Here is a 72,089-nt window from a genome sequence, read left to right as displayed (position 1 = left end):
GTATTTCTCTAGTTGTTTTACTCATATGGTAATAATGAGACAAGAAATCTTGTGATAAATTTTTCCAGGTGTGTTTAAATTAAGTGGATAAAGCCTTATACCAAGCTAGTGTCTTACTTGAAAGTGTTTCACCAAATAATCAGTTTCATATCATCATAATAAAAGGCTCTCAACTTAAAGGTTTCATATATATCATTAAAGTAATCAAGGTGTGCATATGGGTCTTCTGAATCATCTTCTCCTGCAAATATTTTCTAGTATGTACAATTTGGAGTAGATACGGGTTAACCTCATATTCATTAGTTTGTAGCTTCGGATGTAGGCTTGATAGAGCCGCATTAAATTAGTCTCCAAAGTCCTTTAGAGTTTTGGTTTTGGATTGATTTCCAAAAACTGACATGGTGTGTACTTCAAACCTACAACCAACTAAGTACAAATAGTATAGTTAAATAACTCAAAAAAAATTAAGCTCCACGACAACGGCGCTAGAAAACAACTTGATATCTGTAAGGTCACAGATCGTGTGTAGCTAGTTTTTAAAAATAAGAGTATTGAATCCACGGTAGAGCTTGATTGTCAATGTTTGAATCGCCACTTGTTACCTTCACTTAGATGCACCTACAAGTTGCCCTTAAATCCAAAGCAAAGTAACAATGGTTCTTTTTGAGAGTTCACGAATAAAGTAAATGAACGACTAAAGTAAATGAACGACTACGTGGATGGTAATAAAGTAACTGAAACTCAATAAGGGTACAACATTCTTGTGGAGTTGTGGATCCACCACTAGGTATGATGATTAGGAATATCGATTTTTCTATTTATATATGTCTGTGTGTGGAAAGGTATCTCATATGGATGTTTCTAGGAACCACCATTTTCACATCCCTCCTGGCCACTACCTTTCCAATTCGCATGTTGTGCTAGGTCTGGTAATTAAGGGTCTTCCCATGGTCATGGTCATAGGTTATGGTTATTGTTATCCTCATATACACATGATTGACATAGGTGGTGGATTGATGTCACATGTACGCCCACGTACCTGATACGTCCAATTTGCATCACTATTTTATATCATAATTTGCTGTTATTCATTGATATATTTCATATTTGGACATAATACTTATGTTATTTCATCTATTTTGCATGTTCCATGATTATTCGAGGATCGAGCACCGGAGCCAGGATTCTGCTGGAAAAAGCACCGTCAGAATGCAATATTTCGGAAGATCAACAGTTGACAGAAATTATACCAAAAATCCTATTTTTCCAGATGACGAAGTGAGCCAGAAGGGGGAGCTGAGGGGACCCGAGGTGGGCCCACCCCATAGGCCGGCGCGGCCCAAGGCCTGGCCGCGCCGCCCTGTGAGGAGGGGGCCCACAGCCCCCTCTCGCCTCCTTTTCTTCGCAAACTCCTTCGTCCCAAAAACCTAAGCTCCAGGGGGTACCTCGCGAAGAGTTACAGCCGCCTCTGCGAGGCGGAGAACACCAGAGAGAAAAGAGCTCTCCGGCGGGCTGAGATCCGCCGGGGAAATTCCCTCCAGGAGGGGGAAATCGACGCCATCGTCACCGCCATCAAGTTGGACATCATCTCCATCACCATCATCATCATCTTCACCATCATCACCGCCGTCTCCACCGCTGGACATCGTCACAGCCGTAGCAATTTGGGTTTGATCTTGATTGTTTGATAGGGGAAACTCTCCCGGTATTGATTTCTACTTGTTATTGATGCTATTGAGTGAAACCGTTGAACCAAGGTTTATGTTCAGATTGTTATTCATCATCATATCACCTCTGATCATGTTCCATATGATGTCTCGTGAGTAGTTCGTTTAGTTCTTGAGGACATGGGTGAAGTCTAAATGTTAGTAGTGAAGTATGGTTGAGTAATATTCAATGTTATGATATTTAAGTTGTGGTGTTATTCTTCTAGTGGTGTCGTGTGAACGTCGACTACACGACACTTCACCTTTATGGGCCTAGGGGAATGCATCTTGTACTCGTTTGCCAATTGCGGGGTTGCCGGAGTGACAGAAACCTAAGCCCCCGTTGGTATATCGATGCAGGAGGGATAGCAGGATCTCAGAGTTTAAGGCTGTGGTTAGATTTATCTTAATTACTTTCTTGTAGTTTCGGATGCTTGCAAGGGGTATAATCACAAGTATGTATTAGTCCTAGGAAGGGCGGTACATTAGCACAGGTTCACCCACACAACACTTATCAAAACAATGAAGATTAATTAGCCGTATGTAGCGAAAGCACTAGACTAAAATCCCGTGTGTCCTCGAGAACGTTTGGTCATTATAAGTAAACAAACCGGCTTGTCCTTTGTGCTAAAAAGGATTGGGCCACTCGCTGCAATTGTTACTCTCGCACTTTACTTACTCGTACTTTATTCATCTGTTACATCAAAACCCCTGAATACTTGCTGTGAGCATTTACAGTGAATCCTTCATCGAAACTGCTTGTCAACACCTTCTGCTCCTCGTTGGGATCGACATTCTTACTTATCGAAGATACTACGATACACCCCCTATACTTGTGGGTCATCAAGACTATTTTCTGGCGTCGTTGTCGGGGAGTGAAGCGCTATTGGTAAGTGGAATTGGTAAGGGAAACTTCTACTGTTTGTGCTGATTTTATTTCTGCCTGCTGCCATAATTCTTTATGGAGAGATCTTCTGTTGAGTTTTTATTTGGAAAATCTGCTACTACTGCAAAGGTAGTGGATGAGGCGCCAGGTGAGGAAAAAATACCATACAAAATACCTATGAAAATTATTGAACGTGTAGTGGATAACCGTTATACAGGGGATGGAACTGTCCACCCTGGAGATCATTTGCTGTTCTTACATGAATTATGCGGTTTATTCAAGTGTGCAGGTATTGCTATGGATGAAGTGAGGAAGAATCTATTCTCTATATCGTTGTCTGGTAAAGCGGCGCATTGGTATAAATTACTGGATAATGGGGATTCTCTTGAATGGAATGATATTGTGCCCCGGTTTTATTCTAAGTTCTATCCTCCAAGTGAAATTCACAAGGATCGGAACCACATATATAATTTTTGGCCTCATGATGGAGAGAGTATTGCCCAAGCGTGGGGGAGATTGAAGTCTTTAATGCTCAAATGCCCCATTCATGAGCTTCCTGGTAATGTTATTATTGATAATTTCTATGCAAGACTTTCTTTTGAAGACAAGACCTTGTTGGATACTTCTTGTTCTGGATCATTCACGCGCAACAAAGAAGAGTTTAAAAGGGACCTTCTCAATCGGATCCAGGAAAATACTGAAGGATGGGAGAACGACAAAGATAGAGAATCAGGTATAAATTATGATTACAAATGCATTGAAGCTTTTATGGATACTGATAAATTTCATAATATGAGTGCTACTTATGGTCTTGATTCTCAAGTTGCTGCAAATCTTTATAAAGCTTTTGCCTCTCATTATAAATTACCTAAGAAGAACTTTGATAAGTATCATGAACCGTATAAAGATAAAATTGATTCATCTATTAATAAATGTGTTGTAGTTGAAACTGTTGATCATGTTATTCCTGAAGCATATATTGAAAAAACTCCTTTCCCTGCTAAAATGAAGGAGTACTCTGTTATAAATAGTGCGGTTCATAAAAGTGAAAAGAAACCTATAGAACCTGAAGAACAAATAAAAGTTGAACCTGCTGTTGCAATAGTTAAAGATCTTGTGACTGAAAATGTGGAGGATGGTCATATTATTTTCTGTGAAGATGCTTCTAATATTGTTTCACATCCTAATAAGTCTAAGAAAGCTAGTGTTCCTATGCTATCTGTTAGAATTGGAGATCATTGTTATTCTGGTTTATGTGATATTGGTGCAAGTATTAGTGCTATTCCTTATGAGCTTTACACGGAGATTATGCACGAAATTGGTTCTTGTGAACTTGAAGATATTGATGTGGTTATTCGGCTGGCTAATAGAGAAACTATCTCTCCAATTGGTATTGTTCGAGATGTGGAAGTTCTATGCGGTAAGATTAAATATCCTGCTGACTTTTTGGTACTTGGTTCTGCTGCTAGTAAATATTGTCCTATCATTTTTGGTAGACCTTTTCTAAATACTTGTGGAGCTATTATAGATTGCAAGAAAGAGAAAATTTTGACTAAATTTGCTGGTGAATCTTATGAGTTTAACTTCTCTAAATTTACAAAAACTCCTTATAAAGCTGATTTGCCTAATAATGATTTTAAAGTTGAACAGTGCGCATCTATTGTTCTTGCTCCTAATAATCCCTTGCAGCAACATTTGGAGAATAGTGAGAGTGAAGTTTTTAGGGAAGAAAGAGATGAGCTTGATGAAATTTTTCTTCGCCAACCTATTCTTAAGCATGATTTGCCGGTGGAAGATCTGGGTACAACACCGCCACCAAAGGAAGATCCTGTCTTTGATTTAAAACCTTTGCCTGATAATCTTAAATATGCTCATATTGATGATAAGAAAATATATCCTGTTATTATTAGTTCTAAGCTTTCAGAGTTTGAAGAAGAAATATTATTGGAAATACTGAAGAAGCACCCAGGAGCTATTGGCTACACTCTTGATGACTTGAAGGGGATTTCTCCCTCTATTTGCCAACACGCCATTAATATGGAAGATGATGCGAAGCCTGTTGTTGAACCTCAGCGTCGTCTAATTCCTAAGATGAAGGATGTGGTAAGAAATGAGGTATTAAGACTTCTTGAAGCTGGTATTATATATCCTATTGCTGATAGTAGATGGGTTAGTCCTGTGCATTGTGTTCCTAAGAAAGGAGGAATGACTGTTGTGCCTAATGATAATGATGAGCTCATACCTCAAAGAGTAGTTGTAGGGTATAGAATGTGCATTGATTATCGAAAAGTTAATAAGGTTACTAAAAAAGATCATTACCCTTTGCCTTTTATTGATCAAATGTTAGAAAGGTTATCTAAAAATACTCATTTTTGCTTTCTTGATGGATATTCTGGGTTTTCACAAATTGCTGTTAAAACTAAGGATCAAGAGAAAACCACTTTCACTTGTCCCTATGGAACTTATGCTTATAGACGAATGCCTTTTGGTTTATGTAATGCTCCTGCTACTTTTCAAAGATGCATGTCTGCTATTTTTCATGGCTTTTGCGAGAGTATTGTAGAGGTATTCATGGATGATTTTTCTGTCTATGGGAATTCTTTTGATAATTGCTTGCGGAACCTCGATAAAGTTTTGCAGAGATGTGAAGAAACTAACCTTGTTCTTAATTGGGAGAAATGCCACTTTATGGTTAATGAAGGAATTGTACTGGGACATAAAATCTCCGAGAGAGGTATTGAAGTTGATAGAGCTAAAGTTGAAGCAATTGAGAAGATGCCCTATCCTAGGGATGTTAAAGGTATTCGTAGTGTTCTTGGTCATGCTGGGTTTTATAGGAGGTTTATTAAAGATTTCTCCAAGATTTCAAAGCCTCTTACTAATCTTCTTTAAAAAGATGTACCTTTTGTTTTTGATGATGATTGTAAGGAAGCTTTTGAAACTCTAAAGAAAGCCTTAACAACTGCTCCTATAGTTGAACCTCCTGATTGGAACTTACCATTTGAAATTATGTGTGATGCTAGTGATTTTGCTGTAGGCGCTGTTCTTGGACAGCGAGTAAATAATAAATTGAATGTTATTCATTATGCTAGTAAAACTCTTGATGCTGCTCAAAGAAATTATGCTACTACTGAAAAGGAATTGTTAGCTGTAGTCTTTGCTTGTGATAAGTTTAGATCTTATACTGTTGATTCAAAAGTTACTATACATATCTTGATCATGCTTGCAATCAGATACCTTATGCAAAAGAAAGATGCTAAGCCAAGGCTTATTAGATGGGTACTTCTGTTGCAAGAATTTGATTTACATATTGTAGACAGGAAAGGTGCTGATAATCCTGTTGCTGATAATTTGTCTAGATTGGAAAATATTGCTTATGATCCTGTTCCTGTTAATGATAGTTTTCCAAATGAACAATTGGCTGTAATAAAGGTGAGTTCGCGAGACAGTCCTTGGTATGCTGATTATGCTAACTTTATTGTTTCCAAGTACTTGCCTCCAACCTTTTCAGCTCAGCAAAGGAGGAAATTCTTTTATGACTTGAGGCATTATTTCTGGGATGACCCACACTTATATAAAGAAGGAGTGGATGGTATTCTGCGAAGATGTGTTCCCGAATATGAACAACAAGAGATATTGAGTAAATGTCATGGTAGTGCTTATGGAGGACATCACGCCGGAGATAGAACCGCGCAAAAGGTTCTACAATCAGGTTTTTATTGGCCAACTCTCTTCAAAGATGCAAGGAAGTTTATTTTATCTTGTGATGAATGTCAAAGGGTTTGTAATATCTCTAGACGCAATGAAATGCCTATGAATTATACTCTTGTTATTGAACCGTTCGATTGTTGGGGATTTGACTTCATGGGACCTTTTCCCTCTTCAGAAGGTAACACTCATATACTTGTTGCTGTTGATTATGTTACTAAATGGGTGGAAGCCATACCTACAAAAAGTGATGATGGTGAGACCTCTTTAAGAATGCTTTTAGATATTATTTTTCCTAGATTTGGAGTTCCTAGATATATTATGACTGATGGAGGTTCACATTTTATTCATGGTGGTTTTAGAAAAACTCTTGCTAAATATGGTATTAATCATAGAATTGCTTCCGCTTATCATCCTCAAACTAGTGGGCAAGTAGAACTATCAAATAGAGAAATTAAATCTATCTTGCAAAAGACTGTTAATAAAACTAGAAAGAATTGGGCTAGTAAATTGAAGGATGCACTATGGGCTTATAGAACTGCTTATAAAAACCCCATGGGAATGTCACCTTATAAAATGGTTTATGGGAAAGCTTGTCATTTACCTTTAGAACTAGAGCACAAAGCTTATTGGGCAGTTAGAGAATTAAATAAAGATCCTAAACTTGCCGGTAATAAGAGGTTGCTACAATTGAGTTCTCTAGATGAATGGAGAAGTGAAGCTTATGAAAATGCTAAACTCTTTAAAGAGAAAGTTAAAAAATGGCATGATAGAAGGATTATCAAAAGAGAATTTAATATTGGGGATAAAGTCCTATTGTATCGGTCTCGTCTCAGATTCTTTGCAGGGAAATTACTCTCGAAATGGGAAGGACCATATGTTGTCGAGGAGGTGTATCGTTCAGGAGAAATTAAAATTAGGTCTCTCCAAGGCAATGCTACACAAGTGGTGAATGGACAAAGACTCAAGCATTATATCTCAGGTGATTCTTATAATGTAGATGTTGATATTATTCGAGTGGAAACACCGGAGGCTTTCATCAAAGGACAAATTGACAGTCCGCCAGAACTCGACTTTGAATAGGTAACAGTACTGGTAATAAAAAGTTCGCAATTTACTTTCCGAACAATGTTTTCGCTGTTTTTGGAAAATATGAAAAATTACGAGATCGAAACGGAGTGGAGGAGACGCACGAGGGCGTGCCCCCATAGGCCGGCGCGGCCTGGCCTTGGCCCGCGCTGCCCTATGAGCTGGCCGCCTCGTCGCCTCTTTCCGACTCTTGTTCGACCTGGTACTTTCCTTTTGACATAAAAATTCCTTCTATATAATCCCCCGGACCCCTGGAGGTCCGTATATCGTTTTCTCGACGTGTTTTGTTTTGAGCTGTTTCTGCCAGGATCTGTTTCCAGTCTAGAAGCACCATGGTCTCCAAGAACAAGGGCAAGGAGCTTTCGGATGAAGATATTCAAGATCCCGAGTGGAAAGAGGTGGACAAGAGCGTCAAGGAAGAAGATGAAGAAGAGGTGGAGGAAGACTCGCGCGCACACCTGCGTGCTACCATCGCAAGCATCAAGGTGGTGGATAACCCTTTTAGTGCAAACAAGAGCGCAAGAATTCGCACCGGAGGAAGGGTTCCACGTCATTACCTAGCTCAGAAGACATCTTCTTCAGGCACTCACCATCCCTTCCGCAATCTAATTTTCAATAGTCAAATTGAAAGGGTTCCCAGGGCAGCATTGCCTAGCAACTGGGATATAGATCGTTCTAACACTGCAGGAAGGATGAAGCCTGAGGGTGAAGAGTGGGGAAATAACTCCAAGAGTTGGGACTCGCCGTCGGATATACTTCTTAACCGTGTCGAGCACAATTCGGAGATGATTCGCAACCTCACGTACAAGATTGATGAGCTTCAGGAGCTTGTTGAGAAGCTTGTCAGGAATTCATCACCACCATCGCCAAAGGAGTAATTCATCATCGGTATTGGCATCCCCTTGGTTTGTTCCAAGCTTGGGGGAGTGCCGCGGTATCACATCATCACTACCTTTTACTTTTTACTGTCAAGTAGTGTCATATCAAGAGTAGGGAAGTTATCATATAAGATGGGTTGCACTTTGGAAGTGTCTCTCCTTTAGTTAGTCGTCTATGTATCCCTTGGTGTGAGTTATCGTTATGGAATATTAATGAGAAGTCTTATCATTTACATATTGCACATCTTATTCTAGTTTGCAATCTCTACTACATGATTGATCTTGTTATTAGTATTGGTATCACTTTGGGAGCATTGAATAAATCTATTTGGTTTTGGCAAACTTAGCATTGGTCAATAGCAACAACACTTTGAGGTTTAAGTAGAAAAGAGAAATACATGTAGTTGTTTCATTATCTTTCTTTCTTGTTAGCTCATAGCTTATTATTCTGAAGTTAAAACTGTTTGTGCTTACAAGGAAGATGCATGATTGTTTCTATCACATGTATATTTGTTTGTTTCCCTCGACTCTTATGCTTGCTAATTAACTTTGCTAGCCAAAGACCTGTACTGAGAGGGAATACTTCTCGTGCATCCAAACCTTAACCCAAACCTATGTCATTTGTGTCCACCATAACTACCTACTACATGGTATTTCCTGCCATTCCAAGTAAATACTTCGTGTGCTACCTTTAAACAATTCAAAATTTACTATCTCTTATTTGTGTCAATGTTTTATAGCTCATGAGGAAGTATGTGGTGTTTTATCTTTCAATCTTGTTGGGCAACTTTCACCAATGGACTAGTGGCTTCATCCGCTTATCCAGTAATTTTGCAAAAAGAGCTGGCAATGGGATTCCCAGTCCCAAATTAATTAACCTAAATAGACACTCCTCCATGGTATGTGATTGATGGACGGCACCCGAAGGATTCGGTTAGCCATGGCTTGTGTAAGCAAAGGTTGGGGGAGTGTCATCATAATAAAACTAAAATAAAAAGGCACTCCTTCATGGTATGAGATTGTTGGCAGGCACCCGAGGATTCGGTTAGCCATGGTTTGTGAAAGAAAGGTTGGAAGGAGTGCCACACAAAATAAAAATAAAATGGGAGCCGCTCTTTGAAGGTTTGTCTGGCAAGGGGGTTAGAGTACCCGCTACCAGTCGTTGACAACAACAAACACCTCTCAAAATATTACTTTTATTCTCTTTATATGATTTCAAAATTGAAAAAGCTCTAGCACATGATTTAATCCCTGCTTCCCTCTGCGAAGGGCCTGTCTTTTACTTTATGTTGAGTCAGTAAACCTATTTCCCTCCATCTTAAGCAAGCATTTGAGTTGTTGTGATCAAACCATTATATTGTGATTTGCTTCATCATGGCTTTTACTCTTCCTTGTTTAGTACAAGTTTTATCTAAATGAATATAGCTTTGCAAGTTATCAATGATCACGAGGAGACTATTATGATTGAGTATGCAAGTTGTGCCATATAAACTTTAACATGAGAGCGCTGCTCAATAAGATAAGTATAATTTGTTAATTGTTCTCTGACCAAGAACGAAGTTTGCCATCACCAACTATGATTTCTTATGCACCTTTATTTGTGATTACCTTATACTTGTTTCAAGTTGAGTTATATGAGGAAGTTGTTTACTAGAATGTCTTGTGTGAATGAATATGATGCTTCTTGTCCGTATTTTATTTATCGACTCTTCACTCCATAAACATGTGGTCCTGTTTACCGAGTTCAGTTTTGCTTGGGGACAAGCGAAGTCTAAGCTTGAGGGGATTTGATACGTCCAATTTGCATCACTATTTTATATCATAATTTGCTGTTATTCATTGATATATTTCATATTTGGACATAATACTTATGTTATTTCATCTATTTTGCATGTTTCATGATTATTGGAGGATCGAGCACCGGAGCCAGATTCTTTGGAAAAAGCACCGTCGAATGCAATATTTCGGAAGATCAACAGTTGACGGAAATTATACCAAAAATCCTATTTTTCCAGATGACGAAGTGAGCCAGAAGGGGGAGCTGAGGGGACCCGAGGTGGGCCCACCCCATAGGCCGGCGCGGCCCAAGGCCTGGCCGCGCCGCCCTGTGAGGAGGGGGCCCACAGCCCCCTCTCGCCTCCTTTTCTTCGCGAACTCCTTCGTCCCAAAAACCTAAGCTCCAGGAGGTACCTCGCGAAGAGTTACAGCCGCCTCTGCGAGGCGGAGAACACCAGAGAGAAAAGAGCTCTCCGGCGGGCTGAGATCCGCCGGGGAAATTCCCTCCGGGAGGGGGAAATCGACGCCATCGTCACCGCCATCAAGTTGGACATCATCTCCATCACCATCATCATCATCTTCACCATCATCACCGCCGTCTCCACCGCTGGACATCGTCACCGCCGTAGCAATTTGGGTTTGATCTTGATTGTTTGATAGGGGAAACTCTCCCGGTATTGATTTCTACTTGTTATTGATGCTATTGAGTGAAAACGTTGAACCAAGGTTTATGTTCAGATTGTTATTCATCATCATATCACCTCTGATCATGTTCCATATGATGTCTCGTGAGTAGTTCGTTTAGTTCTTGAGGACATGGGTGAAGTCTAAATGTTAGTAGTGAAGTATGGTTGAGTAATATTCAATGTTATGATATTTAAGTTGTGGTGTTATTCTTCTAGTGGTGTCGTGTGAACGTCGACTACACGACACTTCACCTTTATGGGCCTAGGGGAATGCATCTTGTACTCGTTTGCCAATTGCGGGGTTACCGGAGCGACAGAAACCTAAGCCCCCGTTGGTATATCGATGCAGGAGGGACAGCAGGATCTCAGAGTTTAAGGCTGTGGTTAGATTTATCTTAATTACTTTCTTGTAGTTGCGGATGCTTGCATGGGGTATAATCACAAGTATGTATTAGTCCTAGAAAGGGCGGTACATTAGCACAGGTTCACCCACACAACACTTATCAAAACAATGAAGATTAATTAGCCGTATGTAGCGAAAGCACTAGACTAAAATCCCGTGTGTCCTCGAGAACGTTTGTTCATTATAAGTAAACAAACCGGCTTGTCCTTTGTGCTAAAAAGGATTGGGCCACTCGCTGCAATTGTTACTCTCGCACTTTACTTACTCGTACTTTATTCATCTGTTACATCAAAACCCCTGAATACTTGTCTGTGAGCATTTACAGTGAATCCTTCATCGAAACAGCTTGTCAACACCTTCTGCTCCTCGTTGGGATCGACATTCTTACTTATCGAAGATACTACGATACACCCCCTATACTTGTGGGTCATCAGTACCGCCAACCACAAACAAGGATGTTTCTTACCCAAGTCCCGTGGGCAATATTGTGTGGTTGACAACACACAACATCGTTGATAAGAACCACCACCCTTCCTAACTATTAGACAATCAACAAACTTTACTTCATTTCATAATTTGGCTAGAGTTTCTCCATCTCCCTAAGAACAAATGGATCTACTCACACATGGAGGCAAATAGCATCATCATGAACTATCAATGGAAAATGAAAGATCAAAGGGGTTCAAGTACAAATCCAACTCAAAGTCAAGAATTATAACGAGATGCCCAATGATGATGGTGATGGTGATGATGAACATGATGATGATGGTGATGAAGATCGATGGCTTGGCCTCCAGTGATCCTAGCAGCGTTGATGATGGACCCCTTCTTGCAAGTTTCCCCTCTGGATCCCTCCTGAAGGTTAGGTTTTTTGGTTTTCTGGTGGCTCTATGTCTTGCTTTTCAGATCCAACTTCATGAGCTGATTATATTTGATAAGGCTGTGCTAATGCCGAGTGGTATGGGTAGGCCAAACCATACCACTGGTCATTAAAACATTTGGAATCATCTCTTCATCACTTTTTTCCTTGGCTCTGTTTGGTTAATTGTTGGTAGTGTTTTCATTGCTTGAAATTATCATTATTTCGCCCAGATTTGGCTCCTTTTGCATTGGTTGCAAACCATCATCTTCATTTCTAAGATTAGCTAAAACAAATAGAATTGGTGCACGCCAACGCGTTAAAATACGAAAATCCTAACACTACTCATGCATTTAGGTGATGTAAAACATATTGCCTTTTTGTGCTCAACATGGCCCACGATGGTAACCCACTCTTTGTGATAAGAGATCCCGTGAATTATAGATGAGAGACAAGTTGTTGGTCACCTAGGAGGAGAGTATCTCTAAATTAAATTTAACACTTCGTGAATATGTGATACTCTCCTAATCTGCATGGCATGTTGATATCAATATTAATGTGTTCTAAGTGGCTTTATTTAAGAAAATATGTTACTGCATAACATAGTTTGAAGAACCACACCTATATGGCTGTGAAACGTCTCAGCCCATGAGAGTTGGGTGCACTCTAATAAACTCATAAAAGTACATGGAGTATGACGTATAAGTTCCACACCACCGGGAAGCCTTGCGGCGGCCCAGTATCGGTCTAGGCTTTGTGTGAAGCAAGTGCTCAGAAAAATTGTAGTTCAAGGCATAATCCACTATTAAAGTTGCAAACTAGTTCGATACAAAGTTCTTAGTAGAAGATCAACTTAACACTTCACCACGCACCGGTATATAAACAATGTTCTGGAGATTAATTTGCCGCTGAGACTTTAATTTGTGGGTGATTGGTGGAAGTTGTTGTTGGGCCTTAGGCCCATGTGGGATACAAATTCTGAAATTCTCGTTGGCCCATATGCATGGCACCACTAGGTAGGACTAAAGTTTATTTCCATATTGCTAGTTGGAAGAGAGTTGGAGTGGTTTATAAGGTGAGCCCATCTACTCCCACTAAGGTGTGAGAAGAGAAGAGGCATTGCACACTCCTCCTCCTCCGCAGGCACCCACTCATCTCGCCACGCCGCACCGCGTTGTGGGTTGCAGGATTGAGCCGAGATGAGCTCCTATCTATGCATCTTCTTTATATTTTTGCTCTACGGGAAATTAATATGTATTAATTTCCGAGTCACTAACGGACGCGGTACTTAGTTGTTTCCACTTTCTCTTGATCGTGGGTTGTTGTGTGTTGACTCGGACATGGGATGCATCCCAGGACCTACCCAACATGCACTATATAATCTGAGACGTACATACTAGATGATATACAGCTAGACATGGGACTACCTCCTTCCAGAACCTTATGCCACCCCCATCGTCTTCCTCATCTCGTCTTCCGGTGTGCACCAAAGGATGGGACAGTAGGCCTTCCGAACCTGCCTCTCTTAGACATGTACGAATGAGGGCGATCAGGTTTTTGGGCAACGCTTACACACGACTACTGGCAACACGATGTCATCCGACGACAAGTTCTCTAACGATGATTTCTTTCCGTACGTCAACAACCTGTTCGGCAACATCAACATGGGAGACAACACCGCCATTGTTTCCACTGCTTCAGCCACGTCGTATGTGTTATGTCCTCTCTCTCTCTCTCTGTCAGATCATCCTAGAGTTTCTAGGTCCAGCGTTCCGAGTAGATGTGATCGATCTAGGTATAATCGGTTCATCTATTCTGTCCATTTGCATGATTAGTTTAATTAATATTTTTATGATCATACTATATCTATTGTTATTCGATAATAAATCATATGCATAGTTTAAAGTAGCCGGCTATCTCATCTAGCCTCGATTTTTTTGGAGGCTATAAAAGGCTATAGCCGGGTTATATCGGCCTATTCAATTTAGCCTTTTTTACTATGACTCAAACACGATTCGTGATACATCTTATTCAACTATTCAAGGCAAACACATATTCAATCATTCAACTTATAAGTTTTATCTAATTATATTGAACGCAAATTCAGAAAATAAGAAATAAAACGAAAATAGAAGAGAAATTCAAAATACATGAGGTTTAGCTGTTAAATTAGAGGCTCAATAGGAGCTAAATAAGGATATAGCCGACTATTAGCTGTTAAATGTCATAGCCGTAGCGGCAGGTCTCACGAAAGGCTATAGCCTGGCTATTTAAAACTTTGATCATATGGTAATTTTCTTATATATTCAATGAGGTCGTGGTTTGCTACACCCCTGAGGCCACAAGGCCATTGGAAATGGGGTAAACCGGCGGCATCGCCGACGAGGAGGGACGCCGCTTCACGGTCGCTCTCTTGTATAGTATCGGTTCGATCAATGTTTTCTCGTTATGCTTTCGATTAGCATTGGCATGGAAATATTGAGCATTCTCCATCTCACACTAACTGTTGCTACATTATTTGGTTTTAGGAGGGAGCGACGCAGAGGCGAACCTTCATGGAGGCCAAAGTGGGCCGCCGCCCCTCCCCCATCCCATGAAGAAATTTCCTATTATTTGGAGGTAATTGGCCCATTTATCCATTCAAAGTTAGTTTGAAGCTCATTTTTCGCCCCCTCAGCCCATTCCCCCCCCCCCCCCCCCCAAGATTTCGGCCCAAGGTCCGCGCCTGGAACGACGTGACGCTCTGCTATCAATTCCATCATGGGACATATCTTTTTTCTTCCATGGTGAAGATAAAAGCCGAGATCTAAGGATTAGTAATGGTAGGTTCAGTCTTTCCAGCGATAAGGAACTTTCTTGGTGATTCGGGATGCGTAGCAACGTTATGGAAGTGGGAGTGATAATATAGGAGAACCTCAAAGTCCTACCTTTTAAGTTGAAAATTCAAACCCATCCTTAATTGATTGTGCTTAGTAATGTTCTTGTTCAAGGTATTGTTTTGAGAGTGGGGATTTTCTCCAGGATGTAAACCTAAGTTTTTTGATTGGACGACGATAGCGCTTGTGCACTCTTTCCTTCTTAGAGGCGTCGCTTTTGGAGAACTTTGACTTCATATGTATTTTTTCTTAGAGATGTATGTGTAGCTGCTACAAGATACTATAGCGGGACTTTTTTTAGCTTCTTCTTTTAGTTGTGGGCATCCATACAGTTACTAGGGCATTTTGTTGTTGCAGAGTCTTGATGTAATCAATATCTTTTATCGATAAAGGGGATATATTAATATCAGCATATACCAATTATACCCAGCCTCTTCAACAACGTTATACCCTAATGGCACTACCGATGTACACAACCAAAAAAAAGAAAAGAAAACTAAGAAACAAAAGTCCCGCTACAATATCCCATGCCTAACAACACCAATACATCCACCACCAAGACAATACCTGAAATATAGACTCTCCAAAAACAATGCCTCCAAGAAGGGAACAATGCTCTAGCACTGTCGTCGCCCGACCAATGATCTTAGGTTTTTACTCTGGAGATAGTCCCCGCTCTCAAAACAATGCCTCCAACAAGGTCATTGCCAGACACAACCAGTTAAGGCCAGACCTTGGGTTTTCCCCTGAAAGGTAGGACTCTGAACTTCACCTGTGCTATCGCCCCCACTTTCATACCACTGCTGTGAAGCCCGGAACCCCAAGCAAGTTCCTCAACATCGCTGAGACATGAACCTCCTTAGCTAGCCCTCCCATCCGGCCTTCATGATATTCTCTTCTTCTGACTTTCACCATGGATTCAATGTCACTTGGTATCAACAAAGAAAAGAGCTTCGCGCCGCTCCCTCCAGAACCAAGCGGTCGGAATAAGTATGGAGCACCGAGACTCAGATTCAATGTGATTATGGTGGATCTTGGTGGTAGCGGATCTTTGGTCTGGGGTAACTTGGTTACTAAACCAAGTCACTAAACTCAAGCCTAGAAAATGTGCTCCCGTGCTATCAATGTTGAGAGAACAATTCGATTCGTCCGACGGAAGCTGTGACCTCCCCATCCTAGATGTGTTCATAAACACCGTCGACCCGGTGGATGAGCCTATGCTCTACACCATGAACTCCATCTTGTCGATCCTTGCCACAGATTACCCGGCCGAGAAGTATGCCACATACTTCTCGGATGACAATATCTACACGATATTTATATATTCCCTTAATTAAACTATGCCTTCACGTTTCATCCTAGAGATCGGCAATGTGAACACAAGGGCATGACAGGTGGGCTAACCTTGGCAATTCCAGAGCTTAATTGGGGTAAACTATGCCAATTAATTTCTTTAAGTTGGCCAACGGTGACAAAGTTCTTAAACCGAAAGAGATAATGGGATACTGGCTTTCAGAATGCCATCTCTAGGGTTACATTCTAATATTGGGATTTCCCGATGGACATGATTGAATCATACAACCATATCTCCGGTGCATTCATTCGGCCCTGCAGAGGTGCAGAGTCGAATATGGAGATGAACTTGATTACAGTATATAGATATAGTAGTGAGGCAGCAGTAGGGTGTGCGCTGCCGCAATTGGCAGCCTAGACTTGCAACCGCAACATTGTCGTCACTACCAATGCAGAAGCAACAGCTAAAAAGAAACTGCAACTAGGAACGAGGGCGGTTACGAATTACTGGCAACTTTGCGATCACAAGTCGCGTGAGCTAACTAACCTAGGATGACATGGTTATATGTACTGTGTACATGCACATAGCCGCGTGTTTCGTTCGCGCCCCTTCCACAATCTTGTGCTTCAGATTGTTCACAATTTTTGCAGCAAATGAGATTGTTCACAATTTTTGCAGCAAACGGGAGTATTTGCAGCCAATGAGAGTACTCACCAAGTTGCTTACAGTTATGAGAAATCTCGTGCTTTAGTTTTTCACGACATCGGTTTCAGTTCATCGGTTTTATAACTTTTCTGTTTTTTTCCTTGTTTGCCCTTCACACATAAATTAAGCATGCGTTACTGGCAGGAGATAGAGAAGCAGAATCGAAATTGCAAATATGTATGATGCATGCGTCAGCTATGTTTTTTTTCTTTTAGAACTTAGGTGTCTGATATTCTTAATTCATGCATAAAAATATAAAGGTGCATACCACTCTTTTATTTTTACTGCAAGACTCTTCATAGCAATTCCACGCAGTGAACATTTTATGTTTTCAGCGTTAGTAACATTTCACATTTTATAAAAGTGATCAACTTTGGGTCCAGCATTGTTATCTTTTTTTTTTCCATGGTAAGCTAAAAAAAAAAGTAGCAGATGCTGCTATTTGACGCATTAGCAGTTTGCTGGACCCAAAGTCGAACCCGAACTAGGCGAAATCAGTCACACCAAACCCATGAAGGCCCATCCTGGTTGTTCCTACGAGTCAAGCGTGGAGAGCGACAGATCGAGGCTGATCACGCTCCCAGACGACGCTGTCGACGATGAGAGCATGCTGCCCTCGCCGCCGCCGCCGCTTCCAGCAGGATCCAACGCCAGTGCTAGCGACAACGAGAGTGAGCAACCGACGCCTCCTTCGCCGGCCACGGACGGTAGCTTCGCGAATCCGGCCGTCCAGGCGTCGGCTCCGGCGGCATTGCCCGGCTGTTCGAGTCGGTGGAAACCGCCGGTGCAGGCTGAGCCCGCCGTGTATGGGACAGGACTGGCGGGAATCCTTCTGGTCTGCACGCCGAACACGTCAGTCGTTAGAAGATATTTAGATCTTCTTTACATTGCGTGACATGATGGTAAATCTTGACAGAGAGTAGGCATACCTCGAATGGGTTGCCATCGCCGCGGGCAGGAGGATGATGAGGCGGCACCGGAGCCACTAGGAAGCCCAGGAATTCGAGCCGGGAGACGGCGGCGAGTTCGCCATCCTCGCCGCGCAATCGGGCTGGTGGCATCCACGGCTCTGCTCGTCGCTGTTGCTGCCGCTGCATTATTCCCGGCGGCAAAACGCCGGGCTCCACCAGGCGAGCCATGGGCGCCGCGTGCGGCACGGCCTGCGCCTGAATCATGTGCCGCACGTAGCTGTAGCATCCACCTGACGCGACGCTGCAGCTCTGCAGTAGGTTCGGCGGCGACGACATGGCGGTACTGTCGCATATTCCTCCTCCTTGGGATCTTGCCAGACTTGTGGGGCTCGCGCTCGCGTCGTCGCAGTTCCCCCGCTCCTCGCGTCTTGTCTCCGTTGCGCTGCTGTTGGGTGCAACTAATCGGTGGTTAAAAACACAAGACAACGCAGGGGAATTACTTGATATATAAACCTGATATCACCAATGAAAATCTACACAAAAGCATGCGCATTGCGAAATCAAATGTATAATTCCATACACAAGAACACACCGTGTGCTCTCTCGTATTTTAAACTTGCAGGTAGATCTAAGTAGCTTGGAACATACTGATGTGACACCTCAAGATGCAAGAACAAAAAGCGAATGCAAAACAGGAATACCTACAGAGTGGCAGAGAATATAATCTACTCTGTTCAACAGGTAATGAGTAAATACGAAAAAAGGCAGCGACCTTTTCAGTTGGGGGTGAAGCGGCAGCGACTCCTTTCTAGGCTTTGGTGTGTAGCTGCCGGGGACATCGCACTCATCGTCGTGACACTGTTGCCTATCGGTGCATACTTCCATGTCATTGCCTCCTCCGTTTGTGCACTTCTCATCCGTCTGCTCCATTTGCAGACCTGATCGATCACAGCGTTGGCATAAAGGAGAATTATCGATTGTGTGTGGACTGTGGAGTACTGTGCTACCACAGTAGATGCGTGCATGCATAAAGGATAAAGTATATCAGTATCTACCCATGGATAAGATGCATAAAGCCAGCGAAAAGAGTTGATAGTTGGTGACAAACAATGTTTAAAATAGCCGGCTACAGGATATAGCCGCGGCATCCCAAAACAGCTATAGCCCGGCTATAGCCGGCTATTTAAGGACTTTGACACCTTTTAGCGGGTTAATGCAGTTAGCCGCACCATGCGGGAAAGGCTATAGCCGGGCTAGCCGGCTATTTTAAACTATGGTGACAAGTGAGGAATGAGGATGGATAAGTATTTTTTTTCTTCTGATTCCCAGATTGGCAATTCAACATACTCCCTCCTTGCCGCAATGTAATGAATATAAGATTTTTAAGAAGTCAAACGGTGTAAAGTTTGACCACGTTTATTGCCAAAACTAGCTACATCTACAATATGAGTATCGGTTTATTGTTATTCCCATGTGAAAATATACATCATTATGAGTATAAGGGTATCGGTCTCTAGATACCGATAATTTTCTCTACATACTTGGTCCAATTTTATATCATTTGACTTTTAAAAATCGTATATGTGCTACATTTTGGCAAGGAAGGAATACAATGTAAATATTATTTGTTGGTCGATATTACTAGCAAAAATGCCATCATCCTTTTTTATTTGCACGTGAGAGTCTCAACATGTAGATAAGATTTTTTTTAGCCTCGACTTAAAATTATTTATTTTCTTTGCTTTACTGTTGTTTTTGTTATTTACAACTAAGAAACTAGATTAATTAGCTATTTTGCCAAGACTCGACGCATCTCATAACTAACTAGGGATGAAAGCGGGGCAGCAGGCTCGAGGACAATAGCACAATAAAAACAAGGCCATCAAGGAGGAGCCCGCTGAATTATCATTAAGAAGAAAGGTGAGACACCAACATTCGATCACGATGTGATTTGAACACTTCCGGGTGTGCCTGGGCTACAGTCCTGTTCTCAATAGCACAATAAAAGTTGTAGTGTTAATTTACTTATTTCTGCTTTACTTGTCTCTCTGTTATTTTAAAACTAGGAAGCTAGATTATCTATTTTGCCGAGCCTCGACGTGTGACCCAACAGCTAGACAATAATATTTACTCTTCTGAAAAAGCGGAAAATAGTAACCTGCGCAGGGAAAATGTGGATGCCTGCTAGTTTTTGTTTCTTATAATCTCAATGAAAAAAAAAGAGGGCAAAACTACTCGGAGGCAACCAGGAAGAAACATGTAGTAGAAAATGGTGAAAAACAAAAGAGGAAAATCCTATATGTGCACATGTGCATATATATGTGTGTGTCTATGAAGTATGCATGCGGCATGCAACAAGCAAATACCTCGCATTCCGAGATCGTTCGTCATGTTTCTGTACATCTGCATAATTTCAAGAGGCAACATGAGAAGAGATCGACGATCGAATCTCAGTTAATTACTAGTGCACTACTTGTGATCTAGTCTAGAACTCTAGATGCATGGCATTTCATGAAAATTTTCGAATAGTGTACTTCATGAAAATGAAATCAGCCTGAGAAGCAAACAAACTAAGAGCACATATGCATGCATGCTCAAGTCATGAAAAGGGAGATGGAGCGACCTGCAGATGGCTTTTGACATGAGAGATGGTGAGCCCTCCCACCCCCATCAGCTGCAGAACTCGCTTCGGCGTAGCCCCTGCAACATGTACGCCATTAATCAGAACGTTGTGCATGAGAGCACACGGCCGCATCACTCATGGATGCACGAGGAGGACGACGTATATATACTGTGGTGGCCTCCGAGGCTGCGGATGGCGTGGACGAAGCAGCGGTGCAGGCCAGACGTCCACCTGAGGCGCGGCACCTTGGACCTGTTGTATTGCCTCACGCCGCCGGCGCCGCCACCGCTTTCGTTCCCCTCCCTGGTTGCTCTCTCCATGGTCATCGAGCTCGAAGCTTCAAAGATCGACAACACCAACCGACACGGCAGCAAAGAGAAGCCGCGCGCACCTCTAGCTAGCTATTTGTACTTCTGTATACACCGCTCCAACTCAACACCTCTCACAGTCGATCGGGCAACTTAAGGAGAGAACATAGAGGTATGTAGAAGTGAGTGAGAAGTCGCAGTGTTTAATGTTGCTGCGTAGGAGAGCAGAGGAGGGATCAGATAGGAGAGAGAACACGAAGAGACAAAAGGTAGGAGACAAAGAAGGCGTTCAGATGCGATGCAGGGCATATGCCTGCCTGCCCGCTGCTGCCATGCCATGCCATAGGGAGCGGATAATTATGAGATAGGGGCAGCGCTGTTGACCCGAGCAAGATGAAGACACGGGGAGCAGGGCGTGCCAAAGCTAGTTTTCCGCCTGTATTTGCCGCTGACACGCACCTGGCTTGCATGCGACTACCTGTAGACATGAGAGCGACTTATTAATTGGATTCAGTCCCTTGCGTCTTAACCAGTATATATGTTCTTGATGAAAGTAGTTTGGGTATCATCCACCACTTATGGATTATGAAACAAAGTTCGTTTTCTAATACTTTTATTATTATGGATCGAAGGGAGCAACTGACATTTACCAAAAATAAAAAGTATGGCATAAATTTGACAATTGCATCTCGGCAAGTACTTACGTATGAGAAGCATAATCCCGTGATTAATCTTTCAATCTCTAATTTTCCCTACACGAAGAGCTTTAAATAGTTCATTGAGATCATCTTGTCTTCCCAGAAAACTTGACAAAACTGTATCGGGGGTTTATTGTGTTTCATTCCAAAGATAACTTTATCTCCTCCATAGTGAACAATTTAGTTAACATATCTCTGTAATTGTATGTTATCTAGAAACAATATATTCCATCCAATCTTATAGATGTCACAACAACATGAGCAAAAAGATCCTTGTAAATTGAGTAATGTGTTTTGATCAGACTCATCTCCAATTACTTCAACACTGCCGCATTGCAGAGCCGAAATATGATCCTTCTTCTTTCTACCACTAGCACTGATCGATGTAATTCTTTTTAGTATTTGCATTACCTTCCTTTATTTTTTTTGTTACTCTATGTCTCTACTTTAGTTCTCCACCCCAGCAATTTCTTTGCACTAGTATCCAAAACTAGTTTGAGCTCTCTTTCGGTTATAGACATTGAAAAATAATGTGCTATAGCACCCGTTTACCGTCACTATAACGAATCTGAAGAGTCCATGCTATGGTGCTAATCACGAAATAGTGTGCTAAACTAGTGCTAAACCATGCTAAATGGCGTATATAGCATATGTAGGAAGTTGACGCTAAATCTAATAGCACTCTATTTTTCCTTGGTTATAGAGAAGGCCACAATTTATTTTTTTCTTATATAAATAGCCCAACTTAGCTAGAATTCATGTTTGCCCTCTCATGTAAAATCCTTCAAAAAAATGTGCCATCGTTTGAGAGCTCTCCTCATTTTTCTTGGTTTTTTCTTCCACTTATCTAAGTCAAATTTACATTTGAAAATGGATTTCCAACTTGTCTTCACCATCGCAAGGAATATGATTTAATAAATCCCTATTCATTGATGTGCCACTTTAACTAAAGGAATATGATCTAATAAATGGTAGGCGAGTAAGACAATGAATCTAGAAAGGCGGTTTCTAGTAAAAAAAATTGATGTTATTTTCATTCAACAAAATGGTAAAAATAATTTCTTACAAAACTTCATATTTTTTATCCAACACCCCTATCGAGCTGACAGGTCAAATAAAGTACTAGGCGCTTACATATTATTTACTAAAAATATTTTTCACTATTTGTAATAAATTTATAGCTTAAAATATCGACTTGAATACTCCATCGTGTACCATCAAATCCAAGAACAAAACTACCATGCATATTTTTTAAAAGTTACTTGAAATCTATTGAGTAAATCAATTTGCTTGTATTCTTAGTTCACATTTTTCCGTTCTCTTTACTGGAGGTTCATGTGAGGATGAAACTAGTCGGAAGATAAGTGACACATGGTTCTTATTATTTCAACCTACTTTATTTTAATGATTATAGTTAAATTCCATCTTAGATAGAAATAATAGTAAATAATATTTGTCCCAATATTTTGGTGTTATTATAAATATGTCATTTGCTCTTTCAAACTTTAGCACACAACTTGATAGATTAATTTTGACTATTGAATCTAAGTGGAAGGTAAGGTCTTTCGCTTAACACTTGTCTAAATTACAATGTTAAATATTTTAAACTTTGTATTTCTAATTTCATGCACTTGATGTAAAATAAAATAGAAAGAGTGCATATATGTTTTGTGCTAAACTTAATTAATTCACAAATTGTGAGGACATTCATATGAAAAGTGTACTTCTCATTTTGGTTGAGTTTGAAGGTAATATATATTGTTATCTCTATATAATACAAGGCTTTTCTTACATGTTTTTATTTATATGCTAAAAGTTCCGTGTCTAGATATTACCGAAGTATTTTTGTTTCTAGATATGCCAATGGTTCATCGTTCAACTTTTGCATTGTAGTTGGATCATGTCACATGGAAAGATCTAGTACATTGTAATATATATATATATATATATATATATATATATATATATATATATATATATATATATATATATATATATATATAGGATAAATACTTCCTACTCCTGGGTGTAACTACACCCACGTCTCATATACTACCATACGAAAATATATAACATACTTTATTGGTTTGAGTATGTTCGTACACTATATCTAAGATACTCCATACCAACTTTGGTGAAAAAAATTAAATATACCCATAATTTGCACTATATATACAAAATACATGCATATTTATACGTAAATAAATAGTGTACGTAAAAAAATATACATACTACCAACAAAGTATTATATATACTACCAAAATATTCTTATATACTTCATACTACATGTATATAGTCTTCGGTATGATAGATACTACCTAGATTGTGTGAAACACACGTGGGAGTAACTACACCCGGGTGTAGCATGAATATGTCTATATATATATATATATATATATATATATATATAGAGCCCAACTATTCTTGAACCCCCCTTAAGAGGGGTTCTAGAATAGCTATTCTCGAACCCCCTCTAACCACCATCTAATCCCGACCCGACCCGCCTGAAAAAACCAGTAGCCTCGAACAGAACCCCAACTCCACCCAAGTGAACCCCTCTCACATCTCCTCTATCGTGCACATCCTCTAGCCGAGACAGCACTCCCCAATCCAACCGTGCCTCCTACCAGGTCGGCGCCGAGCGAGCGGCGGCGGTAGCCGACGTGAGGGAGCCGGCGACGGAGTCCGGCGAACTTCCCAACCAGAAGACCTTCTTTCGCGTCGGCATGGGAAAGCGAGAGCAGGTTCGTGGAAGCTCAACACCTAGCCCGACGAGATTCCCCAGCAGGAAGATCTTCTTCCATGCCTGCGTCCCACCGCCGTGTGCTCCAGCCGGGCGCCTCCGACCGAGATCTCCTCCGCGCAGCTCTGATCCGGGCGCTCCCCAACTCCACCGAGCAGCTCCGATCTGGGCGCACCCCAACCCACCGCTTGGCTGCAACCCCTACGCGGCCCATCTCCACCCCTTGCTTCGCCGGCGGCCACCTGCTCGGATCCCTGCGGGTGGGCTGGCGAAGACACCCGATTGGACTGCCGCCAATCTCATGCGCGCCCCCTGACGGCATCCACATCGCGCGACGCGGGCCTGCATCCATGGAGCGTACCGCCAGCCTACTTCCACATCACAAATCGCCGGTCTACCTCCACCATATACGCCGCCGGCATGAATCCATGAACGCATGCACCTACCACCCCCAAGCGGCATCCCCATGTTCCATCATCCACTAGCATCTTGCTACGCCGTCGATGATCTCCTCTAGTTACCCGAGACGCCCCTGCCGCTTGGATCTAGATCCTCCGGGAGTCTACAGATGTCAGTCTGGAAATCCACGCCAGGAATCAACGGGGAATCTGGGAGTCCATCTGCTGCTCCGCCGGAAATTCACCCACGCCACCAGGAAGCCGTGCCGCTCGCAGCACAATCGCGTCTTCCTGGGAAGTCAGTGCGGGAGGTCAGGGAGTCCACCCGCGCGCAACTGCAGGGAGTCTGCAGGTTGGTCGGTAAGAGTCACATCTCTCTGAACCTCATTTTGTGATTCTCCATTTTAGGTTCTCTGAACTGCTCGAATTGAACTATTTCTTCTTGTATTTCTCGTCAGCTATTTGTGCATAACCATTGTCTGTAGTAATGATGACTTAATGTTGATGGAGATCCAGCTCTTTTTAAGTGAATCAGCCACGCCAAGAAAAAAAAAAGGTCAGGTTTCCCTGCACTAGTAAATAAACTACACGAGGCGTCTGTATTTAGGAAGTTTACTAATAGTTTCAGAGTAGTCCATTCTTTATAATCAGGAACACAAAATGTACTTTGGGTCTTTTTCGATAAGCACATTTTTAAACCTTGAAGTTCACCCCCTGCCGCGGCACGGCCGCCGCCGCTCTCACCCCTCGTCGCGCATGGCCGCCGCCGCTGCTCCCACCACCTGTCGGAGGCGCCACTCCCTTTCCCTGTTGCACGGCCGGCTGCCGTAGGGGACGCCCGACCCCTGCCCTGCATCTCGACCGTCTCAGGCCAACGGCGCCGCTTCCTATTTGGTGAAGTTCACATCTCCTGCAATTAGTTTTTCCAATTTTGAATTATTTTGTTAACTGAATTTTGAAGTTCACAAATGGAAAAATGTGTAGTTTAGATATAGGCATGAAAGCTGCCGGCGGCGACCTCTCCGGCATCTTTGCTGCCGGTCACATCTCAAACTCCTCGCATATATTTGTTCGCTGCCACAGTAACCAGCACACCGCCCCTTCCTTTACCCCTCTTACCAAATGAACTCGTAGTTTACTGTCTTAAAAGCATGAAATTCAGATGATGAACTTGTGAAGTTCAGTCGATGTGAGAAATTGGGCAGCGCTCGGATACCATCAATGAAATTCTTATGTTGTTCAAAAGGAGAAGTTCAGATAGTGCTCCTCAATACTGCTACTATGTAGTGCCGACTGCCGATGCTGGCCACTGTACCTCAACCACCTTGCTCAGAATTCGTGAGAAGTTCAGATATAGGAACCCAATCTCCAAAAAGGTAATTGAGACCTAGGTCAGCTTGTTCCACTCGATGATTGCCTAGTTATCTTCTGAAATTCACTATTTTATTGGGTAAAAGTTCACTTCGCCTATGAGGGGAAGTTCACCTATTTTTAATTATGCCATCATGGTCTTCTGCATATTATCAATTGTGTATTGCAAAAGAATTAGCTTTCAGAGATGCAACTTATATATGCCTTCATAGTTCACAAAATAAAGTTCCGGTGGTACACTTATGTATTGAGGGCAGGTCAAAAGTCTGAACGATGTGTTGGTACTTGCTGATTGATCTTGCTGTTGTTTAGCCCTTAATTATCCAACACTTCAGGATGAAAAACTGAACTACACTTTCTTGATTGATGTGCCAGTACTTCAGAATTTCTAGTTAGGACGTTCACTTCGTACACATGTGAAGTTCACTTTTATCCAACGAAAATAGTAATAATTTTATTCTTAATTATCAGGATTGTACTTCGTTTGTCGTAGAAGTTAGTTTTCTATTTTTCGTGTAGTTCAGTTTTTGCTTCTCCGAAAGTACTACAGCTTCTTTTTGTTGCTGTTTGTCACTAGTATGCTGCCTCCTCTGAACTCCGATATTGTTGCAACAATTTTTTTTTACGGAACCAAGTGCAGCATTTCAGTGATTCTCACTTACATATATATGATGTGGGTGTCACTGGGAAATTTAGTTTTACTTTTCTTCCAGGGGAGTTCACTTGGTACGAAGGCAAAAGTTCAGTTTTTGTAGCGTAACAATTCATTTCATAATCAGCAAGCTATTTAGTAATGAGCTAGTTATTAATTTATTGTAACAGAAGATGCATGCAGCCAAGGTGATTTTGAACCACTTCCAGGGGCTAGTTTGACAGTCATAATCATCTAGCTTCTCTCTCTTGTGTTGATTATTTTCTCTATGCACTACCAACTTTTTTAATGTGCTTGATAATGTGGTACTTACCTTACTTGAATTTGTGCACTCGATTTATTCTGCTCGTGTGCACTCGATTTATGCTGCTGCTCTCTGTACAAACATAAATTTATGCCTTATATAAAACATTGGAAGTTCAGTTTTTTATCTTCTCTCCGTACAAAACGTGAACCCATTTATTATGCTACTGTGTGCACTCAATTTATTATGTCAAACAAGTTCAATTTGTTCACAAGGAATTTGCATCTGTTGGAAGTTAACTTTTCTTTGTTGGGGAATCCACTTGGGTGCGGGTAGTTCACTTCTTACCTCCTATTTATGTTGTTATGAAATGATATTGTGAACTGCCCATGCTATTGCTGCTGGACTCGCACCGAGACTGCCGCAAGAAGCAACAGCGAGGACTTCCACGAGCACCGGTGCGAACTCTGGCAAGCATCGCTACGGATTCCCTTGAGCACCAGGTTCGTGCAATACTCAAGCGACCTTCTGGTCCTGTAAAGGTGAGTAGATTTTGTGCCCTAGGTTCCTCTAAAAATAAGAACTATGTTTCTAGAATAATTTCCACAAGAATTTGTCTCTCTGATGACAATCCTATAATTTAAAAGAAGTTGTTCTTGCAACAGCTAAAGAGGTTCACTCTTTAGTCTAAAACCGGTTCAATACATGAAAAATAGAGGTTCACTCTTATCTGTATGTACTGAACTTGATTCTTGCGGCTATTACGTTGTATCTTTTTAGCGTGTATCTGGTTTTAGTTCAGTTTAGTTTTTGGCATTGTTCAGATCTTGGGCACCAAAAGTTCAGTCCGTAAGCTCTTGACGTGACAGAAGTATTTTTTGTTCAATACTACTTAAGTTAACACAAAATTCACCCCTTTCGCACAGAAATCTCATTTTTACGAGGAAGTTCAGTAAGTCCATGATTAAATATCACTTTTATGTTGTATGTGCACTTCATACAACTATGGTATTCAATAACTTTACTTCTTCTAATCCGTGAAGCTCACTTCTCCTAATCTGTGAAGCTCACTTCTCTTAATTCGCGAAGTTCACATCTGCTATTTTTTTTTATACATTCCTGCTAGATAGAATATTTGTGAAGTTTATGACTGCGATGATTCTTGTTTATTCAATAGTTATATCTTATGATGAAATATTTTTTACAGTACATAAACAGAGGATGATTGTCTTCAGCAGAAACAATCACCTTGATGATTAATGTATAAATGATATGTTCATTGGAGATCATTTGAAAAAAATGTTAATACTACTTCCATTTTTAGTGTACAATGGCTGTGAGTAAATTGTTAATACTAGATTATTATTTGGAACTGAGAAGTGCACGTGTATCCCGAGAATAATATTTGTTAGTCTTGAAGTTCAGTTCCGTGGAAGTCTATATCCTTTTTAAACGAGTTCATGTTCGCTGAAACTCAACTAGAAGTTTGCTTCGCCACGGGAGGTTCATTTTTCTTGCAATTCACTCGAAAAAATGGTTCCAAATCATGAGATTCTCGAAGTTCGGGTTCCAAAAATGGTTCCACAACGCTAGCTTTAATAAAAAAACTTTTGAGTTTGATGTGTAAAACAATTAAAGTTCACTTTTCGTTTTGTAGAGTTTGATGTGTTAAACCAAAGTAGGAGTTCACTATATTCAGTTTGAAATTCCTTTTAGTTCTGAACTTTTATCTTATGTTGTCGCTTAACTCTATAGAGTGTTTCAGTTCCGTACCAAGACTTACATTTTGTTTCAGTTAGTGGCATGTTTAGGAACTAGGTTGTGTTGTCTGCCAAGACAAGACTAGTAGTATTATGATCTTACGTGTGGGGATGTTGGATGCTAGTACCGTAGGTAGTTGATTTGCATGCTCTACGGGTTGCGAGTTATATATCCTCTCGCAGCGCGTCGTGCAGTTAACCACCAGAGCAACCCAAAGTACACCTCAACCACCTCCACTTAAGCATATAGCATATAGAATATAATTTCGCCATGCTTTGACACACCGCATTTCGGTCTCGTGCATGCGTTGAATTGCCCGATTCACATTTAACATAGTATAAACTTTCGCTTTCCCCACCCCCGAGTACACTTGCAAGTTGCAAGAGTGGTATTTTATTGACTGCCCATAAATCACCAATCTCATTCCCATTCCCATAAGTCCCATTTGTTTAGCTCTCGTGCTTTGGGGTCATATTGCTTGCTATCTGTAAGCAACAAATCAATTAGGCAACACCATGCATGCAGGTCTGATTAATTTTACTTATTGTGTGCTTGCTGGGTATTAAACATAGAAGTCCATTTAATCATGTCTGATAAGTTCAATATATCAGACAAGTTCAATTCGTCTGCATAAGAATTTAAAACTTCTTGGAAGTTAACTTTTCTTTTCGGGGGAATCCACTGCGTCAGTGGGAGGAGTCCGCTTCTGGCTAGTATGAAAAATAGGTGTTCACATTATTATGAGATGCCTCCGACTAGTATGAAAAATGGTAATTTACATTATTATCGTGGGCAGTTCACTTCCTATATTTGGGGAGTTCGTTTAGTCTGTCTGACTATTACAGTTTAAAGCACACAGGCGGCACTTTGCGACATACATCAGCGGCTGGAGTAGGACCTACCTCTCCGTCGTATAGCCTTCTATTGGTACCGAGACCAGGTAGTTGAACTATCTCAACCTGAATTTAGACGATAGCAATGTGTAGTTCAATCTGTGTCAGCCATGAAGTTCAGATAGCAATGAATGTGATAGATGTTTTTACTTGCCTAAATACTACTAGATGGATGGATTATTCATGAATACTTCTCTAAATACTATTGTGCGTAATCAGCGTTGTCACTTGCTTGAGATAAGGTTGCGCGGGTCAACTAGCAAGGCAGCAGGCAGCGAGCGGAGCAAGGCAGCAGCCATCAATTTCCGGACGTCAATCCAGCGGCAGGTGGAGCAGCTGTTGCCATACGTGCTAATCAGTGATGCTCCTTTTTTTTGAATGAAGCAGATCCTCTCACCGTCTCACAGGAGTAGCTTTCAAATTGATGCTCCTTTTTTCTGAATGAAGCAGATCCTCTCACGGGAGTAGCTTTCAACTTGTATGTTGGTGCTTCTAAACTGCTCCAGCTTGGCTACTTTTTTTTGTAGTTTTGTGCCTTTACCAGCTACGTTTGTACTGTTTCAGCCAAAAAATGATTTTTGTGCAGTGCACAAAACAGTTAAATATTAGAATATGTAAAGTAAAGTACTGGAAATTTGAATGTGCTTGATGTTCAATGGGAAACTTACTTTTTGTGGGCATTCACTTTGGGAATGGTGCGAAGTTCACTTTGCACCATCTGGATGTTCAGTTCAAAATATGTCAGAAAATTCACCTCGCACAAGCCAGAAATTTATCTCTTCTAGGACTTCAGTTTGACCACAACGGAATTTCATTTTTCACTATGCAGAAGTTTACCTTAAAATCACTGGAAGTTTGTGCAAACCTACGTGAAGTTTACCATTTTGTGGGATGTAATTTTGACCACGATGGAAAGTTCACTTTGTGCTATGCGGAAGTTCACCTCCAACATGTTCACTTTTTTCCCGCGACCGGAAGTTCACTAACAGCTATCGGGAAGTTCACTTTCATATTCGAGCTGCTCACGCACTCCGTCTTTTCCTGGGCGGAAATCATACGCATAGAAATCTTTCGTACGACCATCGATTACGAAAATCGATCAAATCCACATACAATTAACACTAATATAACTCTAGTAATACCCCAACACACCATAATACCACACCTAATCAATCTAGATGAGCCAATTCGAAATGTTCTAGCGTTATCTTCGGCTTTGCGTATTTCTAAAATTAAACTTAAATCTTTTAGAATTTGGAAAAACATTCAACATGAAAAAGATGCGCCTAATCAATATCTTTTCAACTCAATATCATTTGGAACATTCCAACGTGGTCCGGAAATAAACCCCCCAAAAAAGTACGAAAAACCGAGAAATTCAAAACGCTGAATCAAGTATTTTCAAATCTGCTCTTAAACTATAAAGAATTTGGAAAAGTTATCTTCATGAAAAAGATGCGCCTAGTCATCAGCTTTCCAACGGCATATCATACACATCAATCAAATAAACGGTTCGAAAATTAGACCCCCAAAACTGCACGGAAATTGAGAAATCCGCGAAAACGTTGTTTCGTATATTTAAAATTATTTCTAAACAGTAGAGAATTTGGGAAAACGATGAACACGAAAAAGTTGCAAAATTTATGTGCGAATCCAACGGTATATTATACGCATCAATCCGATAAGCGGTTTGAAAATCATCGTGAAAATACTTTCCGCACGAACATGCAATTCTAGTATTCCGTCGAGAAGTTCACTAGGAAACACCCGGAAGTTCAGAAAGGGTTCGAGAATAGTTATTCTCGAACCGGTTCGAGAATAGCAGACCTATATATATATATATATATATATATATATATAGGATAAATACTTCCTACCCCTGGGTGTAGTTACACCCATATCTAATATACTACCATACGGAAGTATATACGATACTTTATCGATTTGAGTATGTTCGTATACTATATCTAAGATACTCTAAACAAAGTTTGGTGAAAAAAATGGAAGTGAACCCATAGTTTGCACTATATATCCGAAATACATGCATATGTATACGTAAAAAATGAGTCTACGTAAAAAAATGTACATACTACCTACAAAGTAGTATATATACTTCCAAAATAGTTTTGTATACTTCATACTACATGTACATACTATCCGGTATGATAGATACTCTCTAGATTATGAGAAACACACGTGGGTGTAACTACACCCGGGTGTAGTATGAATATGTCCTATATATATATATATATATTGTATAGTACATTGGAACACAAGTCCTTTTAATATCTCTTGATTTGGGTGGTAGATGACAGGAAATATCAGTAGATAATATAGAGCCATACTAAGGAGAGCCCTTGTCGAACAACGACATACACAAGTCCATGGTTAATAATAAAAGCATGTGGGCCATTAAAACCTGGCAGAATTAGCAGGTTGCCGCTAGGCTAAGAAACATTAGTAACGATCATAAATGGATGACCCTTGCTGTTGTGCGCAGGCAACAACAACCATGGATATTATTGAAAGCGCGTTTTGTACGTGGATTTCTAAGCAAATAGAGGAACACAAATAGCCAAGCGAGCATGATAAAGAGAAGGATTGTGGCTTGAGACGAGCATATAAGAGCATCTCCAGCCGCGTCCCCCAAAGCGTCCCCCAAAGCGCGCCGGATTGAGCGTTTGGGGGACGTATTTCGTTGGTGCCGCGTTTGGGGGACGTCGCTCCCCAGTCGCGTCCCCCAAACGCCGCCCCCAAAATTTAAATAGATAGAATAAAACTCTTTACTAATATTTAAATCGGTTCAACATAAACAAAATACATATAAAACTTCGAAAAACATAATTAAATTACATATAAATTATTTTAAACTACTACTTCTTCTTCTTCGATGATGGCCCTGCCTCGTCGTCGTCATCACGGTGGCGCTTCCTGCTCGTCACCTCTTCCGAAGAGGCGGTGTCGGCCGACGCGTCGGAGTCCTCCTCGTCGTCGCCGGTGCTCGCCGTCTGCGCCTTGGCCTTGGCGGTATTGGCCTTCGCGTCCGCCTCCGCCTTCGCATGGGCCACCGCCGCCTCCTCTGACCCTTGTTCCTCCGCGTCCTCCTCCACGCCCAGCCATTCCTCCGCGCTGTCAAGTGGCGGGAGGGAATCGTCGCCGCTGCTGGGCGTCGGAGCTTTGTCCCACCAATGGCGCCATCCAGCAGGCTTTCCCTCGCTGGAGGTGTCGGACGGGAGCTCGGAGATGTAGCTCATCGTCGTTGGAGGTGTCGGATGCGGCCGGTGAAGATCCAAAAGCGCCGACGTACGGGTCTTTATATTGAGCGCGGGACGGCGGCGCAGAAGTCGAAAAGTGCAGCGGTTGCTCTTCCGAGGAGTCCCGACTCCATTCCGGCGGTTGCCGCGTCGTCGACGCGGTTGCCAATGCAACGGTTCCGCTTCCCGGGAACTGCCACGCGGCCATGCACGACGAGACGCGTCCCTGCGTCGCCTGGGAAAACAGGGACGCCATTAACGTCGCTTGACCAAAGGTAGGCGACGGGGTTTTAGCCTTCTGTGCCGCTGACGGGTCGGCCCCGCCACTCCCCGGCTCTCATTTCGTTGTGTCCGGCGTGCCCGGTGCGTCCCCTGTGGGACGGGGACGGGCTCGGGGCGCCGGACACCGAATGGGGGCGCGCCGGACAAAAAAGGGCTTTGGGGGACGCGGCTGGAACACATTTTCTGTCCGGCGCGCCCCAAATCCCTTTGGGGGACGCTTTGGGGGACGCGGCTGGAGATGCTCTAAGTCTGATGAGTGTATGTTACACTCACCATTTCCTTAGTCCAAACTCAATACTCATTATTTTTTACTAGAATTATCCCTGTAGTTTTTTTATTAATGAAAAGGTACGCAATTCTCTCTATATGGATTGTTTTTGCAGATTGGGCTAAAAAATATGGAAAATATACCACATGATGTCTCGAGGATGGAAAATTGTTCATCTTCCATATGTGGCGCTTAGATAAATAAGCTTGTAGAGAGAGCATCACTACTTGTACAAACAGGCATACCAAGTGTTACTTCCTCTCGGCCAACAGAGCAGCAATTGTAATAGCATAAGAATTTGATGCACTCTATCTTAGATCAGTTCCACCATAACCATAGCCTTGTATTTCTCCATGCAATTTGTTATAAAAGCGACAAGCAAATAACGAAGAACGAAACAAGAACACACGCAGGGGACACAAGATTTAACGTGGAAAACCCTTTCCAACACAGAAGGGGAAAAAACCACGGGCGCCAGCCAGCAAAACTTCACTATATCGGGAGGTGTTTACAAACGCCGTGGGTTATCTTATAATCTGATCAACCCTAGCCGGCGGCTTACAAGATGTATATATAGGCGGTGCCAACGATCCGTACCGTACAAGCCCAAGCCTCCGGCGACGGGCCTCGCTCCGCTCGTCAGAAGTTAGCCTCCCTTTAGTATATGAATTTGGATCACAATACAACAAACTCCACCTTGAGACAAATTCCATCTTGTAGCTTGAACTTCAACAATCTCCTGAACAAACAAAGGAAAAACACTTGCTGGCGCCAACAGCCACTTGGGCTAAACAGTTATACCAACCAAGCTCGAGCAAAGCTCAAACTTGGAAACAGGAACTGGCTTTGTCATCATATCAGCAGGATTATCATGAGTACTTATCTTGCATACCTTCAGTTTACCTTGAGCAACAATGTCGCGAATATAATGGTACTTGATATCAATGTGCTTTGTCCTCTCATGGAACATTTGATGTTTAGTAAGGTATATTGCACTTTGACTATCAGAAAACAAGTTAATGCAAGAATCATCTCCACAAAGCTCAGAATACAAACCTTTCAACCAAACAGACTCTTTGCCAGCTTCATTAATTGCTATATATTCTGCTTCGGTCGTAGATTGGGCAACAACAGATTGTAACGTTGCCTTCCAACTCACAGCACATCCACCAACAGTGAACACATAACCTGTGAGGGATCTTCTCTTATCCAAATCGGCAGCAAAATCTGAATCCACATAGCCTACGAGTCCCTCACCGGTCTTGCCAAACTTCAAGCAAGCTTTGGATGTGCCACGAAGGTACCTGAAAATCCACTGAACAGCTCTCCAATGTTCTTTACCAGGATCAGCAAGGTAACGACTGACCAAACTCATAGCATATGATAAATCAGGACGAGAACAAACCATGGCATACATCAAGGAACCAACAGCACTAGAATATGGAACTCGAGACATGTACTCAATATCTTCATCAGTACTAGGACATTGCAATGCTGATAATTTAAAGTGAGAAGCAATTGGTGTACTAACAGACTTTGCATCATGCATATTAAAACGATGAAGAACTTTCTGAATGTAATTTTGCTGACTAAGAAATAACACACTAGATTTTCTGTCTCTTGTAATTTCCATACCTAGTATTTTCTTAGCAGCACCAAGATCCTTCATCTCAAACTCACTACTTAATTGTGCTTTCAAAATAGTGATCTCTTTCTTGCTCTTGGCAGCAATCAACATATCATCAACATATAACAGCAAGTATATTGGTGATCCATTAACAAACTTGATATAGACACAACTATCATACTTAGATCTCTTAAACTCATGTGCAAGCATAAATGAATCAAACCTTTTGTACCACTGTCTTGGAGACTGTTTCAAACCATAAAGGGACCTCTTCAACTTGCAAACAAGATCCTCCTTACCAGGCACAACAAAACCTTCAAGCTGGTCCATGTATATCTCCTCCTCAAGCTCACCATGCAGAAAAGCAGTCTTTACATCTAGCTGCTCAAGCTCAAGATCACGCATAGCCACAATACCAAAGAATGCACGAATGGAACTATGCTTCACAACCGGAGAGAATACATCATTATAATCAATACCTGGAATTTGGCTGAAACCTTTTGCTACTAACCTTGCCTTAAACCTCGGAGGCTCACTAGGAGACAAACCTTCCTTTCTTTTAAATATCCACTTACAGCGGACAGCCTTCTTTTGTTTAGGCAAGTGCACAACATCCCATGTGCCATTCTTGTCAAGCGATTGCATCTCCTCTTGCATAGCAGAAATCCACTTCACGCGGTCAACGGATGCAACGGCCTCAGTATATGTAGCAGGTTCAGTACCATGCTCCACCTGTTCAGCACAACTCAAAGCATGAGCAACAAGATTACATTCTTCAATTAAACGAGGACGTGGACCTTTGTTACGCCTCGGTCTATCAGCAGCAATGGAACTATTTGTTTGCTGCAAAACAGGTGGTGAGTGCTGAACAACAGTGTTATCATTTTCAGCAACATCATTTTCTTTCTCCTCCACGTGCTCCACCTGCACGCTAATCCTCTGTTGTTCATCATCGGAATTATCAGAAAAATCAACAGCATCAGTAACATCTGTAGATGAACTCTTATAAAACATGACAGCCTCATTAAAGACTACATTCCTGCTATGCAAAACTTTCTTAGTTTCAGGATTCCATAACTTATATGCCTTAACTCCTGAACCATAACCAAGAAACACACACTTAACAGCCACAGGCTCTAGCTTTCCATTATCAACATGAGCATAAGCGGTGCAACCGAAAACTCTCAACTGTGAATAATCAGCAGTGAACCAGACCATACCTCAATAGGAGTTTTCTTATCAAGCGGAATACAAGGTGACCTGTTTATCAAGTAACAGCGGTGGAGGCTGCTTCAGCCCGTAAACGTCTATGCATACCGGCATTAGACAACATGCAGCGAGCCTTGGAGATGATGGTTCTGTTCATCCTCTCCGCCACACCATTCTCGCGAGGAGTATATGGGATGGTGTGGTGCCCGACAATGCCTTCATCGCTGCAATAATCATTGAAAACAGAGAACAAAACTCCATGCCATTGTCGATGCGAAGCAATTTAACTTTCTTTTCTGTTTGCTTCTCTACCATAACTTTCCACTTTCTAAAAGCATCAAACACATCAGATTTATGTTTCAGAAAGAAAGGCCACACTTTTCTGGAGTAATCATCTATGATAGTAAGCATGTAATTTGCACCACCAAGAGAAGTCTTGCGGGAAGGTCCCCACACATCAGCATGCACATAATCTAAAATCCCTTTGGTGGTATGAATGGAAGCATTGAATTTAACTCTTTTATGCTTACCAAAAATGCAGTGCTCACAGAACTCAAACTTACTCAAATTGCAGCCATCTAGCAGGTCTCTCCTGTGCAATTCTGCCATGCCATGTTCACTCATATGTCCAAGACGCATATGCCACAGATTAGTTTTACCAGGTTCATCGGGAATAACAGCAGCAGCAATACCAGATAAAGTGCTACCTCTAAGAACATATAACTTTGCAGAATTCATATCACCAATCATGTGAACGAGAGAACCTTTTGTTACCTTCAGAACTCCGTGAGAACCGGAGTGTTTGTACCCGTCAACATCAAGGGTACTGAGAGAGATCAGATTTCTGGCCATGCCAGGTATGTGTCTAACATCTGTCAGAGTGCGTGTCATGCCATCATGCATCTTGATCTGAACGGAGCCAATGCCCACGATCTCACGTGGGTTGTTATCTCCCATACGCACAACATCTCCACTCTGCACAAACTCATAAGAACTGAACCAGTCTTTGTTACAGCAAATATGAAACGAACATGCAAAATCAAGGATCCACTCATCATTACCAGAAATACAACCAGCAAACACAACTAGGCAATCGCCATCAGAATTATCACTGGAAACAACAGCAGCCTTACCATCACCCTCAGATTTGTTTTTCGGTTGGTAAGTACCGTTTCTTTTCTCTTTGTTCTGCAACTTCCAACAATCATCAATATTGTCGCTAGTTTTCTTACAATACTTGCAGAACTTACCATCACGTCCCTTGGACTTTGAGCGACATCTGTCGGTCTTGCTCTTATCTCTGTTGTAGTTATTGTAGTTGTTGTTTCTGTTCTCGGTCCTGCCTCGGACCTGCAATGCTTCTGCCTTAGATGACGAACCCTCTGCCTGCACCATAGATTTCATCTTTTCCCTCTGTTGGAGGGCCTCATAAACTTCGGCAAGGGTTAGTTCATCACGACTGTATAACAAGGTGTCTCGAAAATTCGCAAAAGAATTAGGCAACGAGACTAACAGTATAAGAGCTAGATCCTCATCATCATATTTTACCTCCATGGATAGCAAATCAGAAACGATCTCTTTAAAGATCGATAGGTGATTCATCATTGACGCACCTTCTTGCAGCTTGTGCGAGAACAACTTCATCTTCACGTGCATCTTACTGGTTAGATCTTTGGACATGCAGATCGATTCCAGTTTCAACCACAGCGCCGCTGCGGATTTCTCAGCCAGCACTTCCTGCAAGATATTGTTGGATAGATGAAGCTGAATTAATGAAAAAGCCTTACGGTCTTTTCTCTTTTCATCATCGGTCCAGGTCTTGGCATCTTTCTTGCCAAAACCATCAAGAGCTTCATCCAGATCAGAAGATTGGGTAAGTATCGCCCTCATCTTCACTTGCCACAGAGAAAATCTCGTGGTGTAATCCAGCTGCGGTAGATCGAACTTCAAGGAAGACATGTCGCAAAACCCTAGATTGAAACACGGGCTCTGATTCCACCATAACCATAGCCTTGTATTTCTCCATGCAATTGAGCCATACCAATAAGGTAACTAAAGGAACATATGATCTATGGATGTAACTAAAAGAAGCGTCAGATCTGCTGAGAAGAAACTATAATTCTTTTTGATTTTTCATTCATAGGATCAGGTAAATTATTTGCCGATGTATACATCTGACCAAGTAATTTCGTTATATTCTAACCATTACTTTCCATAATTAAATCAAAGATACCACTCCACTTAGGTAATATACGTGACTTATTTGTTCGTATGTCTCTGCATCGATATTAAAATTACCAACTATCATCATGGATCATTCACTTCTATTGAAAACTTCTGCAAATTTAGTAAGGCAATGTTATTTTTCTCCAGGTTGAGAAGACTTATACACAACTATTAGATGCCATGATTTTTTTTTAAATGGTTACCTAGCTCTTTCTGGGGAACATCATGCAAATTCGCGTTGACTCCTAATAGAACACCACCAGATCTTCCAGGTGGACCAGTGTGTTGCTAAGCAAAAAAAAAATCGTTATCAGCTATTTTCCTGATTCGTGAACCCCGATGAGGGTAATCACTTTTCATGATCTCTCCAAGACTGATGAAATTAGCACTCTCCTCTCTAATAAATTCTCTAAGGAATATTTGTTTCTCAATGCGTTCACAGTATGACAACTACTACTGCGTAGAGGGTGGTCTACCACTCTTTTTTCTATCTCAACTATAAACACAAGGGAGCATAGTTGGACAATTTTGTTGCTTGTTTTCTTTAGCTTGGTACTATTAGGACTTCCATGCAAAACATCAGTTTTTTCTTCATCACTATCTGAAGGAAGATCAACAATCTCTTCAGTCACGACAGTGAACTGATCATGCTTACATCTTTTTTACCTTCCTCAAAGATATTTTTCCTTATCAATTCTAAAGATTTAACAATAGTATCTAAACCATCAGCATCTACTAGCCAACCATCCTATCCTATTGTTGGTTCTCGTGTGACACTTATGTGATCATATTTTGACACTACTAATTTAGCTCTTGGGTCGTTACTTAATAGAAGCGAACAACCCGTGAGAAGTTGGAATTGGATATTGAAACCAGTATGGCTCCGTTGATAACTGGGCCATAGTACTAACAGAATTTGCACTGTATAGATGTGCTTTGTGTTATTGCTCCGTTGAAGTTGGTATTGGTTCTTTTTACCTTCTGAACATTCGGATGAATTTTAATAACTATGGTTGCATGTATCTATCAGTAGACCACTAGTAGAAAAATGGCCTGTAATCCCGGTGCATAAGGGCTTTCAGTCCCGGTTTGGCAACCGGGAATGCACTTTCGGGATTAAAGGCCCTCCCCTTTAGTCCCGGTTCAAATGTACACCGGGCCTAAAGGTTCCTACACGTGGTGCGGCTAGGGGGCTCGTGGTGGAGGACCTTTGGTCGTAATACGAACCGGGATTAAAGTGTCTCTGCCGCGGCAGAGAGACTGAGCAGTATTTCTCTGCCGCGGCAGAATTATTCATTCAATTCCCACCAAACGAACCGGGATCAATGTCATCCACTGGTTCCGGTTTGCTTTAAAACCAGGACTCACTACGGGGAAAATAGGCGTCGCCGTGCAGTTTTTCTTTGCCGTGAGCTGCTACGGGAAAAAGGGTCTTTGCCGTGTGATCTGTCGCACGGCAACGGCAAGTTTTCCCGTAGTGACTAAAGCTCTCAGGGGCTTTGGACGAAAAGTATAATTTCTACTAGTGGAGACAGGTGATGTCCCCTGTTCGAAAAAAAATCTGGATTTGAATATGGAATGGGCTTGCTGAAAAATCAAAAGAGGAATAGTTAGTGCTTTTAACTAGCTAGATTAATTATGCAGATGGGATAGGATGTGTCCAGTCGAAATCACCAAGAAAAGCTCAATCTTGTCACCGGCCATCCCAGGATGTGGACAAGATACTATACATGAGTTGTGTGTAGTAGTGCACAGAAGTGCATATGATTTGCATTGCATAGTCGTGGCTAGCTAGCTAGCTAACCACGGGATTTTACACGCCAAGTAAACTAAAGATGCATGGTTGATTTGATTAGTCATGCATAAAAGGTGGTTGTATAGCAAGCATGTCCATGATGTGTGTGTGACTAGAAGGATTTGAGCTCTGAATTTTGACTGAAAGCAGTACTATAGTACCAATTTGATGCAAGAAAAGCTGTTCAAGTTTTTTTCCCTCCCTTTTTCATCTTGGGAAAACCGAAAGTTCAGCTATCTCATAGTGCTAGCGATTTTATTATTCAAAAGAAAGATTGGGTGTACGTGTATTGTCCTCATCTATCCAGTAACAATAAAAATCATGTAAGCATGATGGAGATCAGGTTCTCAGGTAGGATCACCGGCACTACGGGAGACTGGGAGTCTGCCGACGGCCGCCAGCCGTTAGCACAGTAAGGAAGGCCGTCGATACAGGCAATGTTGACGGTGACCGTCGGCGTCTTCTCGTCTGGCAAGATTTGGTCGGGGACAGCCCAATCACCGTCGGCATAGACTAGCCATCGGCACAGCGGCATAGTATTTCAAAATTTTCAAATTTATTTTTGAAAAAAAATCAAATTATTCTTTTTAAAAAAATAAAAAAAATATATTTTATTTTTCTGTGCCGACGGTTTTATCGTCGGCATAGCATTTTTTAAAAATTCAAAAAAATTAAAAAAATTCACTTTTCTTCTTCTTGTTTTTTACTTGTTAATCTTTCACAATCACACTTTTAACTCTGAGTAGACCTAATCTCAGGTCAAATTGCACTTGTGGTCAAATTCCTAGTTGGTCACCCATCCTCACACTACTCCCGCCCCGGCAAGTTTAACTTCTTGGTTCCCTTCAGATGAGCTTCTAATGACACCTTGTTGTTAATACTATCATATCAATAATATTAACCCTTTGACCGTAATGCCACACCTCTATATTTTTGAATTCTAAACAATTACTTAAGTAAACAAATATGAATATCGCCTAACTTCTTTGTTCCCTTCGGATGAGCTTCCATGAAAGAAATGATATCTTGTTGTTAATACTACCATATCAATCATATTAACCCTTTGACCGTGATGCGACACCTCTATATTTTTGAATTCTAAACAATTGCTTAAGTAAACAACAATGAATGTATATAAATAATAATAATAATATAGAATTTGAAAAACAATTAAATGATTTTTTGTCTTTTATTTAATATGGAATAATTAATATTACTAAATGCGAATTTGGCAAATAATATGTTTAAACTGATCAGAAAAATGAGAAGAATACAAATATGACATCCATATCATCTTTTGAATCTACAAAGTTAATTTACCGAGTATTAGATCAAGTACCTCTAGTTTAAATCTAACTGACTTTATCTGAAATGACGTGGGAAACTACCTCGGCATGGCATAGTTTGCCGAAACAAGGTCATATTTGGCACGTATGTGGGCCCTAGGATGGGAAGCAAGACCCCGGACGCGGATTTATAATCCAACCTACGAGCGACCATTTTTTCATTTTTAGCGTGCCCAAACGGGTTTTTTTTGTGAAGCGGCTACATGGGGTGCATTTTAGTATGACGCGAAACCTCCGTGCAGTGATAGTAGACCACCTACGCACCACCTACCACATTACATGTGCAAGTGTTATCTTTTTGGGAACCCGTGCGGCTTTCGGCGGTGTCCCGCCGAATCCGCTGGAAACTGACCGGATTTCAACTAGGGGTCAACTATCAATCGCTCCAGAAATTCTGGAAAAAATGTTTTTAGTTCTACAACGCATCATTATATATACTATTTTTTGTTCGTTTAATTTGTTCACGAATGGGTGCACCCGCACGCCCAGTACGGTGATACCGCATGTCCCAGTGGTCCTGTTTGGTCAGATGGCAATTTGAACGAAGTCAAAAAATTCCACGGATCCGCGTGGTGTCATTTTATATGTCATATTAACTATTCTCCTTGTCAAAATTGGGGGTTTGGCCGACTACTAAACTAGACTATTGGCTAGGGCTAGGCTAGTTATAGCTTCTATAGTGAGTGGCCCTTCCGCTTTGATCTAGTTGTAGTTTGTATTGTACTAAATTGAACACATATCAAAGAAAGGCGATCAATCAATAAGTAGTTGCCAGCAATTATTTTGAAAAAACCTTCACGAAAAGGGCTATCACGTCCGAAGTTCTGTGGATTTTAAGGGAAATGAGGTGGGAAACGGCCTCGGCATGGCATAGTTTGCCGAAATGAGATCATATTTGACACGTGTATGGACCCTAGGATGAGAAGCAACACCCCGGATGCGGATTTCTAATCCGACCCACGTGCAACCATTTTTTTTCATTTTTAGCGTGCCCAAACGATTTTTTTTGTGAAGCAACTACATGGGGCGCATTTTAGTATGACGTGAAACCTCCGTGCGGTGATAGTAGACGACCTACGCACCACCTATCACATGCCATATGCAGACGTTAGCTTTTTGGGAACCCGTGCTACTCCCGGCAGTGTCCCGCCGAATCCGGTGGAACTGACTAGATTTCAACTAGGGGTCAACTATCTGTTGCTCCAGAAATTCCGGAAAACATGTTTTTAGTTCTACAACGCATCATTATATGTGCTAATTTTGTCCGTTTAGTTTGTCGAATGAGTGCACCCGCACGCTTGTTACGGCGATACCGCATGCCCAGGGGCCCTGTTTTGTCCACATGGCAATTTGAACGAAGTCAAAAAAATCCCACGGAGCCGCGTGGCATCATTTTATATGTCATAATAACTATTCCGTTTGTCAAAATTGGGATACGGCAATTATTTTGAAAAAACCCTTCACAAAAAGGGGTATCACATCCGGAGTTCTATGGATTTCAAGGGAAATGAGGTGGGAAATGGCCTCGGCATGGCATAGTTTGCCGAAACGAGATCATATTTTGCACGAGTGTGGGCCCTAGGATGGGAAGCAACACCCCGGACGCGGATTTCTAATCCGACCCACGTGCGACCATTTTTTCATCTTTAGCGTGCCCAAACTGTTTTCTGTTTGTGAAGCAGCTCCATGGGGCGCATTTTATTATGACGCGAAACCTTTTTGCGGTGATAGTAGACCACCTACGCACCACCTACACTCACCATGTGCAGGTGTTAGCTTTTTGGGAACACGTGCGACTCCCACTGCCGAATCATGTGGAAACTGACTCGATTTCAACTAGGGGTCATGTTGGAGATATGCCCAAGAGGCAATAATAAAATGGTTATTATAATATATCTTTGTGTTTATGATAATGTTTACATATCATGCTATAATTTTATTAACCGAAACATTGATACATGTGTGTTATGTGAATAACAAGGAGTCCCTAGTAAGCCTCTTGTATAACTAGTTTGTTGATTAATAGATGATCATGGTTTCGTGATCATGAACATTGGATGTTATTAATAACAAGGTTATGTCATTATGTAAATGATGTAATGGACACACCCAATTAAGCGTAGCATAAGATCACGTCATTAAGTTCATTTGCTATAAGCGTAGCATAAGACCATGAGATCATATAAATCACTTATGCCGGAAGGGTACTTTGATTACATCAAACGCCACTGCGTAAATGGGTGGTTATAAAGGTGGGATTAGGTATTCTGAAAGTATGAGTTGAGGCATATGGATCAACAGTGGGATTTGTCCATCCCGATGACGGATAGATATACTATGGGCCCTCTCGGTGGAATGTCGTCTAATTAGCTTGCAAGCATATGAATGGTTCAGAAGAGGTGACATACCACGGTACGAGTAAAGAGTACTTGTCGGAGACGAGGTTGAACGAGGTATAGAGATACCGATGATCAAACCTCGGACAAGTAAAATATCGCGTGACAAAGGGAATCGGTATCGTATGTAAATGGTTCAATCGATCACTAAAGTCATCGTTGAATATGTGGGAGCCATTATGGATCTCCAGATCCCGCTATTGGTTATTGGTCGGAGAGAGGTCTCAACCATGTCTGCATAGTTCACTAACCGTAGGGTGACACACTTAAGGTTTGATGTCGTTTAAGTAGATATGGAATATGGAATGGAATTTGAAGTTTTGTTCGGAGTCTCGGATGGGATCCAGGACATCACGAGGAGGTCCGGAATGGTCCGGAGAATAAGATTCATATATAGGAAGTCACTTTCCAAGTTTGGAAATGATCCGGTGAAATTATGGAATGTTCTAGAAAGTTCTAGAAAAGTCCGAAAGGAATCACCATGGAAGGTGGAGTCCCGGAGGGACTCCACCTAGCATGGCCGGCCAGCCAAAGGGGGAGGAGTCCCAGGTGGACTCCACCAGGTGGGCCGGCCACCACAGCAAAGGGAAAGGGAGAGTCCCACCCCAAGTAGGTTTCATCTATTTGGTAGTTTTTGAATTGGGGTCTTATTCGAAGACTTGGGCAACCCTAGATGTGTTCCACCTATATATACATGAGGAGAGGGAGAGGGGCCGGCCACTCCAAGCCATGAGTTGGCCGCACCACCCTTGCCCCCTTGAGGCCGGCGCCCATAGCCCCCTCTCCCCAAACCCTAGCCTCCCCCTCCTCCACATACAACTCCCGCAGCGCATATGTGAAGCCTTGCCGGAGTTCTCCACCACCACCGCCACCACGCCGTCGTGCTGCCGGGATTCCGAGGAGGATCTACTACTTCCGCTGCCCGCTGGAACGGGGAGGAGGACGTCGTCTTCATCAACACCGTACGTGTGACCGAGTACGGAGGTGCTGCCCGATTGTGGCACCGTCAAGATCTTCTGCGCTTTTGAAAGCGGCAAGTGATCATCTTCTGCAACAACGAGATCTAATCTCGTAGGCTTTGGAAATCTTCAAGGGTTAGTCTCGTGATCCCCTCGTTGCTACCGTCTTCTAGATTAGATCTTGGCTTGTGTTTCGTTCTTGCGGTAGGAAATTTTTTGTTTTCTATGCTACGAATCCCATCAGGTCAACTATCCATCGCTCCAGAAATTCTGGAAAAAATGTTTTTAGTTCTACAACGCATCATTATATGTGCTAATTTTGTCCGTTTAGTTTGTTCGCGAATGAGTGCACCCGCACGCCCGTTACGGCGATACCGCATGTGCTGGGGTCCTGTTTTGGCCAGATGGCAATTTGAACGAAGTCAAAAAAAATTCCACAGAGCCGCGTAGCGTTATTTTATATATCATAGTAACTATTTCGTTTGTTAAAATTGGATACGGCAATTATTTTGAAAAGACCTTCACAAAAAGGGCTATCACGTCCGGAGTTCTACGGATTTCAGGGGAAATGAGGTGGGAAACGCCTCGGCATGGCATAGTTTGCCGAAACAATGTCATATTTGGCACGTGTGTGGGTCCTAGGATGGAAAGCAAGACCCCGGACGCGGATTTCTAATCCGACACACGGGCGACCATTTTTTAATTTTTGGCGTGTGTGAAAGCCATGAAACCTCGAACATTATAGCTCATTTCTATGATGGCTTGTTTAGGTATTTGAAATATTCCATTTTTTATATTTTTCTATGATAGATCTTGTTTTTCTGCAAAATTTGATATATTATACTTATTTTTCTCAATTAGAATGATTTAATTATGATTTTTCGAAGGATGGCGTGAGAAAATAGAAAAAAGCTATGTCGATGGTATAACCGTCGGTAGTGAAAAAAACAATGTTGTGCCGACGGCCAGACTGGTCCTGTGCCGACGGTGGCAGTCGGCACCTTCGGTTTGTACCGACGACCAGTTTAACGCCGACGGCCATTGTTGTCGCCGCTCTCCGGAGGCCCCTGTGCCGACGGCCCATTTGGCCGTCGGCACATCTATGCTCTCCCGTAGTGCGGTATAACTATCATCACTAAGAGACTATATAAGTAACTCTTGTAAATAAGAAGTACAAATGTAGCCAGCTCAAACATGTACCAATGCTAATAGGACATGCATTAAGAATGTGTTTTGTCTGGTTCCAAAATAAGGAATGTGTTTTGCCAACTAGCTAGCCGATGTTTAGAATGTTTACCCATACAAATGGTGAACACTATCCTCAAACTGCAACTGAGACACCTGAACCAATGAGCCATGAGCTATGGTTCAGAAATTGTTTAGTCAACTCTAACGGAATCGCTCCCTTATTAAGAATATATTTCTTTCAGGGCTCCGACCGGATCTCTCCTAAAGATTTGTGGCCGGTGATGCACGTACACACTAAAACACACATCCGTGCATGCTGATCCAAGATTGATGGATGGATGGATGGATGGATGTAAACATCGATTTCCATCGAGCATGCTAGAAAGCGCAGAGAGGAATTTAACTGTGCCGGTGAGTACTTGCAATCAACAAAGGAATCGGAAAGAAAAACCATGCATACAGGGCATTTTTGGTTCAAAGTAAATCCATAAGATCAATATTGTAGGATTCTATTTCTAAGTAATTTTTCCTATAGAGCATGATTGGTTTGTAGGATTGAAAGGCATAGGAATTTGAGCCATGGGCTACTTTGCATTCAATTTTATAGGAAAAATTCCTTAGGTCTTAACTCATGTAAAAAATTCTTTATCTCAGTGACACCTATGGCATTCACCTATTTCTTTACACAAATTTTTATGTTTTTCATGTGATGTAACCAAGCGAATATCGATAAAGGTTCATGCGTTTATATATATGGCACTCCCTCTATCTCATGAAGCACGTTTAAGATTTGTCAAAAATAGATATATCTAAATACTATTTAGTGTCGAGATACATTCAAGTTTAATCAAATGTCTGACATATTTCATGGAACGGAGTGAGTGTATAATTTCATATATCATGTCATGTGAATTCTGTATTTTACCATTTTTCCTACTCCTACAATTTCGTAATCCTGCAAACCAAACGGGCCATAAACTTTTGAAATCTTTGCAGGGACCCCGTGCGCGCACGATACACGACGGAGCTAAGCTAGCTTGCTGATGATCGACCCGACAAACATAGACAGAGAGAAGAGGAGGGAACAGGAGGCACGTACGGGTGGAGCTGGAGTACTTGCACAGGCGCCGCCATCATAGCATGCATGGCGCGAACCAAGCGGATCATGCGGCTCATCATGCCCTCCCACCCTAGTTCCCCTGATCCTCTATGCCACTGCCATGCATGTCAACATACAAGCGAATAAGCGATCACTATTCTACTGGCAAACTAGCAAGAGTTTGTAGTCTAGTTCAGTTATTAAAAAAACCTTTTACTAATTGCAGTTTTATCCTCAAATTGCACATGAAATTTGGTGAGGTCAAGAATTAAGTTAGTTCTAGATCGAGTGAGCACAAGTCGCATCCTTAAAAATAATACCATCCATATCAGTCCATCACTGTTCTACCAGCGAACTAGCAAAAGCTTGTAGTCTAGCCAAAAATTGATATGCATAATTGCATATACATGTTAGTTCCATGCATGTATGTGGCCAGGGTGAAGCATATTACTAGTAATCTAGTATGTGCTTGGATTGCATCATGTGTGTAGAAAATCTTAACCAAATCAATGTGGTGAGAAGGGAGCTGAGGGAGGGAGCATGTGAGTGGAGCTGAGACGGTGTTGCAGATGGAGATGAGCTAGCTATCTGACCGGCGCACGCCATGGATATATGTCATGGATCACATAATTTGATACCTCTGCGTCTGTGTGCGTGGATGGACCAGCTGCTCTTGGTCGAACATCGATGGGCAAAGCGGTTAATTTGGTACGTACGTGCTGTGTAGTACTAGTACCTACTGTGCACGTCGCAGTCTGTGACAAGGGAGGGATATTTTATGATTTGCCACACTTTTCTTTAAAGTGTCTATTATTTGCCTAGAAGCGCAAAGAAAAGTGTGGCAAATTATAAAATCCCCTGACAAGGGAGGGAGCATCATCGATCGATCAGTCACTGTACGTACATTCTCATTACTAGTAACACAACTACTTGTCTGAGAAACAACGCCGACGAGTAAGTTACCATGAGCACGAAGAGGTGGAAAATCCATGGTGTCATAGTGGGCTTCGTGATTACTTCCTCCGTTCTAAATTAAGTGTCTCGGTTTTGGTTAAACTTAGTCTTAGATACAAATATATCTAGATATGTTTTATGTGTAGATTCACTTACTTTAAGAAAAATCGTGACACTTAATTTGAAACGGAGGGGAGTAATACACAAGGTCTTGAGATTACCACAGCTAGCGTTCGCTCACATGAGAAGAGAGGTGCACCTGCAGAGTAAATTTCAAAAAACTACCATAATTAGATGGAATCTGTCACTTTTTTTTTGCAAAAATCCACCAACATTGCGCTTGTTCTTTGCAATGTGTGTACTGATGCTTGAATTAATCCCGATTCTAACGAGATGGACCCATTGTCAGGCTGATGTGACAAGGGAGGGAGCATCGATCGGTCACTCACTGTACGTACATTCTCATTACTAGTAAAGCAGCTACTTTTTTGAGAAACACCGGCGACGATTAGGTTACCAGGCATGAGCACGAAGAAGTAGAAAATCCATGTTGTCACAGTGGGCTTCGTGATTACTTCCTTCGTTCTAAATTAAGTGTCGCGGCTTTGATTAAATTTAATCTAGACACGTTTTATGTGTATACTCACATATTTTGAGAAAAAACCCGTGACACTTAATTAATTTGAAACGGAGAAGAGTAATACACAAGGTCCTGAGATGACCACAGAGGTGATGCCAATTCGCTCACATGAGAAGAGAGGTGCACTTGCGAGAGAGTAAATTCAAAAAAAAAAACATTATAGATGGAATACTAAACTTTTTTTTTTTTTGCAAAATCCACCAACAATGCGCTTGTTCTTTGCAATGTACACTTATGCTTGAATTAACCCCGATTCTGACAAACAGGGCCCATTGCCAGGCTGATGTGGCAAAGGGTGTGATGGTCAACAACAAGTTCCGTTAGGCCTAACTTTTAGGTTTCCTTCAAATTTTTAAGGGTCCTACACGTCAGCTCCTCTATCTAACACACCCTCAAATCTCCTCAGTCCTCTCTTTTTCAAACTCTTTTACATTTTTCTTTTCTTTGTTGCTCCTAAATCCCGCGCGAGCAGCCCACCACCTTCTCTATCGGCCGTCGCCGCCATCCTTCCCGACCTCGGTCCCTTTACGCCGTCACTGCGGCCCTCTACGTCCGCCCCAGGCCGCAGCACAATGGGAGTCGTCGTCCCTTGCCGCCAGCGCCGCCCACCACTTCCTCCATATTGGCTCCATCTAGGAGTCGTCCCCGTTGAGGATGAAGGAGGAGGAGGAGAAGAAGATCAACTAGGTCATCACCGTCGGCGATGTTCCAATCCCCCTGCCTTCCCCACCAGTGCATCCTTGGGCGCCTCATCCTCGTGCACGTCGCCGATCCACCTGGCGATGCTGGCTTCAGGACTAGCCCAGAGCCGGCTCCCTAATGCCTCGGGCCCGATGCAACCAAGAAGGACAAAGTGTGACTCCATGCCGGTCCGACCGCATCAGGCAGCCGCACACGATGGAGGAGATTGGGGGTGGCACCGTTGGTCGTGCAAGATGTAGGGGTAGGTGTGATATCAGCGGCGCGTGTGATGGATGAGATTGGGAGGCTTCGTGCAAGAAGATCATCTCAATGAAGAATGGTAACAATTCGAAAATAAGTGACTCAACTTATTGAAATATAAATGCAGATATATCTATACGCAGACAAAGTTGAGTTGCTTGTTTCCAAAAGGAGGAAATATATTGAGTGGATTCCATTTTTTACCCTTTAGTTTTGCATTTGTGACACTTACCCTGCTAAATGAAAATTCATGTAGATTACCCATTTCAAAGCATTGGAACCTTGTTTTTTTATGTGTGTCCATTCGGCAAGGTGTTAGATGAGGATTGGGGTCCAAAAATATCAAAATAGTGAGGAATGGAACATATACATTAAATAAGTTTAGAAAAAATCGTCCATGAGACTCTCCGATATTTACATACTTTGTCGATCCACGTCGACACGCCTATACTATCTAACAATCACTAGCAAAATGCTAAAGTTAGGTGTGTTCAAAGTCCGCTAAATGAGATATTTTAGTAGAAGTTCCCAGTAAATAAGGTAATATGAGTCATAAATACACAACCAAAAGGTAAAAGGTGGAATTCACTCAATATTATTTGATCGATGAGGCAACGACAAAAACCGGAAGAACAGGCATGTGAGGAAGACGGATAGAATGATGAGATGGACGGGAAACAGTGGCGACGCGCCGGCAGAACAGAGTACACAGTCTCACAAGAGCAGTGGTAGCATCATTGCAACTTAGCCATGGTAGGGGCAGATGGGCATATTCAACTCTCCATTTTGCCGACTCCCCCACGACCATGATTCTGTCTCCTCCACAATCTTCCCTTCCGTCGTTGCACACGGTGCTACTGCTACTGCTACCTAAAATGTACTGGGCTGGGCTGGCTAGCTAGATGCTAGTAGAGCCCGACTTCGTGAGCGCATTTGGAATGGGACATGTGCGCTGTACGTGTCTGTTTTCTCCGTCTGCCATCATCATTCCCTTCACCCTAGCTGGGCTACGTCGCTACATGACTCCCACTCTCTCTGCATCCTAGCTGCTGAGCTGCAAGTGTCCGGCCACTGCACCGGTGCGCAGCGCTCGCCACAGACCAGATCGTTTCCTGCGTCCTCTTTGCCTCCTCCTCCTCGCCACAGCAAAAGCACGAGCGTCGCATTGGTTGCAACGGGACACCCCCAACCACCGCCGCCATCGAGGCTCTTCATCGACCTCGCCGTCGTATGGTTGCAACAGGACACCCCCCAACCACCGCCGCCATCGAGGCTCTTCATCGACCTCGCCGTCGTATGGTTGCAACAGGACACCCCCCAACCACCGCCGCCATCGAGGCTCTTCATCGACCTCGCCATTTCGCCGGAGGCCGTTAACATGGACGCCAGCTGAGCGGGGGCTTCCAGGCCAATCTCCAAAGAACAGTAGCGGAGTAGCTCATTCCACATCTGTTTTCAGGTCACACCACGCCTTCTGTGCGTTTTTACCTAGTGACAATGGGCGAAGATGCGGAAAACTCTAGAAAAAGGCCCACCTACGCGAAGGGAAGGCAACTCGCTTCGCACGTGACAAGTGGCGCGCTGTGGTGCCAGAAAATCCCTGGGAAATGGTCTCACTGCTCGCCACGTGTCGCAAGGGGGAATCAAGGTGGGATGGGGAGGAGAGAGAAGACTGGGTTGTATCAGTTTTTTCCTTTTTCTTCTAGATTTGTTTTTTCAAAATGAAATATCTTGAGATCCGTAAGTCCAAATTGCAAACCGTTTTCACTTTTGAGATCCTCGCGTCGAGATCTTCGAAACTAGATCCCATGTTGATAGGTTTGGAGATACTTTTTTTTCTACTTCCAATAATATTATGATTGTACCTGTGGTGTGTACCTAACTGTACTCGTGTTTCAACTGATAAGTATTTCTGTTTTTCGTGTATTTGGTGCGATTTTTCCCTTTACTCGCTAACTGTACTCGCCCGTGTGCGGGACTGTACCTGTACTTACGCGCGACTATACCTGCTCGTGTGCGTCACTGTACTTCTGTACATGTACTTGCTCGTGTTCACGACTGTACCTACTCGTACGCGTGTTTGTACCTGCTCGTGTGCGTGAATGTACTTGTACTCGCATGTGTGTTCAACTGTACTCGTGTGTTGTGCGTGACTGTACCTGCTCGTGTGCGTGACTGTACCTGTACTCGCATGTGTGTTCAACTGTACAAGTGTGTTGTGCGTGACTGTACCTGCTCGTGTGTGCAACTGTACCTACTCGTGTGCGTGACTATACTCGCATGTGTGTTCAACTGTACTCGTATATGTACAACTATCGTATCCATATGAAACGATTTTGTCCGGCCGACCGATTTTCAGAAGTGCACGGTGCATTCCAAACGAGTACTAGCCAACCATTCGCACAGGTACACCCATCTAGTCTAATCGAGCTAGCCTCGCACGGTGCGAGTTCGCGCTAAACTAGCTAGCTGTACTCGCGGTGGAGTTTCGTTCGCGGAAGGCCCTCCGGTTCCGTACTCGCGTTCGCTCGGCCGCGCACGGGGTTTCGTGACTTCTGACACGTGTCAGCTGGATGTGCGACGCGCGGAGCAAGTTTTTCCCTTTACAAAGGTTGGTCTTTTTCTAGTGGTACCCACGAAGATGCATGACAAAAGATGGTTCAGACTTCAGACTGAGATTATCATGTGCACAACAAGTGTTGCAGTAAATCTGTTTCACATCCGTCCCTGTAGACACAGTCATGTTTCGTTAATGAAACCGGGGGAAACCCTTTCTTTCCAAAAAAAAAAAAAAAAAAAAAAACCGTCCCAATGTGGTTAATTCGACCAGGACTGAACAGAGCAGCTTCAGCCCACCAACTAAAACAGAAATAAGCCACACAAAACTGGCGTAGACAAATGAACACAACAGTTCCTACACTAGGACGCACAGGCTCAGATGAACATTTGCCCACAACAACCAGCAATCTCAAAAGTTTTACTAGATTATAAGCACGGATAAATATCTTAAGAAATATTATAGGCTCTAATGGATTAACATTGCTACATAAGCAGAGTCCAGGCATTGCATTCAAAACTTCAAGGTGTCATTTCACTCATCGAGTATAGACAGCATTCCTTATTCCAACAAATCGAAACTTGAAGGTGCTCACTAACCGAGAAAAGGCAGACGGGATGAAGACATGAGTTAACTTATGCAAAATACAAACATGTGTTTTGTTCATGGAACTATCATCCATGATCCTTGCAGCTGCCCTTCACGCCTTAGTGCCAAACCTGTGCATCCAAAATAATGTAATTGGTCAATGTGACTGAATGATAAACACGTGATGCTACAGAGAAGTACAATCAAGCTGATTTCCAGATAGAGTTTTCATCAGCAAAGGAATAAAACAGAACCAGACATTACCAAATGGAATACAGCATGACATTTTCTGACACTGCTTGAGGCCGAAGCAGCAAGATGTTAACCCCATACCAACCCGTAAGGGAATAAACTGTTGCCCAAGAATGTTACTACATCAAACAAATGCAAATGAGGGGCATCACAGTTCATAGTGATGCATTTGCATGCGAGATGAACCTTTCAGAAGGTCATTTTCATTAAAAGAATCAGATAACACAGCGACGCCCATCAATTTTACCCTGAACTAAACTGCAGGTACTGACCCTACATGTTACAAATATACAGTCCAGGGGTGCAAAACCTGATGGGACACTGGACAGAGTTGAAAAGATGCTGAATGCCAAACGGTCCACGTCAAAATGGCATGATGCATAACTCTGAAGAAAAGGTGCCCCATATACAATAAGTGCAAGGAATCCTTTGCAGTTGCTATTAACGGAACGAATGAGCATTGAACAGACAAAGGACACTAGTTGTACGTATGTCATTATTCTGTCCTTTGTTCCTTGTCACATGTTAATGTTACTAAAAGAATTACCAGAAAAGATCGTGGCACTGCTAAATAGACATGATTTACAGTGGACGATTTGCAGAGATACGAGCTACATCGGATCCAAAAGATTCCTTAAATGTCAGATCCGATGTGTTTTCAACATATCATGAGTGAGCAAAGGACTTAACAAATACAAATGAAAGGTAAAACTGAAGGTAAATATCATGAGTGAGCAAAGGACTTAAATGTCAGATCCGATGTCCATTTCTTTTGAACTACTTCCTCTGTTCCTAAATATAAGATATTTTGGCAGTTTAATTTGAGCTGCCAAAACATCTAGTTAGGAACAGAGGGAATAGATCTCATGATGGTTCCTTGCATGAATTAGAAAGGTTACTCGTCCTAAGTTGGAAATGTTGGAGAAACTTATAAAACAAAGCGAGCTCAACTGCATAGACTGACCCCTACATGTCAAAAATGATACGTCGTTGAAAAGATCGCAAATGGCAAAATATTCACGTCAAAATGGCATGATGCATAATTCCAAAGAAAAAGGTACCCCATATACAGTAAGTGCAGGGAATCATGTGCAGTTACTATTAACGGAACCAATGAGCCTTGACCAGCAAAGGACACTAGTTGTACATCTGCCATTGTTCTGTCATTTGTTTCTTGTTGTCACAGGCTACAAACAGAATAATCAGACAAGATTGCGGAACTGCTAAAAACAACTGATTTACAATGGACGATTTGAGCCACATGGGCTAGACCAGATCCAAAAGATTCCTTAAATATCACATCAGTTGTGTTCCCCATATACCATGGATGAGCATAAGACTTAACTGATGCAAATGTAAGGTAAAACTGAAGAGTCATATATGTCCATTTCTTTTGAGCTAGATCTCATGATGGTTTCTTGGATGAATTAGACAGGTACCCGTGTTAAGTTGAATTGTTAAAACAAATTTCAAAAGAAAGCCAGAAACTTAGCACGAAGCAAAAAAGACAGAATTAATAACTAGTCATACCACAATTCAGAATCATCACCAGAATATGCTTGTTTTCGGGATTTATCATGTATGCCAATGATAGTCACTTGATTAACAGGTTCAACAGTTCGTCAGATCTAACTTTTTTGGGCAAGTAATTCTCGTGCAAAATACAGATAAAAAATATGACGACACATTAGAGTTGAGGGACAATCTTCTCAATCTCCATTGCTAGCTCACTAGTTCTAATGCCATCCAGTTAGTGATTAACTACCACTTACAACCAGAGGAGAAGCTCCCATTTGCCATGGACAGGATAGCAGGGTCTCCATTCAATAAATCAAAACAGAACCAGGGATCTTTCTTAGCATTGATCAGTTTCAATAGCTATGTTGCATGGAGGGACAGAAAACTCTAGCATTTGTATAGAACTGCCATACCAACTTAAAAGTAAAAGAGGGTACAAAAAATCATGTAAAAGGACAGATACAGTGGGTTTCCAAATTCAAGCAAGAATTGGGGGTGTGAGTGTGGCCTGGTCAATGAATTTAACCAGAAATCAACACATGATGTACAAAATTCTACATAAATATGTGCCTTCATCTGTTCATCAAACTAGTTCAACTGTAATATGACTTATTATGCAGACTCTTGACCAGTTAAACTGAAAGGAGAAAACTCAAAATAGTGAAAATACTAAACATGATACATTGCTCAGTCACCAGACTAGTTCATAAATATGTGCCTTCATCTATTCATCAAGCTAGTTCAACTGACTTATTATGCAGACTCTTGACCAGTTAAACTGAAAGGAGAAAACTCAAAATAGTGAAAATACTAAACATGATACATTGCCCAGTCACCAGACTAGTTCATAAATATGTGCCTTCATCTATTCATCAAACTAGTTCAACTGTAATATGACTTATTATGCAGACTCTTGACCAGTTAAACCGAAAGGAGAAAACTCAAAATAGTGAAAATAGTAAACATGATACATTGCTCAGTCACAAGAAGCGGTGTATACTTGAGACCAAGTGTCCCACTATATAGGCAGCTAAATACTGGCAACGGCAAGGCCAAAGCAAAAAAAAAAAGTAACAAACAGACCTTCACAGAGACTGAGACGATAAGTTAGCAAGTTTGTCAATGGAGCTACTTCTTTGCTTCCATTTCTAATTTGACATGAAACCATAATAGCCACCCCCTCTACTTCTGAGACCAGTCTAAAATTTTAAAGCTCTACTGATGCCATGAAAAACATGCACTGAAATAAACTCCAGAACATTAAGCTCATGCTTTAGTTTTGAAGCTCTGGAAAAATTCAGAGGCCAAATAGCAGGAATTCATGTTAGCTTTCACCTATGTATATTCGTGCTTGGGCACTTCGAAACCACTATAAACAAAAATCAATGCTGATTGAAATCACAACTCCAAACGTACACGCCAACTGAAGAACACTACAAATGGCTGGACCAACAGTGAAATGGAAGGATATGACATGAAAACTGATTCATGGATCCCGCATATACACTGGTCTACAGATCTAGGCTGGTAGCGTGCATCAGGCTCCCATGAATTCGTGTCGGGGCCAAACACATTCTACCCAATCAGCTGTAGAGTCAACTACCGCAAACCCTAGCTATTCATTCAGCTCCGCCCAATCAACCTAATGTTCACGACGAATCACGAATTGAACCGAAACGACGAGATGGGGCAGGTAATCACCTGAATCGGGCAGATCGGGGCAGACCCGGATCAGCCGAGCTTGGCGGTGGACGGGATGAGGGGCACGCCGATGGTGGCGCCGCCCTTGGCCTGCGCCTCGCGGATCTTCTGCATCTTGAGCATCCGCTCCATGACGAGCTCGTACTCGCACTTCTCGTAGGCGTGGCGCTCGGGCTCGCACTTCCAGGGCAGGTAGAACTCGGAGACCCGGCACTTGTTGAGCGGGATGAGGAGGTGGGCGCACTGGTCGCGGTAGGCGATGGGCACGCGCTCCTCCGCCATCTCCGCCTGGGTCGCGATCTGCGGCTTCGAGGTGCCCAGCTGCACGCCGGCCGCTGCCGCCGCCGCCTCCATCTCTCACCTTGTGTCGCTCCGGCGAGGTCGCTGTGCGGGTTTGGTGCGGTGTGTGGTTGCTCTGGAGTTTGGACTCTGGGTTTGGGCTCGAATCGGGGCCTGGTTGCTCCTGCCCGTTGTGGAGTTTTTTCATCTTCACTCTCTCCAGACCGCAGCCTGTTTTAACGGTTGCATGTCTTTGTTACAGTACCAGTTTTTAGATCCACCACAAATGAGTGCACAACTGCAGAAATATTACACAATTTTTTTTACAGTTGGAGCATGAATCCTCGAGACATGTAATTGTGAATTGTATTCATCGGTGTTTATCTTTCTCGATAAAGGTTACACTCTTCGTCAGCGGTTAAATAAAATGGCAGTAAATATTTATGCACATATCCAACTTTGAGAAAATGGCGGAACAAGAGGATGATGTCTTGGGGCGATTGACACCCGCTTAGAAACCTGTCTCGATGAGAACAGCTGACTACAATAACGAGTGCACACAAATGAGTGCACAACTGCAGATTATACAACCAAAATATTACACAATTTTTTTTACAGTTGGAGAATGAATCCTCGAGACATGTAATTGTGAATTGTATTCACCGGTAGTTTTCCTCTCCCGGGTCGCTCTCGCGCGAGCGGCTCCGGAGAGCCCCGAAACCCTAGCTAAAAAGCCACCCTTTTCCCCCTCCTGGCCGATGCCGCCGCCGGCGCCGGCGGTGGTGGCCGCGCCCGGCCGTCGAAGGCGGCGGGCAGGTCGGCGCGCCCGGCGGGTTCCCTGGCGCGGAGGGAGACGCCACTCGGGCGGCGTAGGTGGAGGAGCAGAGGGGCGGCGCCTGACCTCGGTCAGCCTCGCCGGCACACGGCGGAGAGCACGGAGGAGCTCCGGACCACGGCGGGGAAGGCAGCAGGAGTCAGAGCAGGGTGGCGCGTCGGCGCGGCCTGGTGGCGGAGGAGGAAGCTCCCGGCTTGGAGGCGACGGCGCGGAGGATGTCGTCCAGGAAGGAGTTCCGGGCGCATCGGTCGGCGGCCTCCTCGTCGCGGGCGAGCAGAGGCCATGATGACCCACAAGTATAGGGGGTGTATCGTAGTATCTTCGATAAGTAAGAATGTCGATCCCAACGAGGAGCAGAAGGTGTTGACAAGCAGTTTCGATGAAGGATTCACTGTAAATGCTCACAGACAAGTATTCACGGGGTTTTGATGTAACAGTTGAATAAAGTACGAGTAAGTAAAGTGCGAGAGTAACAATTGCAGCGAGTGGCCCAATCCTTTTTAGCGCAAAGGACAAGCCGGTTTGTTTACTTATAATGACCAAACGTTCTCGAGGACACACGGGATTTTAGTCTAGTGCTTTCGCTACATACGGCTAAATAATCTTCATTGTTATGATAAGTGTTGTGTGGGTGAACCTATGCTAATGCACCGCCCTTCCTAGGACTAATACATACTTGTGATTATACCCCTTGCAAGCATCCGCAACTACAAGAAAGTAATTAAGAATAAATCTAACCACAGCCTTAAACTCTGAGATCCTGCGATCCCTCCTGCATCGATATACCAACGGGGGTTTAGGTTTCTGTCACTCCGGCAACCCCGCAATTAGCAAACGAATACAAGATGCATTCCCCTAGGCCCATAAATGGTGAAGTGTCATGTAGTCGACGTTCACATGACACCACTAGAAGAATAACACCACAACTTAAATATCATACCATTGAATATTACTCAACCATAGTTCACTACTAACATTTAGACTTCACCCATGTCCTCAAGAACTAAACGAACTACTCACGAGACATCATATGGAACATGATCAGAGGTGATATGATGATGAATAACAATCTGAACATAAACTTGGTTCAATGGTTTCACTCAATAGCATCAACAACAAGTAGAGATCGATACCGGGAGAGTTTCCCCTATCAAACAATCAAGATCAAACCCAAATTGCTACGGCGGTGACGGTGTCCAGTGGTGGAGACGGCGGTGATGATGGTGGAGATGATGATGATGGTGATGGAGATGATGTCCAGCTCGATGACGGTGACGATGGCGTCGATGTCCCCCTCCGGAGGGAATTTCCCGGCGGATTCCCGCCCGCCGGAGAGCTCTTTTCTCTCGGTGTTCTCCGCCCCGCGCAGGCGGTCAGAACTCTTCGCGAGGTACCCTCTGTGGCTTAGGTTTTCGGGACGAAGGATTTCGCGAAGAAAATGAGGCGAAAGGGGTCGTGGGCCCCCCAAACCACATGGCGGCGTGGCCAGGCCATGGGCCGCGCCGCCCTAGGGTGTGGGCCCACCCTGGGTCCTCCTGGCTCCTCCTTCTGGCTTCCTTCGTCATCTTGAAAAATAGGATTTTTGGTATAATTTCCTTCCACAGTTGATCTTCCGAAATATTGCGTTCTGACGGTGCTTTTTCCAACAGAATCCTGGCTCCGTGCTTGATCCTCCAATAATGATGAAACATGCAAAATAGATGAAATAACATAAGTATTGTGTCCCAATATGAAATATATCAATGAATAACAGCAAATTATGATATAAAATAGTGATGCAAATTGGACGTATCAACTCCCCCAAGCTTAGACTTCGCTTGTCCCCAAGCGAAACTGAGCTCGATAGACAGGACCACATGTTTATGGAGTGAAGAGTCGATAAATAAAATACGGACAAGAAGCATCATATTCATTCACACAAGACATTATAGTAAACAACCTCTTATAACTCAACTTGAAACAAGTATAAGGAAATCACAAGTAAAGGTGCATAAGAAATCATAATTGGTGATGGCAAACTTCGTTCTTGGTCGGAGAACAATTAACGGATTATACTTATCTCATTGAGCAGCGCTCTCATGTTAAAGTTTATAAGGCACAACTTGCATACTCAATCATAATGGTCTTTTCATGATCATTGATAACTTGCAAAGCTATATTCATTCAGATAAAACTTGTACTAAACAAGGAAGAATAAAAGACATGATGAAGCAAATCACAATATAATGGTTTGATCACAACTACTCAAATGCTTGCTTGAGATGGAGGGAAATAGGTTTACCGACTCAACATAAAGTAAAAGACAGGCCCTTCGCAGAGGGAAGCAGTGGATTAAATCATGTGCTAGAGCTTTTTCGGTTTGCAATCATATAAAGAGAATAAAAGTAACATTTTGAGAGGTGTTTGTTGTTGTCAACGACTGGTAGCGGGTACTCTAACCCCCTTACCAAACAACCTCCAAAGAGCGGCTCCCATATTATTTTCATTTTGTGTGGCACTCCTTCCAACCTTTTCTTTCACAAACCATGGCTAACCGAATCCTCGGGTGCCTGCCAACAATCTCATACCATGAAGGAGTGCCTTTTTATCTTAGCTTTATTATGATGATGACACTCCCCCCAACCTTTGCTTACACAAGCCATGGCTAACTGAATCCTCGGGTGCCGTCCATCAATCACATACCATGGAGGAGTGTCTATTTAGTTTAATTAATTTGGGACTGGGAATCCCATTGCCAGCTCTTTTTGCAAAATTATTGGATAAGCGGATGAAGCCACTAGTCCATTGGTGGAAGTTGCCCAACAAGATTGAAAGATAAAACACCACATACTTCCTCATGAGCTATGAAACATTGACACAAATAAGAGATACTAAGTTTTGAATTGTTTAAAGGTAGCACATAAAGTATTTACTTGGAATGGCAGAAAATACCATGTAGTAGGTAGGTATGGTGGACACAAATGACATGGGTTTGGGTTAAGGTTTGGATGCACGAGAAGTATTCCCTCTCAGTACAGGTCTTTGGCTAGCAAGGTTAATTAGCAAGCATAAGAGTCGAGGGAAACAAACAAATATACATGTGATAGAAACAATCATGCATCTTCCTTGTAAGCGCAAACAATTTTAATCTTCAGAAGAATAAGCTATGAGCTAACAAGAAAGAAAGACAATGAAACATCTACATGTATTTCTCTTTTCTATTTAAACCTCAAAGTGTTGTTGCTATTGACCAATGCTAAGTTTGCCAAAACCAAATAGATTTATTCAATGCTCCCAAAGTGATACCAATACTAACAACAAAGTAAATCATATAATAGAGATTGCAAACTAGAATAAGATGTGCAATATGTAAATGATAAGACTTCTCATTAATATTCCATAACGATAACTCACACCAAGGGATACATAGATAACCAACTAAAGGAGAGATACTTCCAACTGCAACCCATCTTATATGATAACTTCCCTACTCATGATATGACACTACTTGACAATAAAAGTAAAAGGTAGTGATAATATGATACCGCGGCACTCCCCCAAGCTTGGAACAAACCAAGGGGATGCCAATACCGATGATGAATTACTCCTGCGGAGATGGTGGTGATGAACTCCTCCCGCGCTTCTTAATAAATTCCTTCAACTTCAGTTTCTCAGCTTGACAATTCTGCACTAAGACTCGAAGAGATTCATTGTTATCTGAAGTTGGCGATGACGACCTTGTGATGCGAATCGAGTGGTATTCCAGCATTCTTCGGAGACGGCAATTCTCCTCTTGGAGTATCTCCACTTCTCTTCTTAGAGCCCGATATTGATCACAAAACTCATCGGTAGTCCGTAGAACTTCTTCCAACATGGGGAAGGAGTCGAGGCTAAGAGCGGGTGGTAAAGGTCCCTGCAGGTTATGAGAAAAAGAACGTCGAGTGTCAACAGATCCCACCAAGATTTGCTTGCTCCCACCGGCTTGCTGCTCCTGTCTTGATGGCACATTCTTCACTTCTTCCTCCGAAAGCCCCTTGCCCTTGTTGTTGGAGGCCATGGTGCTTCTAGACCGAAAACAGATCCTGGCAGAAACAGCTTGAAACAAAACACGTCGAGAACACGATATACGGACCTCTAGGGGTCCGGGGGATTATATAGCAAAAACTTTCTCGACAAAAGGAAAGTACCAGATCGAACCAGAGTCGGAAAGGGGCGACGGGGCAGCCAAACCATAGGGCGGCGCGGGCCCAGGCTTGGCCGCGCCGGCCTATGGTGGCGCCCCCTCGTGCGTCCTTTCCACTCCGTTTCGAACTCGTAATTTTTCATATTTTCCAAAAACAGCAAAAATATTGTTCGGAAAGTAAATTGCGTACTTTTCATTACCGATCAAGTACCTATTCAAAGTCGAGTTCAAGCGGACTGTCAATTTGCCCTTTGATGAAAGCTTCCGGTGTTTCCACTTGAATAATATCAACATCAACATTATAGGAATCACCTGAGATATAATGCTTGAGTCTTTGTCCATTCACCACTTGCGTAGCATTGCCTTGGAGAGAGCTAATTTTGATTGCTCTTGAACGATACACCTCCTCGACAACATATGGTCCTTCCCATTTCAAGAGTAATTTCCCTGCAAAGAATCTGAGACGAGACCGATACAATAGGACTTTATCCCCAATATTAAATTCTCTTTTGATAATCCTTCTATCATGCCATTTTTTAACTTTCTCTTTAAAGAGTTTAGCATTTTCATAAGCTTCACTTCTCCATTCATCTAGAGAACTTAATTGTAACAACCTCTTATCACCGGCAAGTTTAGGATCTTTATTTAATTCTCTAACAGCCCAATAAGCTTTGTGCTCTAGTTCTAAAGGTAAATGACAAGCTTTCCCATAAACCATTTTATAAGGTGACATTCCCATGGGATTTTTGTAAGCAGTTCTATAAGCCCAAAGTGCATCCTTCAATTTACTAGCCCAATTCTTTCTAGTTTTATTAACGGTCTTTCCCAAAATAGATTTAATCTCTCTATTTGATAATTCTACTTGACCACTAGTTTGAGGATGATAAGCGGAAGCAATTCTATGATTAATACCATACTTAGCAAGAGTTTTTCTAAAACCTCCATGAATAAAATGAGAACCTCCATCACCATAATATATCTAGGCACTCCAAATCTAGGAAAAATAATATCTAAAAGCATTCTTAAAGAGGTCTCACCATCAAGCACTTTTTGTAGGTATAGCTTCCACCCATTTAGTAACATAATCAACAGCAACAAGTATATGAGTGTTACCTTCAAGACGGAAAAGGTCTCATGAAGTCAAATCCCCAACAATCAAACGGTTCAATAACAAGAGTATAATTCATAGGCATTTCATTACGTCTGGAGATATTACCAACCCTTTGGCATTCATCACAAGATAAAATAAACTTTCTCGCATCCTTGAAGAGAGTTGGCCAATAAAAACCTGATTGTAGAACCTTTTGCGCGGTTCTTTCTCCGGCGTGATGTCCTCCATAAACACTACCATGACATTTACTCAATATCTCTTGTTGTTCATATTCGGGAACACATCTTCGCATAATACCATCCACTCCTTCTTTATATAAGTGTGGGTCATCCCGAAATAATGCCTCAAGTCATAAAAGAATTTCCTCCTTTCTTTGAGCTGAAAAGGTTGGAGGCAAGTACTTGGAAACAATAAAGTTAGCATAATCAAGCATACCAAGGACCTGTCTCGCGAGCTCACCTTTATTACAGCCAATTATTCATTTGGAAAACTATCATTAACAGGAACATGATCATAAGCAATATTTTCCAATCTAGACAAGTTATCAAAGAACGGGATTATCAGCACCTTTCCTATCTACAATATGTAAATCAAATTCTTGCAAAAGAAGTACCCATCTAATAAGCCTAGGCTTAGCATCTTTCTTTGTCATAAGGTATCTAATTGCAGCATGATCAGTATGAATAGTAACTTTTGAATCAACAATATAAGATCTAAATTTATCGCAAGCAAAGACTACAGCTAATAATTCTTTTTCAGTTGTAGCATAATTTTTTTGAGCAGCATCAAGAGTTTTACTAGCATAATGAATAACATTCAGTTTTTTATCTACTCATTGTCCAAGAACAGCGCCTACAAAGAAAATCACTAGCATCACTCATAATCTCAAAGGGTAAAATCCAATCAGAGGTTCAACTATAGGAGCAGCTTGTTAAGGCTTTCTTAAGAGTTTCAAAAGCTTCCTTACAATCATCATCAAAAACAAATGGAACATCTTTTTGAAGAAGATTAGTAAGAGGCTTTGAAATCTTGGAGAAATCTTTAATAAATCTCCTATAAAACCAAGCATGACCAAGAACACTACGAATACCTTTAACATCCCTCGGATAGGGCATCTTCTCAATTGCTTCAACTTTAGCTCTATCAACTTCAATACCTCTCTCAGAAATTTTATGTCCCAATACAATTCCTTCATTAACCATAAAGTGGCATTTCTCCCAATTAAGAACAAGGTTAGTTTCTTCACATCTCTGCAAAACTTTATCAAGGTTTCGCAAGCAACTATCAAAAGAATTCCCATAGACGGAAAAATCATCCATGAATACCTCTACAATACTTTCACAAAAACCATGAAAAATAGCAGACATGCATCTTTGAAAAGTAGCAGGAGCATTACATAAACCAAAAGGCATACGTCTATAAGCATAAGTTCCATAGGGACAAGTAAAGGTGGTTTTCTCTTGATCTTTAGCTTTAACAGCAATTTGTGAAAACCCAGAATAACCATCAAGAAAACAAAAATGAGTATTTTTAGACAATCTTTCTAGCATTTGATCAATAAATGGTAAAGGGTAATGATCTTTCTTAGTAACTTTATTAACTTTTCGAAAATCAATGCACATTCTATACCCTACAACTACTCTTTGAGGGATGAGCTCATCATTATCATTAGGCACAACAGTCATTCCTCCTTTCTTGGGAACGCAATGCACAGGACTAACCCATCTACTATCAGCAATAGGATATATAATACCAGCTTCAAGAAGTCTTAATACCTCATTCCTTACCACTTCCTTCATCTTCGGAATTAGACGACGCTGATGTTCAACAACAGGCTTTGCATCATCTTCCATATTAATAGCATGTTGGCAAATAGAAGGAGAAATCCCTTTTAAATCATCAAGAGTGTAGCCAATAGCTCCTCGGTGCTTCTTCAATATTTCCAATAACCTTTCTTCTTCAAACTCTGAAAGCTTATGAAAGTGCATGGAGCCCCCATGTGTGGTTTTGGTAATTAATGACAATCCCTATGGACTAATGTTTGCATTGAGTTATATTTGTAGGAGTTGTCCATAGGCAATTCTTGAACCATATGTTGGCTTCAAGGTTGCAATAAGAAGAAATTGATGAAGGATATCAAGTGTCAAGTATGTCTTGAAGATGAAGATGAAGTGAGCCCTCAAGCTACTTCAAGACATCAACATGATGAAGAATGAAGAAATGAAGTGCAAGTTCAAGATGAGCCATCTCGAAGAGATCCTTTGCTTGAGTCTTGCCATCCATATGGTGATCATGGATATGTGAAGATGCGCCGAAGAAGAAGCTCTCCCATGGTGGATTATGGGGGAGCAATCCACAAGACTTCGTCAAGCAAGCACAAGCAAGAAAGGCGTTCCATCTTGTTGAGGTCAAGATCGTCGTCATCGAGCTCAAGTGGAATGCGCAAGTATAAGGTTTGCTCTTGATAGGGTTTGTTTCTCACCGGTCTCATAGTGTAGTTGGAGACCGGTTTATAGTTTAGTTGCCGTACTATCAAGAGGGCTCTCGAGTGAGTAACTCGATCGTATCGTTCGGAGAGAGCTCAAACCTTTGCATCCTTGCATCATCTTTCTTGGTTGTTATTTGGACCTTATCCATGTGATGTTTTAGAGCTTGTGCTTATTCTCATGACAAGCTCTAGTTCATCGAAAACGGATTTCGCATAGATCACTTGTTGCGTTTTCGAGTTTGGTTCATCATCTTTCTTGGTTGTTATTTGGACCTTATCCATGTGATGTTTTAGAGCTTGTGCTTATTCTCATGACAAGCTCTAGTTCATCGAAACGGATTTCGCATAGATCACTTGTTGCGTTTTCGAGTTTGGTTCATCATCTTTCTTGGTTTTATTTGGATCTTATCCATGTGATGTTTTAGAGCTTGTGCTTATTCTCATGACAAGCTCTAGTTCATTGAGAATGGTTTTTCCATGGGCAACTTGTTGCATTTTCAAGATTGGAGGTTTTACCGGTATGTCTTTTTGAGATAGGTCAAACCTTTCTTCATTTGTTTCTATCCTCCTTTGCTGGACTATGATGTTTCTATGCATATTGTTGTAGAGCTCATTGTTGTGATTTCAACGAGCCCAAGATCATCGAAATCGGAGTCCGGATGCAAAAGTTATGCCCGTTTTAGTTTTGGTGTTTCTGCAGTTTTCTTAGGCCGGATATTTTGGAAATATCCGGGCCGGATTATCCGGGCCGGATATTTCGGAAATATCCGGCCCCCCCCGAAATCGTCTAAGGACCGGAAGAAAAGCAGCTCTGGATAGGGGCCGGATTTTTGGCCGGATTTTGTCCAGGTTTTGTCCCTGAGGCCGGATAATCCGGCCCTTACTTGGGCCGGAATATCCGGCCCTGTTTTTGCCCAAACGGCTCGATTTTCTTGGGGGGTATAAATACCCCCCTTCTTCCTCCTTGGGCTGTGCTTCTCTCACTCTCTCTCCTCCATTGTTGAACTAGAGAAGCTTGCTCCATCTCTCAATCCCTCCATGATTCTTGCCCCCATTTGAGGGAAAAGAGAGAGGAGATCTAGATCTACATTTCTACCAATCAAATCCATCTCTTTGTGAGTGGAACTCTCTAGATCTTGATCTTGGTGTTCTTTGTGAATTCCTTTGTTCTTCCTCTCTTATTCCCCCAATAGCTTTTGTAGCTTTGTTGGAATTTGAGAAAGAAGGACTTGAGCATCTTTGTGGTGTTCTTGCCATTGCATTTGGTGCATCGGTTTGAGTTCTCCACGGTGATTCGTGGTGGTGAAAGCAAGAAGGTTGTTACTCTTGGGTTCTTGGAACCCTAGACGGACTCTAGGCCTTTGTGGCGGTTTGTTGGGAGCCTCCAATTAAGTTGTGGATGTGTGCCCCAATCTTTGTGTAAGGCCCGGTTTCCGCCTCGAAGGAAATCCCTTAGTGGAACCGTGACCTAGGCCTTTGTGGCGAGGGTCACCGGAGATTTAGGTGAGGCGCCTTCGTGGCGTTCGGTGTGTGGTGTGAGTACCGCATCTTGGGGTGAGGCCTTTGTGGCGTTGGTGTGCATCGAGCAACCACACCTCAAGGTGAGCCTCTTGTGGCGTTCGGGAGCACTAAGCAACCGCACCTCTCCACCGGAGATTAGCACTCGCAAGAGTGTGAACTCCGGGATAAATCATCGTCTCCCGCGTGCCTCGGTTATCTCTATACCCGAGCTCTTTACTTATGCACTTTACCTTGTGATAGCCATCGTGCTTGAAGTTATATATATCTTGCTATCACATACTTGCTTGTATTGCTTAGCATAAGTTGTTGGTGCACATAGGTGAACTCTTGCTTAGAATAAGTTGTTGGTGCACATAGGTGAACCATAGTATATAGGCTTTGGGCTTGACAAAGTAAACGCTAGTTTTATTCCGCATTTGTTAAGCCCATCTCGTAAAAGTTTTAAATCGCCTATTCACCCCCCCCCCCTCTAGGCGACATCCGTGTCCTTTCAGCTTAGAACTAATAATAACAGGATATATTTTCTTATCATCAATATGAGCATATTTAAGATTATCAGGCAAAGGCTTTAAATCAAAAACAGGATCTTCCTTTGGTGGAGGTGTTGTACCCAAATCTTCCACCGGTAAATCATGCTTGAGAATAGGTTGGCGAAGAAAAATTTCCTCAAGCTCATCTCTTTCTTTCCTAAAAACTTCACTCTCGCTATCCTCCAAATGTTGCTGCAAAGGATTGTTAGGAACAAGAACAATAGATGCACATTGCTCCATTTTAAAATCATTACTAGGCAAGTCAGCTTTATAAGGAGTTTTAGTAAATTTAGAGAATTTAAACTCATAAGATTCACCAGCAAATTTAGTCAAAATTTTCTCTTTCTTGCAATCTATAATAGCTCCACAAGTATTTAGAAAAGGTCTACCAAAAATAATAGGACAATAATCACTAGCAGCAGAACCAAGTACCAAAAAGTCAGCAGGATATTTAATCTTACCGCATAATACTTCCACATCTCGAACAATACCGATTGGAGAAATAGTTTCTCTATTAGCCAGCTGAATAACCACATCAATTTCTTCAAGTTCACAAGAATCAATTTCATGCATAATCTCCGTGTAAAGCTCATAAGGAATAGCACTAATACTTGCACCAATATCACATAATCCATAATAGCAATGATCACCAATTCTAACAGATAGCATAGGAACACTAGCTTGTTTGGGTTTATTAGGATGTGAAACAATATTAGAAGCATCTTCACAGAAAATAATATGACCATCCTCCACATTTTCAGTCACAAGATCTTTAACTATTGCAACAAGGTTCAACTTTTATTTGTTCTTCAGGTTCTACGGTGTTTCTTTTCACTTTTATGAACCGCACTATTTATAACAGAGTACTCCTTCATTTTAGCAGGGAAAGGAGTTTTTTCAATATAAACTTCAGGAATAACATGATCAGCAGTTTCAACTACAACGCATTTATTAATAGATGAATCAATTTTATCTTTATACGGTTCATGATACTTATCAAAATTCTTCTTTGGCAATTCATAATGAGAGGCAAAAGCTTTATAAAGATTTACAGCAACTTGAGAATCAAGACCATATGTAGCACTCATATTACGAAATTTATCAGTATCCATAAAAGCTTCAATGCATTTATAATCATAAATTATACCGATTCTCTATCCTTGTCGTTCTCCCAACCTTCGGTATTTTGTTGGATCCGATCAAGAAGGTCCCTTTTAAACTCTTCTTTGTTGCGTGTAAATGATCCAGAACAAGAAGTATCCAGCAAGGTCTTGTCTTGAAAAGAAAGTCTTGCATAGAAATTATCAATAATAACATTACCAGGAAGCTCATGAATGGGGCATTTGAGCATTAAAGACTTCAATCTCCCCCAAGAATGGGAAATACTCTCGCCATCATGAGGCCAAAAATTATATATGCGATTCCGATCCTTATGAATTTCACTTGGAGGATAGAACTTAGAATAAAACCGGGGCACAATATCATTCCATTCAAGAGAATCCCCATTATCCAAGAATTTATACCAATGCGCCGCCTTACCTGGACAGCGATAAAGAGAATAGTTTCTTCCTCACTTCATCCATTGCAATACCTGCACATTTGAATAACCCGCATAATTCATGCAAAAACAAGTAAATGATCACCAGGATGGACAGTTCCATCCCCTTCATAGCGGTTATCCATAACACGTTCAATAATTTTCATAGGTATTTTATATGGTATCACTTCCTCACTGGCGCCTCATCTACTACCGTTGCAGTAGTAGTAGATTTCCCAAATAAAAATTGAAGAGAAGATCTCTCCATAATGACTTATAGCAGAAAGTGAAATAAAATCAGCACAACAAAAAGGTTTTCCTTACCAATTCCACTTACCAATAGCGCTTCACTCCCGGCAACGGCGCCTTAAAATAGTCTTGATGACCCACAAGTATAGGGGGTGTATCGTAGTATCTTCGATAAGTAAGAATGTCGATCCCAACGAGGAGCGAAGGTGTTGACAAGAAGTTTCGATGAAGGATTCACTGTAAATGCTCACAGACAAGTATTCAGGGGGTTTTGATGTAACAGTTGAATAAAGTACGAGTAAGTAAAGTGCGAGAGTAACAATTGCAGCGAGTGGCCCAATCCTTTTTAGCGCAAAGGACAAGCCGGTTTGTTTACTTATAATGACCAAACGTTCTCGAGGACACACGGGATTTTAGTCTAGTGCTTTCGCTACATACGGCTAAATAATCTTCATTGTTATGATAAGTGTTGTGTGGGTGAACCTATGCTAATGCACCGCCCTTCCTAGGACTAATACATACTTGTGATTATACCCCTTGCAAGCATCCGCAACTACAAGAAAGTAATTAAGAATAAATCTAACCACAGCCTTAAACTCTGAGATCCTGCGATCCCTCCTGCATCGATATACCAACGGGGGTTTAGGTTTCTGTCACTCCGGCAACCCCGCAATTAACAAACGAATACCAGATGCATTCCCCTAGGCCCATAAATGGTGAAGTGTCATGTAGTCGATGTTCACATGACACCACTAGAAGAATAACACCACAACTTAAATATCATACCATTGAATATTACTCAACCATAGTTCACTACTAACATTTAGACTTCACCCATGTCCTCAAGAACTAAACGAACTACTCACGAGACATCATATGGAACATGATCAGAGGTGATATGATGATGAATAACAATCTGAACATAAACTTGGTTCAATGGTTTCACTCAATAGCATCAACAACAAGTAGAGATCGATACCGGGAGAGTTTCCCCTATCAAACAATCAAGATCAAACCCAAATTGCTACGGCGGTGACGGTGTCCAGCGGTGGAGACGGCGGTGATGATGGTGGAGATGATGATGATGGTGATGGAGATGATGTCCAGCTCGATGACGGTGACGATGGCGTCGATTTCCCCCTCCCGGAGGGAATTTCCCCGGCGGATTCCTGCCCGCCGGAGAGCTCTTTTCTCTCTGGTGTTCTCCGCCCCGCAGAGGCGGCTGTAACTCTTCGCGAGGTACCCTCTGTGGCTTAGGTTTTCGGGACGAAGGATTTCGCGAAGAAAAGGAGGCGAAAGGGGTCGTGGGCCCCCCAAACCACATGGCGGCGTGGCCAGGCCATGGGCCGCGCCGCCCTAGGGTGTGGGCCCACCCTGGGTCCTCCTGGCTCCTCCTTCTGGCTTCCTTCGTCATCTTGAAAAATAGGATTTTTGGTATAATTTCCTTCCACAGTTGATCTTCCGAAATATTGCGTTCTGACGGTGCTTTTTCCAGCAGAATCCTGGCTCCGGTGCTTGATCCTCCAATAATGATGAAACATGCAAAATAGATGAAATAACATAAGTATTGTGTCCCAATATGAAATATATCAATGAATAACAGCAAATTATGATATAAAATAGTGATGCAAATTGGACGTATCAGGCCACCCTCGGGCACACCGGCGCGGAGGTGGGAGATCTAGGCGGGCTCGATCTGGGCCCGGCGTGGCCTGGTGGCGGAGGAGGAAGCTCCTGGCCTGGAGGCGACGGCGCGGAGGATGCCGTCCAGGAAGGAGTTCCTGGCGCATCGGCCGGCCGCCTTCTCGTCGCGGGCGACCAGAGGCCACCCTCGGTCACGCCGGCGTGGAGGTTGGAGACCTGGGCGGGCTTGATCTGGGCCTGCACCGGCCCGATCTGGGCCTTCAGGGTTGGGTCATCCACGGCTGGAACCTGGAGCGGGTGCCACCGGTGAGGATGGCCCTGGCCCTTGCCGGAGGAGGTTGGAGGCTGTTGTTCCTCGTCATGGTTAGAGGTGGAGTGGCCGCGTCTCTCTCAGTAGTGTGTGGAGGCAGAAGCTGGCGGTGTGCCGGTGACCACGGCTTTTTGCAACGTTGATGTCGAGGAGCTGCGGTGGCGGCGGTGTGTTTCTCCATGGACAGGATTGCCCCAAATCTCGGAGGTGCGGAGTCGAGCGACATTACGGTTGAAAGACCTGCCTGACTTGTTGGGCCGGCGGCGACGGCGCCCGCGGGTGACGTGTCCCTCTTTGGAGGCGTCGCTGGAGTGTGTCGGTGTCTCCCGCGCTTCGCCTGCTCTGGTTGCTATCTCCAGGCGAAAGCCTAGGTCCTTCGAATCGGCGCGATGGCGGCGTCCTCGACGTCGTTCCTCTGTTGGGAGTTTCGCATTTGGAGACACGGCGTGATGGTCTTGGTGTTTTCCTCCGGTGCTCCCCGCCTGTCTGAGGCTGGCTGCAGGAGCGCTATGCACGCCATAGCTGGCAACTCCAAGACGTTGCCTTCTCGGGGCCGACCGAGTTCCGCCATGTTCTCCTTTCATGGTGCGTAGACTAGGAGAGCTCTTTTGGAGGTGTTGTTCTTTGGTGGTTTCTAGCGTCGGTCGAGACGCGGTTTTGTTGTTTAGCTTAGGATAGGTTCTTTCTTGTCTTTGTTGTTTTGTCGGGGGTGTGGAGTTCGTGCTACGGGTTGTAGCCTTCTTGTATTCAATCTTCTACCTTCTATAAAGATATGGTACGCTCTTGGCGTACTCGCGAAAAAAAAGAATTGTATTCACCGGTGTTTATCTTTCTCGATAAAGGTTACAAAATGGCAGTAAATATTTGCGCAAAGATCCGACTTTAGGAAAATGGTGGAACAAGAGGATGATGTCTTGGGGCGGCTTGACACCCTCTTAGAAACATGTCTCGGTGAGAACAGCTGACTACAATAACGAGTTGTAGAGCATTTTGGTTATTCAGGAAACATCAACACTAGGTACCAACAACAGTTGCTATCCCGACAAGATGGATGGTGGGAGACGGTCTCGAGAGTTAGACAAGCAGTGAAAAAGACGTTAGCATGGGGGCATCGAAACAAGACGATAAGATGGAAAATCGGTAGTGCAACCGTA

At 42.5% G+C, this 72,089-nt stretch overlaps 2 protein-coding genes across 3 annotated transcripts; both read right to left on the bottom strand.

Annotated features, from left to right (window-relative positions):
* Positions 1–17,171: 17,171 nt before the first annotated feature.
* Positions 17,172–21,010, bottom strand: LOC127297219 (uncharacterized). 2 transcript variants are annotated; one of them, XM_051327515.2, is made up of 6 exons: positions 20,570–21,010; positions 20,401–20,477; positions 20,144–20,180; positions 18,550–18,715; positions 17,796–18,219; positions 17,172–17,703 (listed from the first exon to the last, which is right to left on the bottom strand). In XM_051327515.2, exons 1-6 carry the CDS (start codon positions 20,724–20,726, stop codon positions 17,401–17,403), a joined length of 1,164 nt encoding a protein of 387 aa, XP_051183475.1. In that variant the 5' UTR covers positions 20,727–21,010; the 3' UTR covers positions 17,172–17,400. The 2 variants fall into 2 exon arrangements, with proteins under 2 accessions (XP_051183475.1, XP_051183474.1); XM_051327514.2 differs by having other exon boundaries at positions 17,796–18,222; positions 20,570–21,005.
* A 31,645-nt stretch (positions 21,011–52,655) lies between these two features.
* Positions 52,656–56,750, bottom strand: LOC127297218 (NADH dehydrogenase [ubiquinone] 1 beta subcomplex subunit 7). Its single transcript, XM_051327513.2, has 2 exons — positions 56,270–56,750; positions 52,656–52,929 (listed from the first exon to the last, which is right to left on the bottom strand). Exon 1 carries the CDS (start codon positions 56,621–56,623, stop codon positions 56,300–56,302), a length of 324 nt encoding a protein of 107 aa, XP_051183473.1. The 5' UTR covers positions 56,624–56,750; the 3' UTR covers positions 52,656–52,929; positions 56,270–56,299.
* Between the last annotated feature and the right edge of the window lie 15,339 nt (positions 56,751–72,089).

This window comes from Lolium perenne, chromosome 4, assembly GCF_019359855.2.
Source record: "Lolium perenne isolate Kyuss_39 chromosome 4, Kyuss_2.0, whole genome shotgun sequence".
NCBI lineage: Eukaryota > Viridiplantae > Streptophyta > Magnoliopsida > Poales > Poaceae > Lolium > Lolium perenne.
The sequence above is the reverse complement of the archived record's forward strand: the minus strand, read 5'-3'. Positions and strand labels throughout refer to the sequence as shown.

What these genes read in the sequence shown, in the direction of transcription:
- LOC127297219 (XM_051327514.2), bottom strand. Translation starts at nt 20,726, where the DNA reads ATGACCATGGAGAGAGCAACCAGGGAGGGGAACGAAAGCGGTGGCGGC. An exon ending in CAGCCTCGGAGGCCACCACA is followed by an intron (nt 20,478 to 20,569) that starts GTATATATACGT and finishes TACATGTTGCAG; the next exon opens with GGGCTACGCCGAAGCGAGTT. An exon ending in CTTCACCCCCAACTGAAAAG is followed by an intron (nt 18,223 to 18,549) that starts GTCGCTGCCTTT and finishes TGCACCCAACAG; the next exon opens with CAGCGCAACGGAGACAAGAC.
- LOC127297218 (XM_051327513.2), bottom strand. Translation starts at nt 56,623, where the DNA reads ATGGAGGCGGCGGCGGCAGCGGCCGGCGTGCAGCTGGGCACCTCGAAG.